This window comes from Pelobates fuscus, chromosome 5 (genome assembly GCF_036172605.1).
Source record: "Pelobates fuscus isolate aPelFus1 chromosome 5, aPelFus1.pri, whole genome shotgun sequence".
In the NCBI taxonomy this organism is placed as follows: Eukaryota; Metazoa; Chordata; class Amphibia; order Anura; family Pelobatidae; genus Pelobates; species Pelobates fuscus.
In genome coordinates, this window is record NC_086321.1 from 194,214,323 (window position 1) to 194,286,411 (window position 72,089).

A 72,089-nucleotide genomic window follows, 5' to 3' on the forward strand; every position below is an offset into this window, starting at 1 on the left:
TATTTATTCCACACAAACTCAGTCTTTTATGCACAGACGCCCAGCATGGGGTCTCCATTCAAAAAGTACACAAGCCATTCCCAGGCCTCCCATTGTCTGATAATGGTTTCAAACTGAGTAACTCAAGTTTCTCTCAGTTACAGGAAATTACGTGAAACATACATAAAACACCCCAACAACAGTCATATTTTACAGGAACCCCCCAAGTCTTATATCCCCAAATAGCCCGGATCTGAGCGCCCAAGTTGTCCAAATAGCGCTCACATCCGTTTGGTAGAACAGAATCGCCATTCAGGTAAAGTTCTGACCGACCGGTCACGAAGCGATGGTCCAAAACAGTTCCAGAGATAGGATGACGGCCGGTCGGCTTCTGGGGATTCCTGTGTGAACACAGACGACGCTCCCCCTGGCTTTTAGGTAGTGAATGCCCTTCCCCAGTCGGTAGTTTATATTTTTCTGAACATCGTTCGTTTAGTTGGTCGGTAAGTGATTAATCTGCTAGTCAGGTTTTTAAATAGTGTATCATAAACTGAAATTTATTTTGGAGATTTTGTTTATTGGAGAGGTGTCATAGCCTTCGAGAGGACTTGAGTCTTAGGTAAATTTAACTTAGAATAAGAATTAAATTACCTAATAGCACTGCAGGGTCGCCATTTCAAGAAAATAAATACAGAGTAAGAGATCATCAGCATAAAGTGCAATTTTAAAGATGTCTCTTGACTTCTTCTGTTGAGTTCTCTAAATTTCATAAATTATATTTAATTAAACAGCTAACAAGTTTTTGAGCATAGGCCTTAATTCTGCTGTCTATTTTACTATCCATCGGTAACCTTTTATCTAGATCAGGGGTCCTCAAACTCCGGCCCCACAGATGTTGCTGAACTACAACTCCCATGATTCTCTGGCTATCCAAGCAATTCAAAGAATCATGGGAGTTGTAGTTCAGCAACATCTGGAGGGCCACAGTTTGAGGACCCCTGATCTAGATATTCGTCCACAATGCAGTTCTTATCGCCACCCATAATTAACACACCCTTAGAGACATTCTCCATCCTCTCAAACAGAGTGCTAAAAAATTTGGCAGGCAGATCATTAGGAGTGTAAAAATTGATGACAGTATAATACATATTCAATTTACAAACGAGTTGAGCGAACCCGGACTGTAAAGTTCAGGTTTGTACTGAACATTACGTTTTTTGGACCCCGGACCCGAACACGGACATATCACATGAGCTCTTATTAGTGTAGGGAGAGGCTCCTGCCACTTTCAGGGACAGATTAGGAAAGAATTCTGCAAACTAGTACATTAGTGGGGTGCACTTCATATCTGAGAGTCAAATAGAAGCGTCAAATACTGCAGTTACATTGCAGTTTTAAATCTTAACATTTTTTGGGTGCTAAAAAGTACATTAGTAGGGTGCCCTTCATATCTGAGAGTCAAATACAAGCGTCAAATACTGCGCTTACAGCACAGTTGTATACATTATTATTTTCTGGGTGCTAATCTGCTAAATAGTACATTTTGGGCGTGCTCTTCATATCTGAGAGTCAAATCGAAGCGTCAAATAGTGCGCTTACAGCGCAGTTGTAAACATTTTAATTTTCTGGGTGCTAATTATTATTATTATTATATAATTTATTGAGTAAATAAGGGTTTATTAAATAATAAAATATTAATATTATGGGACAAAAATAGGCAGATATATATACAGAATATAGCGTAGTATGGTACTGCAATTATGGCCAAAATTTAAAAGCAGCAAAGCACCACAGCATAAATATATTAATATTTTATTATTTAATAAACCCTTATTTACTCTTTAATCCGTGGAGTCTGGGTTCTTCAACCGAAATTTATCGAAAGCCTGGATAGGCACCCGAGAGCGAAGTACATAGAGCCTATGAGGCTCCATCCTTGTGAGTTTAATCCTCATATAATACAATTGTTTGTTTTTACCTATATGGAAAACCCTATGTATGTCCCATTTGTTTTACAGATGTAACCACCATACCTATATCTGCAATAGGTGGTATACTCTTTTTACTTTGTATATTTTTTAAGTGGGTGTGAATTATTCTAATTGTTTCACTTTATCTTTAGGTGTTAAGGGATTTCACCTTTCTTTCACACTTGCTTTTATTGTCTATTTAAAGTTGGAAGCGACTACACAACTGTAACCTAGTGTATATTTTGTCTGCATTAGAAAACAAGAACCAGAATTTTAAATTGAGCTCTATATTTTATAGGAAGCCAATGTAGGGACTGACAGAAGGGTGAGGCATGGGAGGTGCGGGCGGACAGGAAGATGAGCCTCGCCGCCGCATTCATTATGGACTGTAACGGCGCAAGTTGGGAGCACATAAGACCACTGAGAAGCGGATTACAGTAGTCAAGGCGAGAAAGTACAGTGGAATGGACCAACACCTTAGTCGCATCTGGCGTTAAGTAGGGGCGGATGCGCGCAATGTTTTTGAGATGGAAATGACAGGATTTGGCGATGGAGTGAACATGAGGCTTGAAGGAGGGGTCGGAGTCAAAGAGAACACCTAATCTGCTAAATAGTACATTTTGGGCGTGCTCTTCATATCTGAGAGTCAAATCGAAATGTCAAATAGTGCGCTTACAGCGCAGTTGTAAACATTCTAATTGTTTTGCTGCTAAACATTACATTTTGGGGGGTGCTCTTCATATCTGAGAGTCAAATAGAAGCGTCAAATAGTGCACTTACAGCGCTGTTGTAAAAATTCTAATTGTTTGGGGGCGGGGCCTAACAGCCAAGATGGCCGGACGTGCTCTTGGTGAGCTCCTGCATAACTGAGCAAAAAATCGAAAATCCCGACTACATCTACCGATATAGCTACAGAAAACGACCCCAAAAACGGTGCAGAAACATACAAGGCACAGAAGGATGCCCTTTCAGCACCACAGAACGATGCAGACACTCTCACCGAGCACGAGGCCTACAAAGCAGCGGGACCCGAGGCCTGGAGGAGGCGGCCGACCCTCCAGCACGAGACCTGCACGACAACAAGCGTCGAGTGATGCCCTGCTACCCCCCCCCCCTCTGGACCGGCGGGGGACATCCCGGTCCTCGCTGGGGGTGATCACCCCAGCACAGCAGCCTAAACAGACGACCAAACCTGCACCTCATCGAGACGGTAGGGGACCAGGCAAGATGGCGGTACGAGCGCGCCCGGCGCCAAAAAGCCCCCTCTCCAAGCCACCCAGGAATTCATTATCAGGCTAAGTAACAGCCTCAAGGCACAGTCCAGCAACATGGGCCAATCCCTCCACCAAGCACTGAGGGTGATAGCGGCATGGATTCGCCCGACGATCCGGCGCCACATAGGCAGATACCTGCCTCGAGCCCCCAGAGCGACTTCCAGCCAGAAACAGGGAACAAACTGGCGGGAAAAGGCAAGTGGTCCCTCATGTGCCGACAACCGACCCCACACACACCAGGGAGAGCCCACTCACCACTCAGCTACACCGGACACCTCTGACCACCGAGACACAAGTCCACAGCCAGGGACTTACGCTGATCGCCGCGAGGCCGCCCGGGAAGCAGCACAGTCTCCTCCTGGTGAACGGCACAAGCGAAGAACCCCACGGAGGCACTTGGGACAAGGACTTCTGCCGCAACGTCAACTCTGCTACTACCCCTGGCCCACTCATCTGGCCTCCAAGGCCGGCATCGGCTAAACGGAACGGACTACACCGGAGACAAGTCGTGCCCCCACAGGCACAACTGCAGCAATGCAGCGCAAGCCCACTCTCTGGACTATAATTAAGAATAATCAACGCCGCTGAAACAGGCTATGTTTGTTATAGGCTTTGGCATAACAGTTTTGCCACCTTATTCCACAGCACTTTGACTTCTCTCTATAAGTGACACGATGGAAATGTGTTTGTGGTGTCTTTATCTTTTAGTTTGCTATGCCTAGTCTAACTTCTTTTGTTTTAAAAAACGTGCTCAACATGACTGACATATTACTGATAATACTGTTTTTAGCCTTTTATCATTGTTATGGTTATATGTATTACTATTCTGAAGCAATGACAGCATCTGTTTAGGGAGCCAGTTTAAAGCATGATTATTATAATTTTAGTATATGTTGCCCACAAATCAACCAGTTTTTGTAAGCGACCTCTAGCTGTACCATATTGCATGTTTGCTGATGTGGACAAAATATCGTTATGCCTGTACGTAAAGATAAAACTACCCCCTTTTCTAGCCAGCCTATCTACATGTAAACGCTAGACATGCAGGGTCAGTCTACTTAATACCCATATCATAGGCTATATATTACTGAAAATATGAAAATTCTGGCTCACTACACATGAGAAGCCAAGCTCTCTTTATTTTAATTATAGTGTCTATTACGTCAAACTTAATTATACTGTATGATCATTGACTTTTAGCGGTATTTTGGCTTAATTCTTCTGTTGATAAAGTCGTTCTGTTAAGCTTTCACTTAAAAATGTAAAAACTTAAAATGCGCAATTGTCTCTGCCACAGTCTCACTTGCCTATACCCACATGTACGCTGTTGTGGCGTTTATTGATATGTTTGTAGTCACCTGCGCAACAAAAATAAAGAATAAAAAAAAAAAAAAAAATGCTAATTGTTTTGCTGTTAATCTGCTAAATAGTACATTTTGGGCGTGCTCTACATATCTGAGAGTTAAATAGTGTGCTTACAGCGCAGTTGTAAACATTCTTATTTTCTGGGTGCTAATCTGCTAAATAGTACATTTTGGGCGTGCTCTTCATATCTGAGCGTCAAATAGTGCACTTACAGCGCACTTGTAAAAATTCTTATTTTCTGGGTGCTAATCTGCTAAATAGTACATTTTGGGCGTGCTCTTCATATCTGAGAGTCAAATCGAAGCGTCAAATAGTGCGCTTACAGCGCAGTTGTAAACATTCGAATTGTTTTGCTGCTAAACTGCTAAATAGTACATTTTGGGGCGTGCTCTTAGAAGCGTCAAATACCAATATAACAATATTGTAATTTTGGGGCAATACCCTCACAAGTCAAACTGTTGCCTGGATACAATTCTAAAACAATTTCCATATATCCTTTGCAGACTTTACATGCTGGAAAAACACAGGTGCCAACTGCTGTGGCTTTCTGCAGTGTGTAGACCGGCAATGAGGGCAGGGTTGAGGAGTGGGTGGAAGATAATGTGGAGGATGATGAGGTCCTAGACCCCACATGGAATCAAGGTCATGCGAGTGACGTGTCCAGTTTGGAGGAAGAGGTGCTGGTCGCACAGAGGCACCAGCACAGCATAAGAGGGAGCAGGGTGCAAAAGCAGAGCGACCGTCTCCTAACGCTCGTCGGCATGTATTATCTTTAGAATTCCCACAGTTATCCAAGTAACAGATGGAGCGATAAAAGGAACCATAACAGATTTAACGAGCCATTCGCAGTTTTGCAGTCCGGTGACCGGGACCCAGACACTGTCTGGGCGGCGGTCGGCCGACCGGGACCCAGTATGCCTGATGTTGAAGTTAAGTGTCACAGTGTGGAATGGATTAGCAGGGTCTGGTGCAGGGTAACCGCACGCCCCTGGTATTGAGCACCAGCGTTTGTGCAGCCACATACCAGGACCCTGATACAGCTTCAGTTAAAAGAGTACTGGATACCAGAAGCCATCACCAGACTGATCCGCAACTTGGAACAGGATGTGACATTCACTGTAGCAGCTGGGCGCGCTTTCGGTGTTGTCACCCTGCTGCTGCTTGCCTGTCTGCGCTGCAGCGTAACTTTGGCCTTCCCACTCACCGCCTCATATGCGACGTGCCCACAAGGTGGAACTCCACTTTGCACATGCTGGAGAGACTGTGCGAGCGGCAGCAGGCGATAGTGGAGTTTCAGCTGCAGCACGCACGGGTCAGTCGCTCTGCACCAGACTTACCCTCCAATTGATCAGAGTTAAAGGATTTCAAGTGGACTCATTACAATTACAGGGCCTCTAAAGAGTCCTGTATTGTTATTTGTCGTCACTACCTCCCCGCGTCGGGAGTAGGTCATTTGCGCACCTGCTGCTTTCCTTGCATGTGGTAGCCGTTTGTCAGGGTCCCTGTACGGAATCGAACCCTGATTCCCCGTTACCCGTGGTCACCATGGTAGGCGCAGTAAATGGCATCGAAAATAGATATGGATTGGCATACGAATGCGTTGTCGCCTTGTCGTTGGGGAGCACATTAAAAAAGTGCTTTAGCATGACGAGCTGGGTGATCTCCTCCGGGAACTTGGCTTGATGGGAGTTGAGCCAGTTCTGGGTGGCCCTTGTGATGCCACGGTGTATACCCAGATATATCAGAGCTGCTGCAGAAAGTGCGGGCCGTCTGTGCACGCTTTCAGCGTTCTCACCCTGCTGCTGCTCGACTGTCTGCGTTGCATGAGGCTGTGCGAGCAGCAGCAGGCGATAGTGCAGTTTCAGATGCAGCACGCACGGGTCAGTCGCTCTGCGGTAAAAGTTTTCTTATTTTATATGTCCCAATATTTGGGGGGATATCCCAATTAAAAAAAAATTGTTTTTTAAATATATATAAAAAACAGTGTTGGCTACCTCCTCCACCGCTGCTTCCACCTACACCGCCACGGTCACCGCCTCCTCAACCTATGGGTCACTTAGTATAAACTATGTACACAATAGCAGAGGCTTGTGAAGGCCTTTTCTCCATGCATCAGGAGTTGAGCATTTCTCCATACATCAGGACTGCAAGAAATGCACCGCAGGCCGCAAATGTTTCTTTTATTATATGTCCCAATATTCTGGGGGCTACCCCAGTTAAAAAAAAATATATATATATATAAAAAACAGTGTTGGCTACCTCCTCCTCCTCCACCGCCGCTTCCACCTACACCGCCACGGTCACCGCCTCCTCAACCTATGGGTCACTTAGTATAAACTATGTACACAATAGCAGAGGCTTGTGAAGGCCTTTTCTCCATGCATCAGGAGTTGAGCTCCGTTTGAACAATGAAAGACAATACCCTGCACTCCAACCCTCTCTCAAATGGATAATTATGGTGATCCTCCTGACAGCCATGCTTTAGATCATGGGTCGTCAACCTGGTCCCTACCGCCCACTAGTGGGCGTTTTAGGATTTCAGGTGGGCGGTAGGGATTTCCAGGTTTTGGCGGACGGGCGGGCGGGCGGGTGCGAGCCGGCGGTACCCCTGCGACTGGGTACCGCCGTGACAAATTGCGGCTCCGGCCCGCGCGGCAAACCGCCGGGGCCGCATATGGAGGGGTCCATCGGGTGGCCCATGCTGTCAGGGCCACCCGATGGATGTGGATTGTAAGGGGGCCCGGTCAGCGCTGGGCGCTTTAACAGCGCGACCGGGCCCCCTGTGATGACATCGCAGAGCTGGGAGGAAGTGACTGCACATCACTCCTCCCAGCTAACCCTGAGAGCCGCGCGGGAGGAAGACCAGGGAGTCAGAGTGGGAACTCTGACTCCCATCCACCTGAGCCACCACTGGACCCCAGGGAAAGTCACCCTCCTGAATCTAAAAGGTAGGAAACAGGAGGGTGACTTAAATATAATGTGTGTGTGTGTGTCTTTGTATGTATGTCTTGTGTGTCTGTATATATGTGTGTCTTGTGTGTGTGTATGTATGTGTGACTGTCTGTTGGTATGTGTGTCTTGTGTGTGTCTGTATGTATGTGTCTTGTGTGTATGTGTGTCTGTCTGTGTTCCTGTATGTGTCGTGTGTGTCTTGTGTATGTGTGTGTGTGTATGTATGTGTGTGTGTATGTGTCGTGTGTGTTTGTGTCTGTATGTGTCGTGTGTGTGTGTGTGTATGTATGTGTCGTGTGTGTGTGTATGTATGTGTCGTGTGTGTGTGTGTGTGTATGTATGTGTCGTGTGTGTATGTACGTGTGTGTGTGTCGTGTGTGTCTGTATGTGTTGTGTGTGTCTGTATGTGTCGTGTGTGTATGTATGTGTGTGTGTATGTATGTGTGTCGTGTGTGTGTGTCGTGTGTGTCTGTATGTGTCGTGTGTGTCTGTATGTGTCGTGTATGTATGTGTCGTGTGTGTGTATGTATGTGTCGTGTGTGTGTATCTATGTGTCTGTATTTGTGTATCTATGTGTCTGTATTTGTGTATCTATGTGTCTGTATTTGTGTCTGTATGTGTATCTGTATGTGTGTTGTGTGTGTGTGTATGTATGTCGTGTGTATGTGTCGTGTGTGTGTATGTATGTGTCGTGTGTGTGTGTATGTGTCGTGTGTGTGTGTATGTGTGTGTGTATTTGTCGTGTGTGTGTGTATGTGTCGTGTGTGTATGTGTCGTGTGTGTATGTGTCGTGTGTGTGTATGTATGTGTGTCTGTATGTGTGTCTGTATGTGTGTCTTGTACGTGTGTCTGTATGTGTGTCTTGTACGTGTGTCTTGTACGTGTGTCTTGTACGTGTGTCTTGTACGTGTGTCTTGTACGTGTGTCTGTCTGTTATAGTGGACTATATAGTAAGTGGGCTACCTAGCTCAGCCTTCCTACTGGGCATTGCTACAAGGAAGGTTAAAAAATAGAAAAAAGGGGGGAAAAAAAGGTGGGGAGGGGAATTGAGGAGGGAGAGGAGATGAGCTGACGCACAAGAAAAATCATAGAGAGATAATATGAGAAATCATATTATGCGCAAACAGAGAAGTCGTCTGAATATCACTGAAAGAGACCTTCGTTTGTTCCTTACGAAAATCGAACCAGAAATCAAATATTTAGTCTCGCAGCATCAACCTCAAGGATCTCATTAATCACTAGTAAAGGTAATTTCAATTTACTTTATTGTTTTCTCATTAAACTTTATAAAGTTAAAAACCTTATAAACCTGCATTAAGTAGAAATAAAAAGATAAATGTACGTACATTTATTTTTTGTAAAACACCCTCCTTTCTAAAAAATATTCTGCATTTGCGCGAAAACTGGTGGGCGGTAAGGAAATTTTTTCAACCAAAAAGTTGCATTAGTGGGCGGTAGGTAAAAAAAGGTTGACTACCACTGCTTTAGATTTTGATTTATGTTCTTCCAAAGCTAAAATCAAAGATTCCATCTAGTGCTATTTTATGGCACAGCTGTATTTTAAAGGGACACTATAGTCACCTGAACAACTTTAGCTTAATGAAGCAGTTTTGGTGTATAGAACATGCCCCTGCAGCCTCACTGCTCAATCCTCTGCCATTTAGGAGTTAAATCCCTTTGTTTATGAACCCTAGTCACACCTCCCTGCATGTGACTTGCACAGCCTTCCATAAACACTTCCTGTAAAGAGAGCCCTATTTAGGCTTTCTTTATTACAAGTTCTGTTTAATTAAGATTTTCTTATCCCCTGCTTTGTTAATAGCGTGCTAGACCCTGCAAGAGCCTCCTGTATGTGATTAACCCCTTAAGGACCGGACTGTTTTTGCGATGTTGTACATTTGCGACCAGGCATCTTTTTACACTTTTGTGGTGTTTGTGTTTAGCTGTAATTTTCCGCTCTCTCATTTACTGTTCCCATACAAATTATATATTGTTTTTTTCAGGACAAAAGGGGCTTTCTTTACATACCATTATTTATATAATCTCATGTAATTTAATTTTTAAAAAATGAAAAAATATAATGAAAAATTGAAAACAATACATGTTTTTTGACTTTTATGTGAGAAATCTTTTACTCATCTACAAAAGCGAATGAAAAAAACTGCTAAATAGATTCAAAATGTTGTCCTGAGTTTAAAAATACCCAGTGTTTACATGCTTTTTGCAATTTTTTTTTGCATGTTATAGGGCTATAAGTACAAGTAGGATATTGCGGTTTCAAAACATACATTTTTAAAATGTATCAATAGTGACATTGTAACACTATTATCTGTCATAAATCACTGAATAACACCCCACATGTACATATTTTTTTTAAAGTAGACAACCCAGGGTATTCAATATGGGGTATGTCCAGACTTTTTTAGTAGCCACTTAGTCACAAACACTGGCCAAAGTTAGCGTTCATATTTGTTTGTGTGTGAAAAAAGTAAAAAACTAAATTGAACGCTAATTTTGGCCAGTGTTTGTGACTAAGTGGTTACTAAAAAAGACTGGACATACCCCATTTGCAATACCTTGGGTTGTCTTCTTTTGCAAATGGTATGCCATCATGGGGGTAATTCTCATTCCTGGGCTACCATACACTCTCAAAGGCAACGTAACCAACCTGGCCGTTTCCAATGTAAAAATATTTGATCCTGTAACTTTCAAAAACGCTATAAAACCTATACATGGGGGGTACTGTTATACTCAGGAGACTTTGCTGAACACAAATATTAGTGTTTCAAAACTGGAAAATGTATCACAACAATTATATCATCAGTAAAAGTGCTGTTTGTGTGTGAAAAATGCAAATAAAGTCACTTTCACTGACAATATCATCGCTGTGATATGTTTTACTGTTTTGAATCACTAATATTTGTGTTCAGCGAAGTCTCCCGAGTAAAACAGTACCCCCCATGTACAGGTTTTAGGGTGTCGTAGAACGTTACAGGGTAAAATACAGTGATAGCAAATTAAATTCTCTGGACTTCGGCCTGGGTTAAGGACGTCATGTGTCCTTAAGGGGTTAAACCTTGGGATAGTTACGGATTTAATTTTTATTTCATTATAATCAGTCATATAAAAAGGTACAATATAGGCACCCAGACCACTTCAGCTAATTAAACTGGTGTGGGTGTCCCTGTCCCACTTAGTCCTGCAATATAATACATTAGCTTTGGAGAAACTGCAATGTTTACATTGCAGTACTGACAACTTCTAGTAGCTATAAAAAAATTTTTTTAAAAAAAAAAATGATTAAGATGACGCAAAATGTTAAAGTGCAAGTGTAACTATACAATTACCTGCTGTATCACTAATTAATATACATAGCAACCAAATAAAACCCTAGTAAACAGAATCCTACTATATTCAACCAGACCACTTCTACTCATTTAAGTAGTCTGGGTGAAGTGCCCCTGTCCCCTGCAATGTAAAACACTGCAGTTTCAAATAAACCATTTACATTGCAGGGACAAGACAACCTCTGGTAGCTATCTTCCAGATTACTGGATTCAAACCTTATCTCCATAAAACGAAGGAGGTTGTGAAGCATTACGTGAAGACATCAAACCAGCTAAACAACCAGGAAGTAACCGGACATTTCGTTTTATTTAAAGCAGTGTTAATTTTGGCAGCAAATTTCAATTTAGTTTTAGTCAGTCTTTTGACTAAAAAGCCATTTTAAATGTAGTCGTATTTTAGTCATCTGAATGGTTTTGGTTTTAGTCGACTAAGTCTCCAGTAGATTTTAGTCAATATGACTAAAATCTAATATGTTTAATTAATCCTCTGTCTCTTTTGCTACTTCCCCAGCCACTCAGTGTGTGTCTTCCTCCCCCCAGCCACTCTATGTCGCTTTGTGTTCCCTGCAGCTCCTTAATCCATCTCATCTCCCCCACGCCGCCCTTCTCTCAATACCTCCCACAGCCCCTCCCCGTGTCTCATTCCCCCCCCCCCAAGTACTAATTTCTCCCCCAGTCCCTCCCCGTGTCTCATTCAGCAAGCTTTAGGGGTCTGGAGTCTCCCTTTAGGGCAGGGGTGCTTAAAAGGAATACCCCCAGATGTTTTAAAACTGCAACTTCCATGATGCTTAGTAATTCTAAAAGGCATGCAAATCATCATGGGAGTTGTAGTTCTACAACATCTGGGGATCTACCTTATGGGCACAGCTGCTTTAAGGTGTTTGGGTGCACAAAGGGTTCCTAATATTAAGTAATAATCATCAGTGATATAGAGAGCTGAAATCAGACTTCAAAATCAGACACACCAAATACTCTTACAGATATAAAAACAAACACACACGTGTGTATATATTTTGCCCCATGTATATTGTGTATGTTGCCTCATTATTGACATTTCCCATACCATATCACCCTCTTTGGACACGTGCGCATTGTCAGAACAATTCTTATTACAGCCAGGATATAAGATGGCGTGACTGATTCTCCATTTTAATACCAGTACTCAAAAGGACAGGAGACAAATTGCAGTCAATTACTTTGAACCAAATACCCACAAACCATCAGTTCATTGTGTTTTCGTATTGATGAGTGTTGCTGCAATACCTGGATTGTTTGAATGAACAAACAGATGCATTGTCCAGAACAAAACTTTTGCCAACTCAAACATCTTCAATAAACAGCATTTGCTGAATACAACGGATTACTGAGAGAAACAAGAAACTATTCACAAGGCCAATAAAAGCAAAGGTGAAGCACAGATTATTAAGGAATTCAACCTGTTTGAGATTTGAGTGATTACCGCAGAAAGAGATTATACACCATACTACAAAACTAAATGGGATTAATTGAACTAAAACCATTAATAAATAATGTAATAGTATATTCAGACTCTACCCATACCAATGATTTATTATTAGAATTATGTGGAAAGTATATATCTTATTTCTTAGAAATATATGACACAAGCCTTGCATTTATGTATATATTTAGAGGTACATTTGCGAAGACGCACCTATATGTGTGTATATGAATATATAGATTTGGAGTAATTGTATATGGTGTCTGGTTATACATTTTATCAATACATGTATCAGTGATTACAGTTATGGTCTGTCAGGGTATTTATATCGGCAGACATGTTGTGCTATGATAGAAATTAAAAGTGTATATTGCCTGAATCACTCTGAACAGAGCAGACTCCATTTTGTTATCTTCAAGCTAACAAAAAGACACAAGATTTCTATCCCTTCTGTAAAACTAACCACTTTGCCAGAGCTAAAGGAATGCTTAGTAAATACAAACCTGTTGATAAGAAATGAGAACGGGGGATGGACACCGTCATAAATCTTCTCTTGACAGCTAATGTTGTAGATTCTATACTGTGTTAGACATTCAAATGTATTGCATACTCATGTTATACTGAATATTCATTGATTATTATCACGCATGTTACATATTATTTAATTTGTCATAATAAATTGTATCTATTTTTATAACAAATTGTGATTTTTATTTATATGGAATACATTTCACTTACACGATAACGATCTTTGGGATCTGAGAATTGAAATAGTGGGCAATTCTCAACTGTTTACTATTATTATCCCATAAATATCCCCACAGGTCAGGTGTGAATTCTGGCTGACCAAAAATCTAAATATTGTTTGGAATATTATGTATTTATTTCAAAATAGAACAAGTATTATAATAGGATTCTTTTTACTGACCGGGTTGATCACATCTAACTGATTACCTTAAATTCCCACTAGCAATGGGTAATCTGATTAGTTAAAGGCCAATTGCATTCAATGTACACTTACCCAAGTACACAATGGTAAAATGCCTGACTAGCAAAGACAATATAATTACCAATATGGATACCGCACTCTCCTGGATCCCAGGGTGCAACCGTGCCTGAGGTAGTACAGAGTTCATTAGCTAAACATAACTTTAAATGCTGTAGGTGAAGTGAGCCAGAGGTTGTATACAATAGTAGAACAGATACATTTAAAAAACGTTTTCACTATCGTTGGGCTAGGGATTCAAATTACTTATATACATAACTGGGAAGCATAGAGGAAAGTAGTAAATGAGCATTTCTCATTTAAGCCTTTAGGAGACAAAATGTTGAGTTCCAGTATCCAAAAAGTCTCTCTATCACTATCTAAAGAAATACGTATGTATTCTCTTATATCCTTTACACTCTTTTATCCTTTATTTTTAAACTTATTAGAGAGACCGTATAGGGTTAACTATTACTTGAGTAATATTTTGTATGGATTTATTTCAATATCCCCATAGGTCCGGTCTGAAACTGCTGCCATGACAACGCAAAACAAACCCGCGTCATGGAGAGGGCGGGCCAATCGCTGGATTGGCTGCCTTAGAACTGTGACGTAGCCGTTACAGACGATTGGCGAAGGCTGCTCCCTGACGCGGGATGGGCGTCATGGAAGTCAGACATGAGGACTAGCGCTGAGCACACGCCAGACATCAGGGTTTATAATCCACAGCTGATTAGGTGAGTGACCATTGGTTGGCATGTCATATAGGTTTGTCATTTTTTGTATATCTTTTATTGTGTCAATCTTTGGATCAACTGAGAATTAAAACAGATGAACTAATCCTAGAGTGCCGGTATTTTTTTATATATATATAAAGAATATAATCACCTGACCTAAGATTCCACCACAAAAAAACATCATGGAGGTAAGTGTTCATATAACATTACAATATGTGTAGTGTTGTATGATATACCTACCTAGTTAAATCATTATTAAACTATTGCCAACCGTTATAAATATGGATTAGATCCCAAAGAAATCAAAGACTACCAAAAGATTACTCTTTCCAAACAAAATACACAACTACATGTAGTCAAGGACAAGGATTTTGTTAGGGTATAAATTTACCTACTTAGTAAGGATAAATTCACAGGCATGCCCAAAGTGTTGCAAAAAGTCTTGCAATAAGGTTATAGTGAGTGTCAACCCTGGCATAATTATATAATTCAACTGTGAATAGGAAATAACAAATTAATTAAAAGTCACAGAACTCACTCAGTGAAGTACTTTGAAGACATAATTTATAATTGGTGGTATGATTCTGCCTTTGGTGGACAACTAAAAGCATTACATATTCAATTAGTGTATAATTAATTCTCTGGACCACAGCTAAATCAATCACAACATCGGGCACTCTCCCCAAAGGGAAGCTCTTAGATAAGGGAATTCAACACATAACAGAGGACACACGATATCACACGAGTGGCACTTACATCACTGACACTCACTTACATTCATGGACACCAGGGGGGATACCAGCCATCATCTCCAACGGCCATCTTAGAGTCTTCTTTGGCGTGCAACTATTCCACAGTTTTCATCCTCTATATAAATTAGTGGTATACAATGAGGTTAAAGAGATAACAACTGGAAACAGCTCAATTCCAGGCTTCTTCACAGAGTGCGGATAGACCGGCTCCTCTCGTCACCCCGGAAGCTGATCCTCATAGCACCACCTGACTATGTTGCCATGTAATAATCGTTTAGCAGTTTCCCCTAGGAATGACCCTAAATTGGGTAGAGGTGCCAGGATGGCACACTGAAGAAGATAGCAACTCCTCTCACTTCTAACCACATGACTTGTAGTGGCTCATGACACACATATTTAGAGTATGAAAAGGAATTATATTTAATTTACACGTTTAGTAGTCATAGAAAAAAAAAAGTTACTGTGGGGTGCAACAATTGCAGACAAGGATGCTTTAGATGATTAGATCTAATGTTTTTAGATGCAAAAAAATTTACTTCTCTATAATCGATCAGAAATACAGTCTTCTCAATTCAACCCTCCCCCCGGGAGATAAGCACTAGTGATAATTTTCTAGTCAATCAATTGCTTCTCATAAAGTAATATTGCGACACAGAGAGGATGCATAGCAAATATCTGCAATGCTTCTCTATGAGAAGCCCTCTTTACTACTGTGACTTATCACTCAAATCGAATAAGCAAGAAACCCACTCCATGTCTAGTTGACAGCTGCAAGGTGTTACCTACATGTTAATATAAGTGCTGATATTTTTCAAATCAGCACTTTTGTAAAAATAAGACATTCTCTTAACCCCTAAAAAACTTCAGCTCTTTAGGAGTTTGGAGTGTTCCTTTAACCCCTTAAGGACACATGACATGTCACGATTCCCTTTTATTCCAGAAGTTTGGTCCTTAAGGGGTTAACACTAACAGCAGACTTTCATCTATGCACCATCAATAAAACACATGCTTTAGGTGTACATTATAAATTTCATTACAAAAAATAAAAAACACAGTATTTTCTTAATTATTTATTTTTGTAAAAAGAAAATCAAAAGATATAAATATATCTGTACAGAAAGTCCAGAGAGAGTGCAGGAGATTGTCTGACAGAAATTACGGTACTAGCCAGGAAAAGTCCAGGAAACCATCTGAGACGCACTGCAGGTCAGATAGTAACCAAGACGCAGTTTTGATAAAAAGGATTTTCTAACATCTTTCTTAGGTACAGAAAGTTTGCTGGACATCAATGAATATAACCTGCAGAAACACAGAGAGCCCAAACAATGGACAGGGAGACTCAATGGAAGCAATCCGAGAGTTAAGAGATGTAAATAAAATTGTCCCAAGTAGCAATCTGAGGGGCAGAGAAGTAAGAACAGCTAGATAGCTATCAGAGAACAGGATGAAGCAAACCATGCCACCTGATACAATCTTGCATTGGTTTCAGTAAACATCATAATATACTTTTTTTGTGTGTGTAACACATAGGGGAAAAAGTCTGTTTTGATTGATGTGGTTTTCGATCTTTGCTCCCAATCCACTGGTTTCTGGAACATCTCCCGATCTTCTGGTTATCCTAGTGTTATTCTTTAATTTTCTCTCTCTCAGATACAGTTTTCTTTCCTTTTAAACGGATTGCTTTTTTGCTTGACTCCAGTGCAATAACCCTCTTTGATCAACAAAAGTGATTTTTCTTCCAGCCCCAGTTTTATGTTTCACTTTCCCCTTTCATTTCCCAAGTCCATTTTTTTTTTTAATATATTTATTTAGAATATAAAATATAAAGATGGAGTCCGACTCGCTCTTAGTCCATCTTGAGGTTGACATATATGTAGCGTATAAATCGAAGTGATGCAGTGAAGCTCACTGTTCCAAGCATGAGGAAGAAAACGTACGCAGTGAGGAATGAATACCCAAAGAATTCAACACTCTGAACAACCCCTGACATGTTAGAGCGTCTCCAGTAGTAGAAGACAGAGTAGAGAAAGATAAAAGCTCCTGTGGAGCCGGTGCTCATTATTGATCTCCACCACCAACGATAATCTTCTCCTGAGAGTTGGAAATATGTCAAAGCCACAGAGATACAGGCACCAACACTGAGCAATATTGCAAAGACAATGAACAGGATCCCGTACAGAGTGTATTGTTCACGTCCCCAGATAGTAGCAAATATATAATATAGCTCCACTGAAATTGCACTGTCAAGAGAAAGAATTAAAAGGGAGTTACATAATCTTAAAGTAGTTCAAAGCTGGCGGATGCATAAACAAAACATATCTAAAGAAACAGGAAGTAAGAAGAAAGGATAGACATACGATGAACTCACATAAATAGTGTGCAAAGATATTAACAAACAATAGATCTGCTCTGTACAGCTGACATACTTCTACTAAATAGGCCTGGTGATAGAAGACATACCACTACAAAATATGTCATGACAAATGCAACTTAATCCTAAATAATAGAGAATCAAATTTCAGCTATACTTATATACATTGCGCTAAAATCAGAGACTATAAAGCAGTCAATTCAGTCTGTGCTAAACAGTCTGGACATCTCTCCTGCTTGCCTAAGGAAAAGCCTTGCCTGCAAGGGGAAGGAGTGGCTTTGTGTGAGAGCAGCAGCATGGAGAGAAAAACCCAGAATGATTTATTGGAAGAGGTTTGGGCAGGCGATCCGATAATGGAGAGAGAGAACAGATGGGTTTAATTGACATACAATAAAGACCAAATAAAGTGACTTTTAACTGGTTATGAGAAGCAAGTTTGCACTTCCCAAACAGGTGGATGCAGGAGAGGTGTGTCTTCCAGCAAGTGTAACACCCACTGAAAACATGAAGTAACCTCTGAGCTTTTAATAGTATAAGTGAAGGAACACTTAATTGTATAAGATGAATCAAGAAAGAAGGTTAGAAAACTGCAAACATATCTTTCTTGAAAGGTTTACTTTAAGCAAATGATATTTAAACAGACACCACAGTTTAAATAAAAATAAAATAACTTTAGCATATATACCCAACATGAATTAAAATACCATTTTTTTTCATTGGAGGGATATCTAAAACAGCTTGCAAAAGCTGCAGAGCTATTGTCTGCAGTATTTACAAGCTCTCCTCTTCTAACCGCGCACAGACGTCCTGTGACTGTCCAATCACAGACGTACCATTGAAGCTCAATGAGAAGTATTTGCAAGGCAGGCTCTGAGCAATTGCTTCCTCTTGAGTTTAGCTACAGCGAGTTAAACAAACCATACGGAAGTGGAAATTAAATATATTTCTATTTGTCCAAGGGGCTAAAGTGGTATCCCAATCTACTTGTACTAAAAGAAAAAAATCTCAGGCATTCACTGGGAAGAATTCGAGCAGGTTTATTGCAGTGTCGAATAAACCTGCTTTAATTCATCACAGTGAGTGCATGAGATTTTTTTCTTTTATACTTGTTCTTATGGGTTATGCTGGCCCATAATCAGCACCCTGTGATTTTTTTTTTTTTTTTTAATTCTTTATTTTTATCGTGCAAGAGTGTACAGTCAAGCTTCATATGCCACAACAGCACTATCAAGCATTGCAAGACAAACATAGGATATCAGTAACATGGCATTAGTAGGAATTGCACATTTTTTGTAGTGTAATAACAGACAAATCACAATAGTGGAGTAATAGTTGTCAGTAGTTAAGAAAAAAAACTCTATGGCTTAGTACACAGGCTATCTTAACTGACGTATGTGCCCTGGGCACTGAGTGAGTAAACAAGCATAAGTGTTCAAGCTTAAGTGTAATCATAGGTTACGGGAATGCCTCAGGTATAACATTCTATGCAGCTTTACATTAGGGTTAAATATGATAACGCTTTTCATTAGTTGAAGTGGGTGTCTGAACCCTAAGGTTTGCTAGTGTGGCATTCTTGTTTGAGTTCCTCGCTTAATACAGTGTATAAATGCTGTAGGCACTGTAGGTAGTGTGTCTGGCTGAGCATATTAGGATTCATTTCAATGAGACAGCCACTAGAGGCTGGATTAACCCTATTATAAACATAACAGTTTCTCTGAAACTGCTATGTTTATAGAAAAAAGGGTTAATCCTAGCTGGACCTGGCACCCAGACCACTTCATTAAGCTGAAGTGGTCTGGGTGCCTATAGTGGTCCTTTAATGTCTTCACTGAATTGGTTGCTCGGGGAGACTGCCATTGGCACTAGTATAAAGGTAGGTTTAAAGTGATTTTAAATATATATATAAAAAAAATAATAATATTTCTATTAAGAAAGTAACTTTGTTTCTTTTTAATAGCATGTGCTTTTAGAAGGTTAGGTGGAGAGTAAAAATAAATACAAACCTAAAATAGTATTCATTAACACGAGAGAAACAGGGTAAATAAAAAAAGAAAGAATTTGCTTCATCTAAAAGCTGTAAGACATAGTGGTAAAAAAATGAAAAACATAGTAGGAGACGTGTTATGAGATAGATTTAAAAAAATGTAAACAACAAAGGCCGGTATAAGAAGACAAAAACAAAGAGAGTGGTAATAAAGATCAAAAAGAGACTACATAGGGGGTAAAATAACTAACAGATTGCAATACCTGAAAGGAAGGAAGCCACCAATGGCCATGTGTACTGGTGCAGATTTGTACCACGGTTGGGAAGGGATTTCCCGGGCAATGTTCTTGGTTCGACATGGAGCCTCAAAATTCCCTGCTCTGTTTTTTCCAAAGATGCCACCAATCACAGTGAGTGGAAACCCAACTAGTAGCCATACTGTCAGGAGAAGCAGGATGGTGGTTGCTGGAAGAGCTTGAGTTGAACCATTGGCCCAGTGCACGGAGTTTACCACACTCCAAGTCAGGAAAAATGGAGCTAAGTATACAAAGATAGGAGTTACTTTGGAATAAGGTAAAGGATTGAAAATGGAAACAGATAAGGAGAGAATGCAACCTTCTGTATAACCAACGATTGAATGTGGAAGATTTATTTTAGAAAAACGCACATTAAGAAAATGTTATCAGTGCAACAAGAAAAATAAGAGGTCATATCTATGGATTAGGGATGTATTCAATCTTTGCATGCAGGGGAATAAAAAGATGCATAGTATTAAAATATCCCCTTAAGGACACATGACAGAAATATTCTGTCATGATGATTCCTTTTTATTTCAGAAGTTGTGACCTTAACGACACATGACATGTCATGATTCCCTTTTATTCCAGAAGTTTGGTCCTTAAGGGGTTATGGGGATATACATAAGGTAAGTGTTTAGTCTATTTTGAACTATGACGTGGATTACAACTGGTATGCCACTGTTGGTCTTGTTCTTTTCTTCAGAAAACATCCTATATTTTGTGGGATGGGTTTTAACAATAAAGGTTTAACAATGAGATAGTTTTGTAAATATTACAGCTAATAGTTAAAATACTATTTTAATTTGTAACAAAAAAATAACCCCTCCCCACAACACAAAAAATGTGATGAGAGCATCTGCTGCACTTTCAATTTTTAATACTTGTCACACTGAGAAAATGTTGGATCTGAGGCCGGACAAGGGAGCATATGGGCCAGGAGCTGTCAAGAGAACTCTGGGGTTAAACCATTTAAAACATTTTTTAAAAATACGATCATGACCAAGACCTCAAGATACCATAACAACGTCAATGATAGAAGTTGTTAAGCTGCCCAGAGTGTCTATATTTGTATTATTATTGGTATTTATATAGCACCAGCTTATAGCACAGTGCTTTACAAAAAGAATATAACAGATTCTAAAAGATTCCAGTTTCTAGTCTAGCTTCCAATAAAGGGATGGAATAATCAATCCACAATGATTTCCACCAGAAAGGTCAAAACTGGAAAGGGGGCCTTCTAAAAGGAGTATTAACTATTGTTTACAATTTGTGGTGTAAAGAGCACTATTATTTTAGGTTCCATTTACAAAAAGAAGTACAAAGGTTTTGACTGGTTTGCTTAGTTGATTTGGGAATGGTTTCCTACCTGAGAAGAGACTAGTAGTGAGTACGATGTTCCAAACCCAGCGATCTCCACCCATCTGCCTGTAGAAATTACTTGAAATGTAACCAGACACACAGCAGGTAAGTGCATAGAGAAGGATTGCTGCAGAATTGATAGCACCATGTCTGTGTACATTAAAAAGACCCAAAAGAACCATGACTATGATACCTGTGGGATCAAAAACAAGAAACCTGAGTAAATTAATCATATTTAATGGTGAAGCAGAAAGTATGAGAAGGTGGAGAGAAAATGAGAAGAAATATCACCTGTCCCTAGTGCTAGAAACTGGGAGCCAACACCCAATATAGCACACAGGAAGCTTCTGTAAGGGGGAAAACGGAATACATCGGTGTGTATTATTTTCCATCCATTGTCTCCTTGGTCCATATCATCTGCTCCCTCCTCATCCAGGTTATACCTTGCAAGGTCACTCTTCAGAACACGCATCAGGATGATAACCACAAAGCCCAGAAGTAGGAAAACCAGAACCATAGAATTAATTATTGAGAGCCAGTGAATTTCAAGGCTTTTAGGAAAAAAACTTGAGTCCCGCAATTTGTCTCCACGTTTTTCATACGAGATGGAGGTTGGAAACCAGCGCACGCTGTAGGTGTGTGTTAAACTGAGGGGCTCTCTCACATCATCCAAGCTGAATGGCTTCACATCTCGGACACTTACATTTGCAAAAATAATTCTATCTTCATTATACTCAATGTTAAAATCCAAGTGAGACCACAGACCAATTTTATGAGTGTGAGGCAGGAAGCCACTTTCTTCCATGTAGCCCACAAAACCCCGAATTGGGATGTCATCAAGCACAAATTCAAAATAGTAAAGCTCTTCAATTGCCTGGCGCAGCTCCTCCACCTGAGGTTAGAGAAAAAGCAATATTCAACATTGTAATTATCAAACTCTGCAGGAAATATTACTTTATTCAGAACTCTGGGGTTAAACCAGAGGGTAGTGGATGCATGGAATAGCCTTCCATCTAAAGCGGTAGAGGTTAACACAGTAAAGGAGTTTAAGCATGCGTGGGATAGACATAAGGCTATCCTAACTATAAGATAAAGCCAGGGACTAATGAAAGTATTTACAATAATGGGCAGACTAGATGGGCCGAATGGTTCTTATCTGCCGTCACATTCTATGTTTCTAGACCACATCACACATAAGCCTCAAACACTACTAAAATCCAAATGGACATAACAGCCAAATTCACACAACATTTATTTACATAGCAGTATGAATTAACGATAAAAGATCAACGTCAACATAGCACACATCACTTTCTGCTGCTGATTCAAAAGAATTTTTAAAAAAAATGCAAATACTAAACCCACAACAACTTGAATTGATTTCCAGTTGTGCAGCAAAGAGGGGGAAAAAAAATCTTTACTGCAAAGTAGAAATTAGATTTTTACTTGAAAAAACAAGCTGTCAATGCTTATATTAATATTCATAACCTTGAATGTTGTGTTTTGCACAAAAGAAATACACCTACAAATTTGTTAAACGTATTTAGTCAGAGAATTACATATCATTATAGTTATTACAATAAATAATCCCTTCCTCTGCTGTGGGTGAAATTAAATTTCCTCAAGTCTCAAAAGGATGGCCTTTTCATGGTGATAAGACTACAAAGAGCTGATTTTAATATCTCTGTATGTATATTTAAATACATTTTATTTAATGATAGAGTGTTAGTGACACTATTGGGACCATTTTGCCCACAGCCCCTGAGCCTGCATACATTATTTATTTATTTTAAAGGGTGGGGTTAACTTACATCTAATCCAACCTCGAGGGAATCCGCAGCACAGTTTAGCTCCGCCTCCAGGATTTCATCAGTACTGATGATCTCCCAGCCAATGTAACATCTCTTATAGATTGAGTAAATAGGGGTCACAGTGTTAACACCTAGAAAATAAACTGAATGGCTTTAAGGGTTTGGAGGTTTCCTTTAAAAAAAAAAGCAATAAAACTGTCACTTCTAGAGTTCTAGTACTTCATTCCCACTCCCTGGTATACGCTATTGCAGCATTTTCTGAGGTGAATTAAGCAGCAGAGGTAAGAAAAAGCTTACTTACTTCTACTGCACTTCACCACCCCGTGATTATTGGAGAGCAATAATGTGCACTGGGGCATCAACAGAGAAATGTTATCCTTGTTCATGTGCCCTTGGCATTTTTTACAGCACTACTGAGCACAGAAAGTGAATTAATTTGCATTCTTTTCCTGGCATAAATAAAAGCTAAAATATATAACAAAAAAAGAAACGAAAGGGCCTTCAAATAGAGAGCAGTGACCGGTAGCCGGCTAATGACATGCACAATTGGAGAGATTCCCAGATCTCTACAGTTGGCCCTTCACCATTGCAGGCCACTAGGCATCTGCCAGATTTGCTAAAATGGGCAGTCCAGGCCTGCCAGATACCAATTTTAATGGCAAAATATTTTCATTCACCACAAAAAAAGTTTGGTTTGATCACGCAGCTTTTGGAAATCAACTATTAGTTTTCTCTTTAGACCTTTAAAGGTCTCTGTTCTCAATCAACCCAGCCTACATGCTAGACATAGTCAAAAGTGCTCATACCAATTTTCGCAAAAACACCAGCTCACACACCAATATTTTACCTGATTCACGGACAACTTCAGCTCACACAATGTTTCTCTCTCCACATTGCGTCGGAACTCTATTTTATACATAGACTCTGCCATGCGATCTCCATCCAGAACCTCTCCCAGCGACAGACTCTTATGAACAATTTCTTGGGGGGCACACACCGGCAACTGATAGTAGTGATAGGTCTCTTGTGGGTTGTGATATGGTCCCACCTTATTTACATAAAGAATCACTGGATCCCCTGCTTTATACCGATTCTCCTTTGCTGCTGCATATGGAGCCACAAGCCACAAGCACAGGAGGCCGAGTGGCAGCAGAACATACATTTCTGAGAAGAAAGAACACATATCTCAAAGTAGCAAACATCTATAGCAATGATATTATGGGAGTTATGTATATAAAAGTGTTGTGTACTGAAAAATGGTCTGAAAATTTAACCATCTGGAGTTACAAATACAATGTGCCTGTTGGCTCCACTAGTTTCCAATTCGACTGCCTCACAATTAGTGCTTTGGAACACTTCAGAATACAACAATACAACTATGTGTGTAATGTTTTGGAAAAAAAAATTATATGGGTAGTAAGGAATGTAAATGATCACAGGAAATAAAATGAAGACACCAGTGCAGGGATTATGAAATCTCCAAAAGGCTTTGTCTTGCCAGGGTTCTCACTGGAAACCAAATGGTAGTATTTAATGATTTGTTTAACAAGCATTTCACAACATTTAACACAGCAACCCATCTGTTAACCTACCATTGCATAAATCCAAGGGTGGATATTGAGGATTGTTGAAAATGAGAGCTATATGATGGGCAAAGTGTGACATGTTCTAATCAGGGTTATTTACTAAAATGTGAATTCAAAGTGAATTTCAAATTCAAGTAACATTACAGCACGTAGTCTTAGGAATGCAAATATGTATTCCTTACACAAGAGTGTTATACTAGCTATTTACATTTTTTGCTCTCCATCCAGAAGTATACATATGTTACACACCTTAAAAACCCTGGCTAGCCTCCACTCCCACTCTGGCTAAGATCATCAATATGGAGGAGCTTCTTATAGAGATACATTAGCTGAGCGTATTTTGACCTTGAATTTGATATTCACTTCCAGGATTATTCATTATAGTGAAAATCCAAAAGGATTTTCAAATTTAAGGTCAAAATAGCTGAACTTGAAATAAAATCTCAATATAAGCTACGCTTCTAGTATAGCAACATTGCTCTTAAAATTAAAATGCACATTGAATTCTCAGTGATTAAAGGGACAATATAGTCAAAAACTGATTTAGCTTAATGAAGCAGTTTTTGCATATAGATCATGCCTCTGCAGTCTTACTGCTCCAGACCTCCCCTGGCTGTGACCCATACAGCCTGCATAAAAAAAATATAAGCTTTCATTTTTCAATGAGATGTTAACATATTTAGAAGATTTTATCTCCTGCTCTGTAACTTGAACTTTAAAGGAACACTAAAGGGTCAGGAATCCAAACTTTTATTCCCCACCCTATAGTGTTAAAAACACCACTTAGGAGGCTTTCTCCCCGTAAAAGGTAAGCAAACATACCTTATTTCTAGAACCATGTGGGCCTGTCCATAGGGAAAGCATTGGATTGTCTAATATTGTCAAGGAGGCAAGGCAGAGGCAAGGCAGAGCCAAACGCCAGCTTGGCCCAGCAGCATCTCCTAAGAGATGCAGTGAATCAATTCATCTCCATGGGGAAAGTTCAGTGTCTCCATGCAGAGCGTGGAGAAACTGATAGTCAGTGCTGCACAGTGTGCAGAAATTACCCAGGAAGCACCTCTACTGGCCATCTGAAGAGTGGCCACTAGAGGTGTTCCCAGAGAGCAATAGGCTGCAGGGACTGACTATACTCACCAGAACAACTACATTAAGCTGTAATTGTTCTGGTGACTATAGTGTCCCTTTAATCACAAACAGGAGGTTCCTACATTAAAGGAAGTTAAAACATTAGTTTACAGGAAGTGTTTAGGAAGGCTGCTCATGTTAAACGCAGGGAGGTGTGACAAGGGCTGCATAAACAAAGTGATTTAACGCCTAAATGGCAGAGAATTGAGCAGTAAGACTGCAGGGGAAAAATCTATACTAAAATCAAAACTGCTTCATTAAGCTAAAGTGGTTTTGGTGCCTATAGTGTCCCTTTAAGGTCTCACACCAAGTCGCATGTGTTAAACTCTAGGAGACACTAGCATTCACTTACAAGCATGTAATGTTGTCCATCTAATCCCACAACCTTTCTGATAAATATTTTAATACATTCTGTTAGTGTCTGTACCATGACATCAAACTTTACCTAATTTGGTTGTTTACAGTCTACAAGTCCTATCATATCTATGCTTTGGATGTAAATTAGAGACCCCACGCATCTACGATAAACACAATTTAAAATAGTATTCCTAGATGTGTGGTTTTGTGTGTGCAGAAATACTTTTTTTTACACACATTATTTAAGAAACCTAGACTCCTCTTCCTTTTTACACTCCTCTGATGTTTGCCCAAAAAATGTTTTACATTTTTATCTTGAGTCACTCTGCTTGTTAATTTATATTTTACATTTGTAACCGAACAAATGACTGAATGTGTATTAGACAGGGGATCATTAGCTATTGGGAGGACTGGGTTTGAATTCACTGATATTCTGGCTATGACTGCTGGGAATGTGATTATTCATCACTGATATATTAAAAGCTTCACAGAAAATTATTTCCCAGCAATGTCATAGAACAAATAGATTTGTAGAACACCCTTTGCAAGAAAGGTTTAAAGCTTGAAAACACAATGTTTGTGCAAATTCATTTAAAAAAATACTACTTGTGAAGACAAGAATTGTCCAATATTGCCATTTTAACTCCTGCCTTAACATACAGGTAACATGACCAGGATTCTTCTGCCATACATCACACACCTGCCCATTATTATTACTATTTGAATATTACCCTCTGAGCTTTCCTAGAAATATTTCCTAGTCTGAACTTTCTTGTACAGTTTAACTGAGTGGGATGATGATCATTAGAAGCTTTGCTAGAAGAGTATGATGGGAGTTGTAATTCTAGAATAACTGTAGATCAAGCCTTTGGCCACTCCTGGTTTAACATTACTATAGCTGTACTGCACAGCCCCTCTTCTTCCAGCTATGATGGGGTTCTCAGGGGAGCCTGTGAAGAAGAAGAAGAAGGTACTGCTGGCTGCTTGTGATGGGCATTACACAGTACACGAATTGTGGCTGTTACTTCCTGTGTGGTGGTGCTCTCCGGCAGAGCAGTGTGTTGCTGTGATACAGTTCTACCCATGACTTTGTTCACGTTGCATTCCAATTGGTGTAGCTCCATAAGCGAGTGTCTTACTTATCACCGGGTTCCATGGTTAGAATACAAGACGTTCTAATAAATCTCGCTTCCCTTTGCCATTTCCTACCTGCTCGCGGTCTCCAGGTTTCTTCTGACAGTTACTAAGATCCGCCCGACTTTCGTGACGTCACGGGTCTGCCCTGCGTTTGCCCAATCTGAACCTCAAGCCCAGGGTCTGCAGGAGAGCTCCCATGCCCCTCAGTGACTATAGTGTTGGTTCATGGTCTGTGTGACTACTCTTGTCTTGGCAACCTCAGCCTTGTCTTGGCAACCTCACTCTAGAGCCCGCCGCACCGCAGCCTGCAGGCATATTGTTAGGCAGCACAGACACGTCAGCAAGCCACGGCGTACAGAGTTCTAAACACACAGGCAGAGAGAGAGAGAGAGTCGGCTAAGAGGTCACATACACTGTCTCCATTACCGCATAACCAGCTGTAGAGTAGTTTTGAACTCTTTGAAGTGGCTTCAACAAAATGGCGTGGATACACTATGCACTAAAGAAGCTGTAAAGTTTTTTTTTCCCTTCTGGAGACTACAGGCATCAGTGCATGTTTGGTGCAACGTGTAGGTAGGGTGTAATTATGCTTGGTGTTTTTTTCTCTTTCAATAGCCTGCAAGGTTTATTCATTTACAGCTTATTGTATTTGTACTAGTGAGAAAAGGCAGTGTTTACATTGCTCCCCTAGAGACACCTCCAGTGGTCACTCTTCAGATGGCTACTGGAGGTTCTTCCTGTGGCAGTTCTGCACAGTAGGCAGCACTACCGTTCATAGGGTTGCCACCTTTTTGGGGGGAAAATGCAGGCTATGCTAATTGGTACAATTAATTATATATGCGTGACATTACAGGACACAATGTACATAAGAGAATGAGAATATTTGGAAGAAGAAAATTCCCTAAATCACTAATAAACTACTTACAATGTGTGTACTTTGTCTGACTGTGTGTATAGTATTGTGTATGTGAGGCAGTGCATGTATTTACTGTCTAAATGTGTGTGTGTGTAGAGTAGAGTGTTTATAGCAGCGTGTCGTCTAAATGTGCATACTGTTGTGTTAGCGTGTGTCAATGTATGTATACTGTGAGTGTGTGTATGTTACTGTGTTCATATAGTGTGTAACAATGCGTGCAGAAGTCATTTATTAACAGAGATGGATATTCTGGTTCTTTTTCTCCCACCATTCACCTATTAGACTTCTGCATACATACACACATTGCTAAATGCATGCACGCACGCACGCACACACGCAGACTGCTAAATACAGACAGGCTGTTGAATACATACAGAGAATTCTAAACACACACAGTGATTGCTAAATACACACACACACTCAGACTGTTGAATACATAACAGCCTGCTGAATACACCCACACAGGCTGCTACAGACACACATAGACTGCCGAATACATACACACTGACTGTTGAATACACACACAGCCTGCTGAATACATACATACAGACTGCTGAATACACACACACACTGCTGAAAACACACACAGGTACATGCTGTGAAAACTCCTGGTGCCATTCTTCCATGATGCTTACATCGCCTTGTCATGTAGCTCCTACTCCTCCCATGTGGATTCCATTCTATTTGTGGAGAGGGCAAGGACATGCTTTGCCTTCTCCACACAACTCTAGCACCAACAAGTCTTCCTTGCATGTCCTGCAAACACCATGTACCCTGGTGGCCTGTGCCGATATTGCAGAACTTTATCCTCAGAATTTTTTTTTGCAATCAAATAGTGGCTGTGCCGTTAAAATACTGGCCAGGTGGCAACCCTAGCCGTTCAGAGTTTCCACGCTCTGCATAGAGAGGCATTGATTCAATGCATCTCTCTAAGGAGGTGCTGATTGGCCAAAATAGCATTTGGCTCCACCCCCTTGCCGGTTTCAGCCAATCCAACAATGCTTTCCCAATGGGAAAGCATTGGACTGGCAAAAAATTGTAAATTCTGGCCAGCACCTGCAGACCCATGCGGCTCTGGAACTAAAGTGAGTTTTAGTAGAAGGGGGGGGGGGGGTGACTAAGCGGCTACTAAAAAAACTGAACATACCCTATTTGCAATACCCGGGGTTATCTACTATTGCAAATGGTATGCCATCATGGGGATAATTTTCATTCCTGGGCTACCATACGGTTTCAAAGGCAACCTGGCGAATTTTAATGTGAAAAAACTGAAACGCAAACCTTATATTTGACTCTGTAACTTTTGAAAACACCATAAAACCTGTACATGAGGGGTACTGTTATACTCAGGAGAATTTGCTGAACACAAATATTAGTGTTTCAAAACAGTAAAACGTATCACGACAATTATATCGTCAGTGTACGTGCCATTTGTGTGTGAAAAATGCTAAAAATTTCACTGTCACTGACGAAATCATCGTAATATATTTTACTGTTTTGAAACACTAATATTTGTGTTCAGCGAAGTCTTCCGAGTAAAACAGTACCCCCCATATACAGGTTTTAGGGTGTCTTGGAAAGTTACAGGGTTAAATATAGTGCTAGAAAATTTAGTTCCCTGAACTTTCGGCCTGGGTTGTCAGGCAGGTCCTGCAAATTGTAATTAATAAAATGACCTACCCGTATATACTCGAGTATAAGCCGACCCGAATATAAGCCAAGGCCCCTGATTTTACCCCAAAAAACTGGGAAAACTTATTGACTCGAGTATAAGACTAGGGTGGGAAATGCAGCAGCTACTGGTAAATTTCTAAATAAAATTAGATCCTAAAAAAATTATATTAATTGAATATTTATTTACAGTGTGTGTATATAATGAATGCAGTGTGTGCGTATGAGTGCAGTGTGTGTATGAGTGCAGTGCGTGTATGTGTGCAGTGCGTGTATGAGTGCAGTGCGTGTGTATGAGTGCAGTGTGTGTGCGTATATATTAATTGAATATTTATTTCCAGTGTGTGTATATAATGAATGCAGTGTGTGTGTGTATGAGTGCAGTGTGTATGAGTGCAGTGTGTATGAGTGCAGTGTGTGTATGAATGCAGTGTGTGTGAGTGCAGTGTGTGTATATGAATGAAGTGTGAGTGTGTGTGATGCAGTGTGTGTGAGTGCAGTGTGTGTATATGAATGAAGTGTGAGTGTGTGTGATGCAGTGTGTGTGAGTGCAGTGTGTGTATATGAATGAAGTGTGAGTGTGTGTAATGCAGTGTGTGTTTGTGTATGTGTTGGTGGGGGTGGGCATTTCATATATTATTAATTATTATTATTATTTTTTTTATATTATTATTTTTTTTATATTATTATTTATTATTTAATTATAATTTTTTTAATTTTTTTTATATTATTATTTTTTTTGTATTATTTATTATTTAATTATTATTATTATTATTATTTTTTATTATATTTAAAAAAAAAATTCGTCCCCCCTCCCTGCTTGATACATGGCAGGGAGGGGGGCTCCTTCCCTGGTGGTCCAGTGTCATTGGTAGTTCAGTGGGGGGGAGAGGGGGGTTGGCAGAGCTGTACTTACCTTTCCTGCAGCTCCTGTCAGCTCCCTCCTCCTCCGCGCGGTCTGTGCAGCTCCCTCTGTCAGCTCCCAGTGTAAGTCTCGCGAGAGCCGCGGCTCTCGCGAGACTTACACTGGGAGCTGACCGAGGTGCTGAACGGACGGCGCGGAGGAGGAGAGAGCTGACAGGAGCTGCAGGAAAGGTAAGTACAGCTCTGCCAGCCCCCCTCTCCCCCCTGTCTGTATTATGGCAATGCAAATTGCCATAATACAGACTATGACTCGAGTATAAGCCGAGTTGGGGTTTTTCAGCACAAAAAATGTGCTGAAAAACTCGGCTTATACTCGAGTATATACGGTAATTATGTAAAATTATTACATAAATATATACGTAGAATTATTATATATATATATATATATGTGTATATATATATGTATATCATATTTTTAAAATGTTTTTTATTTATATATAGTGATATATATAGTGATATATACGTATATACTTATGTATATAGATATATATATATATATTATTTCGTTCTACATGTATTTTGATATCAATATATATATACTAATTTTAAAATAGTTAGAACGAAATTACGCAAGTTTTGGTCTTTCAGCCAAATTTACTAATACTAAGTAAAGATTACTTAGTATTAGTAAATTATGCCCCTACTCGCTATATCGAGAGTAGGGGCATGTCTATTAAACAGCGAGCAGCCTATGGCTGCTCACTGTTAAAAAAAAAAAGGTCCCCCCTCCTGAGCCCCCACCTGCGACGTGCCCCCCGGCCCCCACCCCTGAGCGGCGGGTGGGGGCCCTAAAGTTAAAAAAGGGGGAAGGACCTATTATCCTCCCCACCGGCCCCCACCCCTAAGCGGTGGGGGCCCTAAATAAGAATTGGGGGAGGGGGATATAATGTCCCCCCCCCTGACCCCCACCCCTGAGCGGTGGGTGGGGGCCCTAAACAAGAATAAGGGGGGGGGGGGACCTAATGTGCCGAAATCCCGAATTTCGGAATGCCGAACCGGGCCGAATATTTCCCCCATGCACATGCCTACAATTCACAATTCCTCTGGAGCTGCACAATTTTGATAATCAGCTTGCAAAGCCCATGACTAGGCCACTGACAAAACTGCAAATCCTCAATGTCTATAATGATGTGTTTACTGGTCCAGTAGTATCTGTTCCAGGAGTGGTTCATTTTGAACTGGATCCTACCATTCCACCAGTACAATGTGCCCCACGCAATGTGCCTATAGCCATTAAGCCACAAGTAAAAGTGCAACTGGATAATTATGAAGCTGATGGACATCTTACATCAGAGCCAACTGACTGGATAAGCAACATGGTAGTTATTAGAAAGCCTGAAAAGATTAGAATTTGCATTGATCCGAAGTTTCTTAAAGGACCACTATAGGCACCCAGACCACTTCAGCTTAATGAAGTTGTCTGGGTGCCTGGTCCAGCTAGGTTTAACCCTTTTTTTCTATAAACATAGCAGTTTCAGAGAAACTGCTATGTTCATATTAGGGTTAATCCAGCCTCTAGTGGCTGTCTTATTGACAGCCGCTAGAGGCGCTTGCGTGCTTCTCACTGTGAAAATCACAGTGAGAAGATGCCAGCGTCCATAGGAAAGCATTGTAAATGCTTTCCTATGAGACTGGCTGAATGCGCACGCGGCTCGTGCCACGCATGCGCATTCAGCCCGGCGCTGGAGAAAGAGGTAGGTTTAACCCCTTCCTCCCCCTAGAGCCCAGTGGGTGGGGGCACTATAGTGCCAGGAAAACGAGTATGTTTTCCTGGCACTATAGTGGTCCTTTAACATGGCCCTGAGAAGGGGTCACACTACATAATGCCAACACTTGAGGATGTTTTGCACAAACTGCCCAAAGCACAGGTTTTTACACTTGTTCATGCAAGAGATGCCTTTGTACAGTGCAATCTAGATGAAAAGAGTAGCTACATGACCACTTTCTGGACATTCTTATAATTGGCTGTGTTAATACAGATGAGGAAGCTGAGCATGACCATGATGAGAAGCTAGTAGCATTATTAGATTGCTGCAGGCAGGTAATGCTGAGACTCAGCATAAAGAAATTACAATTCAGAAGTCCGCTTCCATGGACATATCCTGTCTCAACAAGGCTTGAAAGCTGACCCAGATAAGATCAGAGCCATTGTGGACATGCCACGGCCTGGTGACAACAAAGCAGTGCAGCGTTTTATTGGCTTTGTCACATACCTAGCAAAATTCATGCCACATTTGTCTGAGGTGTGTGAGACATTGAGAAGGCTTCTAGATAAAGATGCAGTTTGGCATTGGCTTCCCAAGCATGACCAGGCAGTGGAGGAAATAAAACGCTTGATCACAGCTGCCCCAGTGCTAAAATATTATGATGTAAAAAAGCCTGTTACAATACAAAGCGACTCAAGCAAAAATGGCCTAGGATGTTGTCTATTGCAAGAAGGTCAGCCAGTTGCATTTGCATCCAGAGCACTCCCTTCAGCTGAGCAAAATTATGCTCAAATTGAAAAGGAATGTTTAAGCATTGTTTTTGCCTGTCAGCGTTTCCATCATTATCTCTATGGCCGGGATGCAATCATAGCTGAAACTGATCACAAACCGCTAATAGCCATATTCAAGAACCTGCTTTTATGTGCTCCAAAGCGTTTTCAGAGCATAATGCTTACATTGCAGAATTACAATCTCAATGTTGTGTACAAGCCAGGATTTGAAATGTACATCAGTGACACCCTAAGCAGAGCTTAGGCACCTGGAGGTGAGCATGAGCATCTTGCAGTTTGTTTGTTGCAGCAGGAACAGAATTTCTTTGACGAAGTCATTCAAGCAGACTATCTTAATGTCACAGATTAGCGACTACATCAGCTCATACAGCACACAGAAAGTGATGCAACTTTGCAAGCACTGTAGTCTATAGTTCTGATGGGTTGGCCAGATGAAAAGGATGTAGCACCTGCAATTGTGAAGGAATATTGGTCCTTCAGAGATGAGATCAGCATACAAAATGGTATCTTGTACAAAGGTCCAAGGGTCATAGTGCCGAAGTCACTAAGAGCAGAGATGTTATCGCGCATACACTCAAGCCACATCGGAGGTGAGGCTTGCTACAGACAAGCTCATGATACTCTTTACTGGCCCAACATGCAAGGTGAAATCAAAGACTTTGTCAGCAATTGTCCCACTTGCAATGAATATGCACACTCGCAACAAAAAGAAACAATGATGTCACATGAGATATCTACACGTGCTTGGCAGATTGTCAGCATGGACTTATTCAACTATGCTGGAAAAGAGTACTTGCTCTTAGTCAATCATTACTCAGACTTCTGGGAAATTGAACTGCTTCCTGACCTGTCCACTGAAACTACAATTAAGCGATGCAAGGTGCAATTTGCACGTCATGGCCAACCAATTAAAGTGATTTCTGATAATGGTCCTCAGTTTTCAAGCTTACAGTTCAGGGAGTTTGAGCATGTGACTTCTTCACCACGTCATTCACAAGCTAATGGCAAAGCTGAATCTGCTGTGAAAATAGTGCAGAATTTATGCAAAAAAATATAAAAGTGATGGTAAAGACCCATGGAAAGCTATCTTACATTGAAGAAACACTCCAACAGAGGGTATGGATAGTAGTCCGGCACAAAGGCTGATGTCAAGGAGATTAAAGACCTCCTTACCAGTAGCCAACAAGCTACTTGAACCCTCTGTGATACAAGTGTGGTGACATTTTGTCATCAAACTAATATGGTGACGAGGGGTCATGTGACTAAACTCATGTATGCCTTTCTTGCAGGGGATACACTTTACCCTTTGATATGGTAATTGGGTAATTCAATACCTTTACAAGTCAGGAAAGAGATAACCACTTCCCCCTATCTCCATTCCTCTTTGTTCCTTCTTGGCTGTGCTACTGAGCAGACGTCAACAGACATGTGCTATCATGGTGAACCATGTTACACTCTGTTGCTTCCTTTTCTTCCTTGGTGGATGTGATATTGAACTTCCAGCAATGAGCCATTGCTAGATGTGAAGGCCTAACCGTAGGTGAGATCAAACGTGTGGGGATGGGGATTACTATATAGATAGATTTAAAAAGGGTTGTTGCTCCGTGGGTCTGGGCTGTGTGTTGGTGATAAATTTATAGTATTAAGTTGTTGCCTTCTAATAAATACCTTTTAATGTAGACGAACCTTGTGTAATATATATATATATATATATTAATTTGGTAATCTACCATTTACCAAAACAAGGTGTACCAGAAAAGTTACGACTTGGAGTCAAGTGTTCAAGGCTAGATATGACTCATCTGCTAGGGATTTACCTGAACTGAATATTGGGGAACAAATCCGTATGAAACCGCTTTCTGGAGATCGAACAGGTCGCTGGAGAATGGGAACCTGTCTGCAAAAGGTTGCACCATGCTCTTATCTTGTGGATATCGAAGGAAGTCTCTACCGACGCAATCGTGTGGATCTGCGAGTGGCTGAGAAGCCTGATTCTCAATATCCAGTTGACAAGCCAGACACACCTGGTATTCCAAGGACACACTCACATGTCGGCAGTGAAGAGTGTACAGAATGATACCACAGACTAGTACTAATGACAGCCCTGAGCAAGCAGGACCTGACAGCAGTCAAGTTCAAAGCATGCCAGTAAGTGGTGGGAAGAGTCCAGAAAAAAGACTATTTGCACAACCTGGACCAGTCTTCACTCGTAGTGACAGACATTCACAACCACCTGAGAGACTTAACCTCTAGAATGTTATTACAAGGACCGTGTTTCACAATGTTGATTTATTAATACTAAAAGAGGGAGATGTTATGGATGTTATGTTTGGTTTACATGCAACTCTATGGTTTATTCTCTATTGCACGTGTTTCCTGTTGGGGTGTGTACTTCCCTCCTGAAACATGGCTGCTATACACTAATATCTGGCAGTGTCTTTATTTATATATCTCTTGAAACACCTTACATATTTTGTGTGTTCAACTACATTTCATTTTTGTTATGGTGCCTAAGGACCAAAACCACTACATCTTAAGAGGTCAGTACACCAGTGATTCAGACACCTAACCGTGTTTATGTCACTAAACAGCCACTAGAGGTGCTTTCTATTACAGTCCTCCAATCTTTGCAGGTTGACCAAACGGGAACGCTTCGCATAGAGATTCATTGGAATGATGGATCTCCAATAGGAAATACTGATTGGTGTGGTGTTTGCTGCACATACATAGAAAGCCCCCCTGTGCATTATTAAATGTACAAGTGCTCTGCAAACTAAACTCTGCATTCAGCTTATTGAAGAATGCTTCAGCAGCATTCTACTAATATGTAGCCCTTATTGGGACAGGTTGAGTGTCTGTCTATCAGCCTTGTACGTGTGTAAGTCAGGCAGACTTACCCCCTTCACCAATCCTTTTTTTTGTTTTTGCGGAGATCCATTTTTTTCTGCGTGGGCCAACCACATTTCAAGACAGGCCTGGCCCTCATCACATCACAGCTCACCCATTAGGGCTATGCAAGGATTGATCCCCCTAAAAATGCAAACTCCTATAGGGGCCAAAATGGTACTGGTGGAAAATTACCCGAAGACATGATTTTTTTTGCTAGTTCGTCTATTTTGCCTTAAAGCTTGCCAATCACTTTTCATTTTTCGGTCTAGTAAATAATATTCACCATACCTGGGAACATTGGAAGTTGACACTATAATTTATGACCAGTTTCCTTCAATATGTGTGTGCAGTGTTCAGACTGCACACCGAAAACAGAAAGATCTTTCTCCTCCCTGGAGAGAGCTGAGCCACAACTGTCTGCATGCTCACTGCACACATCCAGTTTTTCAAAACTGTAAACCAATCTGTCAATCTGCTGTCCAGCGTAAGTATACTACTGGTCAGTATGGATTTTCACAGAGTGCTGTGTTTAAGGTTTTTGTTTCCTTTAAACTAACTTTTTAGACAATCAAGATGCAATTATTTAGGACAGGGGTAGGCAACCTTTTATCAGCACTGTGCCAATATAGGATTGTGATGTCCCGTAGCGTGCCGGTCCTATTTTTTTTTTTTTAAATCGAGGTGTGTATGCTGCCGTATTCTGCTTGTGTTATTTTTGCTTTGTGTCGTTGTATTTGTGCATATATGCAGGGCCGTCTTTAATAGTGACTGGACCCTGGGCAAAGCATTTGCTTGGGGCCCCCTGGACCCCCTCCCCAGGCATGCAATCACGTCCTCCACCTCAACGCAGTGGCGGACCTAAAGTAGAGAGGTGCAAGAGTTTTTGGGGGTCTCCCTGTTGCACGGGTGATTAAAAGGTAGATCCCCATATGTCGTGCAACTCCAGAATACATTGACAGCTGGGGCTCTACCATTTACCCATGTTTGCAGGTCTGTATTTAGCACTAAGCAGTTTTTGTGTGTTTGAATGTAAACAGGTTTTTGTATGGAATATGTTTGTTTGTGGTGTTGGCGTGATTGCAAGCATGTATTTGTGTAGTGTTGGTTTTTTTAATGCAGGGGTGTATTTACATATAATTTTGGTGTGTAACACAGACATGTGTTTGTACGTAGTGTTGAAATTTAAATGCAGGGGTGTATTTGTGTGTAGTGTTAGTGTGTGAATGCTGAGATGTATGCACATATACACACACACACACAGATATATACACACTGAAATGCGCGCGCACACACACACACACAGACATACTGATACACATACTGACACACACAAAGACATACTGACACACAGACATGCTGACACACACACACACAGATATACTGACACACAAACATGACACGCACACACACTGACAGATATACTGACACAGACATACACTTTAACCCCTTAAGGACCAAACTTCTGGAATAAAAGGGAATGATGACATGTCACACATGTCGTGTGTCCTTAAGGGGTTAAAACCAACCCTCCAGTTTCCTACCTTTCCTGCTGGTGGCTGAAAGGTGTTGGGAGTTGGGGTCTAGCGCTCTCGGCCAGCCCCCCTCCAATCTGCCTACTCTTCTTTCCCGCGCGCTCCTCTCTTTGTGGGAGAAAGTGGTGCGCGGCCGTCACTTCCTCCCAGCCGCTGCCGAAAAGCAAGGGGCCCGCTCCCGCTGTTAAAGCGCCTCAGCGTGCGACCGGGCACCTGCTGACAGAAGCCCACCAGGTGGTCCTTTGTGCATGGGCCACCCGGTGGGCCTCCTTAGTGTACGGATTACCGGCCAGAGGGTTAGAAATTGTTGAGGCCAGCAGGGCTCACGGTGCAGCTGGCCAGTTTGCCCTGCATTAAAGACGGCCCTGCGTATATGAGCCATTATATTGTATATGTTCATGAGTAGTTTATGGTAATTGTGTATGATACATCTGAATGTGGGCTGTGTATGGGGGCTGCTTGTGGAATTGTGTGTGTGTGTGTGTGTTTGGTAGTGTGTGGGGGCTGTTTGAGGTATTGCATGTGGGGTTGTGTGTATGCTTGTGGATTGTTAGTGGTGTTTCATTTGTGCGGATTGTGTGTATGTTTGTGTGTGGGCTGTCCATATTATTTGTATCAGGGGAGGGCTATTCTGCATTTCTGTGTATATCTAGCAGTGTGGGTGGCTTCCCTGGGTTCCAGTGGGGACTAGTCCGGCCAGGTAACGTCAAGGACAGGAGCTGCAACAGCAACTGCGAGCTGCTCTATTACAGTGTGGATTCCTATTCACAGGTGCTGGGAGGAAGTGATCTGAGATCACTACCTCTACGTGCTGCATTGCATAAATTGAAGATTGTCCTTCACCACCTTTTCGGATTAACAGATATCTGAAGTTTTACTGGGACTCCTGATAGGCCAGAGCCTGTTTGGCTCTAGCAGCCTTGAGTGCCGTGCAAAAACACCTCGAGTGCCGTGCATGGCACTAGTACCATAGGTTGCCTATCCCTGATTTAGGATATCACCGCTCACTTGTAAACAAGCTTACATTTCTATGGCATTAGTTTTTCAGGAGCATAAACTATTTATTCAAATATTTTATGGACAAAAGCATGTTTATATCTTTCAAACCATAATTTAAAGGAACACTATAGTGTTAGGAATACAAACGTGCTTTTATTTACCTTTTTTTTTGCGCCGGTCTCGCTGCAGCTGGCCCCGCCTCCATGTCACAGATCATCAAAATGGATGATCTCAGCCAATCCATGAGAAAGCATTGTGAGGATCTCATTCAAGCTGCGCCAATCATTATTTCCTCATAGAGTTGCATTGAATCAATGCATCTTTATAAGGAACGTTCAACTCCTACATACAGAGCGTCAGGATGCAGAACATAGGTGCTGTACACTGTGCAATACTGTACTAGGAAGCACCTTTAGTGGCAGTGACAAGGCACCACTGTAAAATCCTGCAGGAACAGGCTACAGCCACCAGAAATACTACATTAAACTGTAGTCATTATGGATTTTAGGTAGTACACAAAAGGCTAGTTCTTCTTTGACGGTTAGCGTGATCCAACAAAAATTTAGGCTGGGCAGAGGGGAGTGATGAAATGAAAATAAATTAGGCTTTATGAATGAACGACATTTTCAGTCTGTACAAAGAGTTCCTTCATGTTCTGTGGATACATTTCAAATGGCTGTTAAACCCATGCATTCCATTCTCCTTTCAACTGGATAGGAACATTGACTAAAGGTATAATCTATGATAGCATTTCCTTTCTGCTCCTTTTACCTTAGCAAATAGTTTGACTACTCATAGGAGGGGTTTGGTGCCATCCCCTCTACCGTGTGCTATAGTGATTATGATGCTTGGTGTATTCCTTTTAGCATATTACAGTTCAGAGAATGTAAAGCCAGGGCAAGTCACTGCAGATGAGGAGTACAAAATCTGGGGTATGCTTCTTCTGCTTTTCACAAAAATGGCAGAAAAATTCCTTCACTTTGTGGTCAGAAAAATTGGTGGAAATATTCACAAATCTGTTATGCTGGTAGAATTATTAGAGGGACAGTACAGGCATGAAAACAACTTTAGCTTAACAAAGCAGCTTTGGATGCCTCTGAAGTCTCACTGATCAGTTCTCTGCCATTGAAGAGTTAAATCACTTTTGCTTTACCTCACCTGGCTGTGGCCCACCCTGCCTGCATGAAAACAAGAGTGATTTTATTTCCAATCATATAACTCGCTTTAGTGTTTTTATCTCCTGCTCTGTAATAAAATAACATTGTAAATTAATGTAAATTGAACATTAATCACACACAGGAGGTTCCTGCAGTATCTAGAAAGCTATTAACAGATCAAGAGAGGAGAAATTCTAAATTAAACAAACTGTGCAATAAAGAAAGTTTAAAAAAATAGATCTCACTTTACATGATGTGTTTAGAAAAGCTGTGCATTTCATATGTAGGGAGGCGTGACTAGGGCTGCATGAACAAATAAAGTTATTTAACTTCTAAATGGCAGAGATTTGACCAGCGAGACTGCAGGGTCATGATTTATACACCACTACTGCTTCATTAAGCTTAAGTTGTTTTAGTGTCTCTAGTATCAATTTAAAATTGTCAGGGGGCAAAAAAAAGCAAAAGATGAAAAGCAATCTGATTTAATAAATGGCACTAAAAATGTTCTAAAAAGTAGACTGAAAAGTGTTTCACATTTCCTCTTCTGGCTTTCTCTACGCTAACTGCCTGGGGCAAACCAAACAAGAGAGCAGGATGAATCTGTTTGGGTGTCTACATTTGTTGTTATTTTTAACAAATAGATACAAGGATAATTAAACAGAATATTAAAATCCTGGAAGTGATAGTTTCATTACCAGATTGTTATAAAGTCTCCTGGTGATTTAAATCTACAGTGCAGGCTTCTTTTGTTACTAGTTGTAGCTTAGTATTTGAAGATGGAAATTCTTTCATTTGATCCTATATGTGCAGAATATAAATTCTTGTGTGCTTTTGGTATTTTTACAGAAAGCATGTTCTCTTTACTGCGGATGCTCCACTTAGCTAGAAAATATGTAGGACTATAAGCTGAGGGAAAGCATTTATTTAGGGAAGGAATTTTTCAATGAACAAAAACATCAAAACTAATATTTTACATGAAAACTGGAAGTGATGAGGGGACATGAACCTAGGCCCCAAACCGCAAACCCGAACATGGCATGCAGCTTCACAACCACAGTAGTCCATAATGGACAAAGTGAAAAGCTGTAACGTAGCATCAGGACCCTCCTCTTAGTGCAAGGACTAAATGTAGCACTGAACCACCTTGTATCTTGTAGTCATTAGCAGTCTTTTCGTCATTCCTAGGAAAAGAGAACATAACCATAAGAGGGGCATGGTAAACAACATAATTATACATTACAAACTGAATCAAACAAGTGGTTACATGCTGATGTAGTGGTTATGGTAAGGCTGTTGAGCAGTTTGACCAGAACTGGGAGGTCCCTGAAGCACCCATGTTCCTACCCAAACTTGCTGAAATTGCAGATGCTGAAATTCACTTCCCAATTATCAAGATCAATTAGTCCATTTGTGGATGACATCAATTTCCTAAATGAGCCAGTTGACATGCTCAGTCAATCAATTCTATCCAAATATGGTTAAAATTAATATTACTAATGTCGAAGTGGATCTTCCTTTTTTTTTTTTTTAAATTCTTTATTTTTGTAGTGCAGGTGATTACACAACGGTTTCGGAACGCCACAACAGCGTACATATTTGTAAACAATTATAACATTGGCATGAAAAAGTGTGCACATTTTAAAGTTATGTACAAGCCTAGGATTCCTAGTGTGTGTCTTAGTTAAAGTGGTTGGGTGTCGTGTGTGCAGCTTCTTTCTTATCATTACATCATAAATAGTTACGTGTGCCGTCTATGTTTCTGCGTAGTGTGTGGTATGATTGTGCGTAGCTTGTATACTTCGGTATCTATGGTGTGTCGCCTAGCAACGGGTGTTTAAGACTCTGGCATCCCGTAGCAACAGCTCTGTGTGTAAGGTGTAAGTAGTGGGTTACCCGTTTCGGTTAACCTGGGTGCCTCTCGTTTGTAGTGTGATATGGAGCTCTTGGTGTACCATGGTAAGGTTTGGCTGACATCGGAGGGTATGCAGGTAGAGAATTAAACGATGAACCATGAACTATGTACATTAGATAACTTGTTGGACCTTCGTTGGTCCTGGGATGGGGTTGCTGGGCAGAAGGATTTTATATAAAGGCTGGGATATTGCCTTTGCGATACGTTTTGTTAGACTGGTAAAGTCAGGTAGGTCAGTTTGTATGTGTCTATGTCAGCCTACAGGCTTGCGCTAATGTTTAGTGTACTATGAGGCCGTGCAGAGTGGTATCCCTGGTTTGGGGTTCTGCGATACCGGTGCCCCGCATCTATAAGGGCATGATGTGTCCCCCTATGGATTAAGAGGTGTGCCGTGGGCGTTATGACAGTTCCTGGTGAGGGTGACCTAGTGGAGGTGTGACCTACAATAGATAGTGGAGTCTGAAGTAACTTAAAATAAAAAGAAAATTAAAGTTCAGCTGTATGCGATGTGGGTCTATAGTATTGCAGCAGGGGATAGGCATGGGGTTCCCCCCAAAGTTCGGCAGCTGTTGATCAGGTAGTGGCTGCTCTGCCGGGATTATCCGAAGGACCTCGTGGTACAAATGATACCGTGCCTGCCGGGTCCCATACATGTGCCGCGGTCGCCGTCCTTTTCTCCTTGCCGGTTAAGGAGTCTCGCGGGAGACCCAAAGTCTCTAATATGGCCGCTGCCTCATCAAAGGATTGGACAAGGTGGGAGGTGGTACCCTGGAGGACAGCTAAGGTACGTGAACCTTTCCACCTATAGGTTATGCCTCTTTCCCTAAGGAGCAGTGTAAATGGTTGCAGTGTCTTGCGCCAAGCCAATGTGCTACCTGATAGATCCATGAAAAAGGATAGCGATAGGTTTTCAAAGTTGTAAGGAGTTTTTCCTTTGAGGGTTCCCAGAACCGCAGCTTTGTCCTGGCCCGATTGAAATCGGACTATCAGATCCCGCGGGGCTGAGGCAGGTGCCTTTGTTGGTTTTGGAATCCGGTACATATCCAGTGGCATCACCATTTTCGCCTGTTTGGGGGGCAGAATCGCAGCAAACAGCCGTCGTATGAAGTGCGGTAGCTCCACGTCTGGGACCGATTCCGCTACTCCCCTGATTTTTAGATTATTGATGCGCCTGTAGTCCTCCATTGCTGCAAACCGGTGCTCTGTTGTGGCTTGTTGTCTTTGCAGCTCGTGAACCGCTTGTTGCAGTTGGGTAATGTGTGCCTTTGCATTGTGTGAGTCGCTCTCCACTGTGTTTATTCGGCCAGTGAGCCCCTGCAATTCTTTTCGGAATGTCGCCATATCTGATTGGATATCCCTCCGCAGGCCCGCCAGCAGTTCCTGCATGTCGGCCTTGGTGACCGGTGCGGAGTCCGGTTTCGGTGTCGCGGGTGTCAGATTCCGGTTCGGCTCGCGAGGAGCAGGTAGGGGGATGTCCACCGGATCCAGACTTTGATCGTCCGAGAAGTCGGAACTTTCTCCCATGTAAGCGGCCATCTTAGGCATCGTGGCGCCCTGCGCCTGCCGCCAAAGGTCGCCGATGCTGGAGCCTGGTTTCGGCTTGTCTGGCCTCTGTTTTTTGAGTTTTCGGCCCATGCTCGTGTGTGGTGCCGGGGGGTCCGGTTTGGGTCGATTTGATGGGGGTTCGGGTCTGTAAAAACTCGTTTATTAGGCCCTTGGCCACGGAGCACCTCGAGCTTGCGACCGTTCAGTTCCGTAGCGTAGCTCCGCCCCCCGTGGATCTTCCTTTTTAACCCAGCATTCAGCCAATACTACCCCCTGATCTTTACCATTCAACCAATAGTACCCCCTAATCCTTCCCAGCATGCAGCCAATATTATCCCCTAATCCTTCCCAACATGCAGCCAATGCAGAAATTCACTTCCTAATTATCAAAATCAGTTAGTCCATATCTGGATGACATCAATTTCCTAAGTGAGCCCGCTGACATGCTCAGTCAATCAATTCTATCCAAATATGGTTAAAGGAACACTATAGAGTCAGGAATACAAACATGTATTCCTGACGCTATAGTGCTAAACCCACCATTTAGGTGGCTTGTCCCCCCTCCGCTCCTAAAAAGGAATTTCCCATGGGGAAAGCATTGGACTGGCTACAATCGGCAAGGGGGCAGGGCGCGTGGAGACGCTGAATGGCAGTGCTGCCTACTGTGCAGCACTGCCCCAGGAAGCATCTCCAATGGCCATCTCAGGAGTTGCCCCTTGGAAGTGTCCCTAGGGGCAATGTAAACATGTTTTTTTATGAAAATGCCTGCAATTAATGATTACACTCACCAGAACAACTACATAATAATGGTGTGTTGTGGTTAGACTATAGGCACCCAGACTATTTCAGCTGATTGAAGTGGTCTGGGTACACTGTCCTTATTGCACTTAGTGCTGCAATATGTACACTGCAGCACTAAGTCTGCCTACTGTGGCAGTCTACCAGACAGCATTGTATTCCTGACACTATAGTATCATTCTAATGAGATATCAGTAGGATAAACAGACAGACATGTAGTGCAATAAAACATATAACCCTCATCCTGAGTTGTAGATATGTGTGCCCTTTTAGGAGAGTACATTCTGAATGTTGTGTCCAGACATCCACATAGAAAAATGTAACTTCATTCCACAGACTTGTGGACTCTCTCAGGATGTAGAGGGCACTCTATGGTGGAATAATATTATATGGTGCTACACATGATCAGCTTACATTTGTTTCCCACTATAGATCAGCCTTTGTTGTTGTGGTGGGATACCCTCTTTTTCCTCCACCCGTTCCTTTATTCTCTCAACCTATAATAAACCAAAGGCAGTGGAGTTACAGATCAACTGTACACAATACACACTCAACATATTACAAATATATAATGCATTTTGTTTTTACCATGCACAGAATTTACCATCTTCCTCAAACATGTAGTTTAATGATGTGTATACATACAAAGGTTTTCTGTATTCATTGAAAATGATGTCTATAAATCCTTAGTTATAAAACATCTAAAGATATACATTGTCAGCATCCCGGAGTTAAAGTAACACTTGCTGAAGTGCTTTTAATTGGGAATGTCTATTTTTCTTATTTGACAAAAGAATTCAGGTTTCAATAGAAATTGGCCCTTTATAAAATTACCTTGTTACACTCCCTGACTGTCAACAAGATAACAGTCCTGTTACTTCCTAGTTTAGCTTATTGGAGCTAAACTCCAGAGGCAGGCAATTGCACAGGTAATAGGCCTTGAACTGCATTGGGAAGTATCATTTGTCTGCCACAGAAAATCTGGGTTGTGAAAGAAGGTGGGGGGGATGGGGCTTGTAAAGGCGTCAGAGAATATACCTGCAGCCTTTGCAAGCGGTTATTAGATATACCCCCACCAATGAAAAACACATAATTAAAGGAATGTATGATCTCATTTGGGATATATCTACTAAATATAAAATAAACTTTGGAGTGTCCCTTTAAAGTTTTCCTTGTGCCTCCATTGACTCAATGTACTTAACCTTTGCATGTTCTTCATACTGTAGACTTTAGAATGAACATGTCACAGTGGTATACTTGTTTCAGTTTCACCCACTGCGAACAGGTTAACAAAAAGAAGCACACATAAGAAATCTTCACAGATAAATATTGGCAGTACAAGAGCTCAATGATGTTAAATGTGGCAGTCATTGGGTGTCAGCTTTGCCATAAGTCAGTTTATAATATTTCTGTCCCAGTCAACTGTAAGTGATATTGTGAAGTGAAATTGTGTGAAATGGTAGACCATGGTTAGGCAATCTTCAGCACTCCTGATGTTGTGGACTACATCTCTCATAATGCTCTTACAGCTATAATGTTGGCAAAGGATCAAGGGATATGTAGCCCACAATATCTAGAGTGCTAAAAGCGGTTTACCACTACGGTAGATCCTGCATACTCACAGAGCAGGGGCATGAGTGCTGAAGAGGATAAAAATCACCTATCATCTGTTGCATCACTCATTCCAGAGTTCCAAACTACCTTTGGAAGCAGCACAAAAACTGGGCATCAAGAGCTGTTCCATGCGTTCCATGGCTGAGCACTTGTACACAAGCCTCCACATGACTGGAGCAATGGAAATGTATTCTTAATTGAGGTGAATCACTCTTCACTGAATGGCAGTCCAAGGAGAACAGACATTGCAGCAATTCAGCCCACAACAGGGCCCTTTGTCAAGCAGTTTTCTTCAGACTACATGGCACACCAGATAAGCATGATGCCTTACAAATGGGTTCTCTGGCAAATGATCTTTGCATTTTCTCTATAGCTCTGACTAAACAGGAATTGTACATTTGTGTGTTTGCTACAGATAAAGGACACAATACATGTCAAATACATGGTGTGTAAAAGAAACTGCAGTCGTATCTTTGTTAGAAAAACGGACTACCATTTTGTGCATAAAATTTCATAATTCATTACTGTACACTACATCCGCGATGCCAGTCTTGCTACAGAAACGAAATCAGTTGAAATAGTTATACCAGGCAACCACAAAACATTGATGTGCACTAAAATCGATCTATATTTTTTTCTCAATGCGGTCATACACTTCCCATTTGCATTCTATGAACCTGCAGCTACCATGCTGCAGAATCCCATCCGTTATCCACCTACAGAATCCCAATTTCTATCCCACATAACCTGGATAGACTTCATCCTTAAAGGAACACTATAGGCACCCAGACCACTTCAACCCATTGTAGTGGTCTGGGTGCCAACTCCCACCATCCTTAATCCTGAGCATGTAATTATTGCAGTTTTTATAAACTGCAATAATTACCTTGCAGGGTTAAGTCCTCCTCTGGTTGCTGTCTACCAGACACTCACTAGAGGGACTTCCGGGTTCTTAAACGACTTTTGGTCGTCTAAATCAGTGCTCCCCAACCTTTTTATCGCCGCGGACCGGTAAACGTTTGATAATTTTTGCGTGGCCCGCTTGTTTTGATTTAATAAGACAAAAAAAAACCAAACAGTCACATATATTAAAAAAAACACGCAGACACATACATAGTCAGAAAATCACAAACACAGTCACATAAAGACATAGACTCAAAATTGTGTGTATGTGTGTGTGAGCGGTGCAGTGTGTATGTGAGGGTGGCAGTGTGTGTGAGAGTTGCAGTGTGTGTGTGGGGGGCAGTGTTTGTGGGGCAGTGTGTGTAGTGTGTGTATGGGGGAAATGTTTGTGGGGCAGTGTGTGTATGGGGGCAATGTTTGTGGGGCAGTGTGTGTATGGGGGCAGTGTTTGTGGGGCAGTGTGTGCATGGGGGCAGTGTGTGTGTAGTGTGTGTATGGGGTAGTGTGTGTATGGGGTAGTGTGTGTATGGGGCAGTGTGTGTATGGGGCAGTGTGTGTATGGGGCAGTGTGTGTATGGGGCAGTGTGTGTATGGGGCAGTGTGTGTATGGGGCAGTGTGTGTATGGGGCAATGTGTGTAGTGTGTTTATGGGGCAGTGTTTGTGGGGCAGTGTGTGCAGTCTGTGTATGGGGCAGTGTTTGTGGGGCAGTGTGTGCAGTCTGTGTATGGGGCAGTGTTTGTAGTGTGTGTATGGGGCAATGTGTGTAGTGTGTGTGTGGGGCAGTGTGTGTATGGGGACAGTGTTTGTGGGGCAGTGTGTGTAGTGTGTGTATGGGGCAGTGTTTGTGGGGCAGTGTGTGTAGTGTGTGCATGGGGGCAGTGTTTGTGGGGCAGTGTGTGTATGGGGCAGTGTTTGTGGGGCAGTGTTTGTAGTGTGTGTATGGGGCAATGTGTGTAGTGTGTGTATGGGGCAGTGTTTGTGGGGCAGTGTGTGTATGGGGGCAGTGTTTGTGGGGCAGTGTGTGTAGTGTGTGTATGGGGCAATGTGTGTAGTGTGTATGGGGCAGTGTTTGTGGGGCAATGTGTGTAGTGTGTGTATGGGGCAGTGTGTGTAGGGCAGTGTGTGTAGTGTGTGCATGGGGGCAGTGTTTGTGGGGCAGTGTGTGTAGTGTGTGCATGGGGGCAGTGTTTGTGGGGCAGTGTGTGTAGTGTGTGCATGGGGGCAGTGTTTGTGGGGCAGTGTGTGCATGGGGGCAGTGTTTGTGGGGCAATGTGTGTAGTGTGTGTATGGGGCAGTGTGTAGTGTGTGTATGGGGCAGTGTTTGTGGGGCAGTGTGTGTAGTGTGTTTATGGGGCAATGTGTGTAGTGTGTGTGTGGGGGCAGTGTGTGTAGTGTGTTTATGGGGCAGTGTGTGTATGGGGGGTAAGGAGGCTTTTTTAAAATTTATTTAATTAAAATTAAGATATTCATGTCCCCCCTCCCTTCTTACCTTTACTGGGAGGAGGGGGGACATTTCTTAGTCCCTGGTGGTCCGGTGGGGATTCCCTGGTGGTCCGGTGGTGGTGAGGTGAACTCTAGCCCAGTTACAGGGCTAGAGTTCACTCTCGCGAGATTTGGAGCGTTGCCGTGGTTACCGCGGCAACGCTCCAAATCTCGCGAGAGGAGGACCCGGAGGAGCTGCAGGTAAGAGCTCCCGGGTCCTCTCTCACTCCCTCCCCTGCCGGCTGCCAGCACAGTGCCTGCAGACCGGGGAGGGAGATCTCTGATCTCCCCTCCGGTCCGCAGGCACATTGCAGGGCTGGCACTTGGGCAATGCCAGCCCTGCATTAGCCGGCAGGCTCGCACACCCCACACCCCTGGGCGGCCCGGTACCGTTTGATCCACGGACCGGTACCGGTCCGCGGCCCGGGGGTTGGGGAACACTGGTCTAAATGACACTGGTCGTCATCACGCTTTGCATGAGAATTTCCAGTGTTGCCGGAATCTCCATAGAAAAGCATTGAATAATGCTTTCCTATAGGGAGATCCTAATGCGAGCACGGCCATTGCTGCTCATGCGCATTAGGTCTCCCATGCCAGTGGACGTCGGCAGGGAAGGAGCGTGGGCGGAGCTAAACCAGCGCCGAGGGTTACCCAGGTAACTAACAGAAGGGGTTAATAACCCCTTCTGCACAAGGGGGAGTGGGCCTTGACAGAAGGGGAAGCTTCAGTGCCAGGAAACTATAGTTTCCCTTTAAAGAAATAACTTCAGACTTCTTACCTAGCATCCTCCAAGTGCCGCTCCCCACCTCTACTATTTTTTTTAAAATATTTTCATGTCTCCTCAGCCCTACCTTTGCTGGTACAAATTAAATATAAACACTGTACTTTAACAAGCTGAGAGAAATCAGGTAAAAAAATACAAAGGTGGGTTACAGGGGTACAAACAGGGCTTAACCCTAAATTATACAGAGGATACAAATTAAAGGAAATGAGGGAGAAACTTTCCTAAACAGAAAGTAAATCCCAACAAGACCAGTACCCCAGTGGAGCACTATATATAAATCTCATTAAAAATGTATCTCGGACACGGTGCAAACCACATAGAAAAATAATAAACAAGTTTATTGATAAAAAATTAATTAAAGGTAGCACCACTTACCTCAAATACATTGGACTGATCAAACAGTCATTGTGGACAAAACACAGAAAGAGATATAAACTCCAGCTTGATATGGCGTAACTAGATTATATTGATACAGTTGACATTAGAAATAATAACCAAGTGGCAATAACCAAGAGTGTAGCAACAAAAAATAGCCAAAAGTATCAACTAATCATATATAGAAGAGAAGCCGGTATATATCTCAAACATTCCAAATGAATGGAGTAAATAACGTATAAGAACCTAAAGTTCCCCTAGTAAAGCCTGATCCTCAGGTAAAAATCAGGATCATGTGCCTAAATATAAAGTATACAAAATAAACTAGCCCTATAGGTATCTCAAACTGTAAGAAATCGAAAGGACAGAAAGGAATAAGTATACTGGAAACAAAAGGATTGAAAAAAATATAGTAAATAAAGGTTCTTACTAATCCATGCAAACTGTAAAGTAAGTAGCAGGGATTCCGACAATTAGGCGGAATCCCTGCTACTTACTTTACAGTTTGCATGGATTAGTAAGAACCTTTATTTATATACAGAGATTTATATATAGTACTCCACTGGGGTACTGGTCTTGTTGGGATTTACTTTCTGTTTAGGAAAGTGTCTCCCTCATTTCCTTTACTTTGCTGGTACAAATTGGCATGGTTACCTCCAGTGAAGCATGAGCCTGGGTCCCTCATTCGGTGCTAAACTGCCAAAATATGGTTTAACATTGCTTGGAGGTAGAGTGCCAGGGGACTCCAGTCACTATAATCAATTCTATAAAATGGTTACAGCACCTTTAGTGTCCCTTGAAGGATTCACATCCTACTAGCAGCCACACAGTTCTCAGATGTAGCCCCTATTACACCTATGCAGCACCCTACCTAACACTACCCCCCTCATCCTTCCTACCATTCAGCCAACACTACCCCCTCATCCTTCCTACCATTCAGCCAACACTACCCCCCTCATCCTTCCTACCATTCAGCCAATACCCCCCCATCCTTCCTACCATTCAGCCAATACCCCCCCATCCTTCCTACTATTCAGCCAATACCCCCCCATCCTTCCTACTATTCAGCCAATACCCCCCCATCCTTCCTACCATTCAGCCAATACCCCCCATCCTTCCTACCATTCAGCCAACACTACCCCCTCATCCTTCCTCCCATTCAGCCAACACTACCCCCCTCATTCTTCCTCCCATTCAGCTAACACTACCCCCTCATCCTTCCTCCCATTCAGCCAACACTACCCCCCTCATTCTTCCTCCCATTCAGCTAACACTACCCCCTCATCCTTCCTCCCATTCAGCCAACACTACCCCCCTCATTCTTCCTCCCATTCAGCCAACACTACCCCCTCATCCTTCCTCCCATTCAGCCAACACTACCCCCTCATCCTTCCTCCCATTCAGCCAGCACTACCCCCCTCATCCTTCCTCCCATTCAGCCAGCACTACCCCCCTCATCCTTCCTCCCATTCAGCCAACACTACCCCCTCATCCTTCCTCCCATTCAGCCAGCACTACCCCCCTCATCCTTCCTCCCATTCAGCCAACACTACCCCCTCATCCTTCCTCCCATTCAGCCAACACTACCCCCTCATCCTTCCTCCCATTCAGCCAACACTACCCCCCTCATCCTTCCTCCCATTCAGCCAACACTACCCCCTCATCCTTCCTCCCATTCAGCCAACACTACCCCCCTCATCCTTCCTCCCATTCAGCCAACACTACCCCCCTCATCCTTCCTCCCATTCAGCCAACACTACCCCCTCATCCTTCCTCCCATTCAGCCAGCACTACCCCCCTCATCCTTCCTCCCATTCAGCCAGCACTACCCCCCTCATCCTTCCTCCCATTCAGCCAACACTACCCCCTCATCCTTCCTCCCATTCAGCCAACACTACCCCCCTCATCCTTCCTCCCATTCAGCCAACACTACCCCCTCATCCTTCCTCCCATTCAGCCAACACTACCCCCCTCATCCTTCCTCCCATTCAGCCAACACTACCCCCCTCATCCTTCCTCCCATTCAGCCAACACTACCCCCTCATCCTTCCTCCCATTCAGCTAACACTACCCCCTCATCCTTCCTCCCATTCAGCCAACACTACCCCCCTCATTCTTCCTCCCATTCAGCCAACACTACCCCCTCATCCTTCCTCCCATTCAGCCAGCACTACCCCCCTCATCCTTCCTCCCATTCAGCCAGCACTACCCCCCTCATCCTTCCTCCCATTCAGCCAACACTACCCCCTCATCCTTCCTCCCATTCAGCCAACACTACCCCCCTCATCCTTCCTCCCATTCAGCCAACACTACCCCCCTCATCCTTCCTCCCATTCAGCCAACACTACCCCCCTCATCCTTCCTCCCATTCAGCCAACACTACCCCCCTCATCCTTCCTCCCATTCAGCCAACACTACCCCCCTCATCCTTCCTCCCATTCAGCCAACACTACCCCCCTCCCATTCAGCCAACACTACCCCCTCATCCTTCCTCCCATTCAGCCAACACTACCCCCCTCATCCTTCCTCCCATTCAGCCAACACTACCCCCCTCATCCTTCCTCCCATTCAGCCAACACTACCCCCCTCATCCTTCCTCCCATTCAGCCAACACTACCCCCTCATCCTTCCTCCCATTCAGCCAACACTACCCCCTCATCCTTCCTCCCATTCAGCCAACACTACCCCCCTCATCCTTCCTCCCATTCAGCCAACACTACCCCCCTCATCCTTCCTCCCATTCAGCCAACACTACCCCCCTCATCCTTCCTCCCATTCAGCCAACACTACCCCCCTCATCCTTCCTCCCATTCAGTCAACACTACCCCCCTCATCCTTCCTCCCATTCAGTCAACACTACCCCCCTCATCCTTCCTCCCATTCAGTCAACACTACCCCCCTCATCCTTCCTCCCATTCAGTCAATAGCCCCCCCCCCCTCATCCTTCCTCCCATTCAGCCAATACTACCACCCCTCCTCCTCCTCCCCCCTATGTCTCCAGCATTGCAGTCACACGGTCACAAACCCGCCTTCGAGCTGCTCCCCTCCCCGCCCGGTACGGGCAGTGCAGCCATGACACAGAGCATTATGTCTCCCCAGCCGGACCCGCCGTGCGGCACATTGTGTCCCCGCTTACCGCACCTTATCTGTCGGCTCAATGTCGATCTCTATCTCCTTCCCGGTCAGCGTCTGTAATAATAACAACAATGGGGGATGCGATTAGTTGGTCATTGTCCCTCTCCCCGCCTGTTATTGGATATAATTCGCGCTATTTACCTTCACTTTAATCAGCATGGTGCCCGGATCTCTCAGCCGCGAACTCTACACCCGCTTCCCAGCGCTCGCTCGCTCGCAGACTGCTTCCGGGTCAGGGGTCACGGCACCGGACGTTAGCGGTGACAACTCCAGTGACGTCATTCGGCCGGGGATTCTGCTGACAGCAAGGTGTGCGGCACACGGGCACTGCCACCAGCTATCACCATTCCCAGGAAGCTCAGCCAGCCTGAGCCGGATATAGGGTTACAGCCGTACTGAGAGGGTGGAAGGGCAGCCGGTAGGCGGGATGGGACAGTAAGGTCATTTAGTGATTAGATACCATGCTGCGTACAATGCCGCAGGGCTGGCTGAGCGTTGTGGGAAGCATAGTCCCCAATAGCTGGAGTGCTAGATATCAACAGTATTAATGTCTGATATGAATTTTATACTTTGCTAATATATATATCACCCTATGTCCATTCATTTCCTCTGTGTGTAACCCCATGCACCTTGCTCCCCCTCTACTGATATTCCTTCTCAGTCACACTGTGCTCTCCTCTATCTAGCCATTCATTCATTCCTTTCTGAACCATACAGGGATCAAGATGCCTCGAATAGACAACGACATCAAGTTGGATTTTAAGGACGTTTTGTTAAGGCCAAAGAGAAGTACTTTGAAGTCACGTAGTGAGGTATGTTACCTTGCTATTAAAATAAAGCAAATTCATATCCCAACCATATGGGTGCAATAGCTCGTTGTCACATTAATATATGTATTATTATAATTAGCACAATTGTTATATAGTTAATTTAGGTTTTTAGCTGGTGCAATATGTAAAGTTTAGCTTTATTCTCAATTGCTATCTAAAAATTCAGCAGTGCTGAAACACTCCAATCTTGAAGGTTAGCAGCATTCTGCCTAAAGTCTGGGATACCAGTACTTGTGTGAAACGTTGAAGCTTTGGGTCAAAGTATACTTTTGAAGAGCAAACATGACACTAATATGTTTAATTATTTATCATTGTGATACTTTTAGTGTTCACTTCATCATAGAGCTGTAAACATATGCTGGGCTAGCAATTAGTGAACTCAAGACAATGTTAAATGAAAATCATTTTTAATCCAAATACAATTACTGACAGTTATGAAAAACATGCCTAACACCCAGTCATCGGGAATGAGGGCTATTGTTATTTTTACTGTAAAATAGTAACGTTATTTAGGTGACTTTGTTTACAAATGTATTTTTGTGAAGGTCACACAGTCATGGTTTTACAATTAGATATCACTAAATCATCAGATGTATATAAAAATTACACAGAATACATTGATATATTTAAAAAACAAAACAATTTCTGCATAAATAATACTTTAAAATGTGTAGCGGCTATTCTCATCCTTTTGAGTTATACAGTAGCAATTGTGCCATATTTATGAACAATGTTAGAATGCTGTTCTCTCGTGTTAAATATAAATGGCTATTACACGGTTTAAATTGTAGTATTTATTATAATTAGGGGATTAGAAATAAATGTTCACCCATTATTTTGACATATCAAATTAATCCAATATTTAATTTCTATCTAAAATACAAGCTAGAACCTCTGTATTATATTCTTGACAGTTTGTGATTTACGATCTTCTAATTATGCGGCTATTAGTGAATAAGAAGACATAAGACACAATGGCACTTTAACAGTATTTTACTTGGAAGGATTACTAGCAGATATATTGTTGACAACAATTGTTGCCAGAAAAAAATAACTGGTTTTAACAATGGGTAAGGTCCCTATATTTTGTGTAGTCAATTATATTGAAAGAGTTGGTGTGGAAACAAGTTATTCCGGTATGGTGAAAAGTGGGTTGTGGTACCTCAGCTCTAACTGCAGTATCACATAGACAGGCAAGGGCAACCAAATTGGGTAATAATAGCACTGAGACCTTAGGCTTAGGACATACTTAGCATCTTAACGACTTATGTTATCACAATTAAACACAATCCATTTTAGGTAACTGTATTGCATTAGAAAGAAACAAAAGAGGGTGTGATATTACAATACTGAAGTTGCCAAGCAACTTTTAAATCTAGTGTCTGATTGTATGTTCTGGAATCTGAAGGAACAATTTTGTTTGATGGTTTTAATGTTAAACTGCGTAGTTAGTTGTCTCTAGGGCAGGGGTTCCCAATTAATTTATCCTGTGGAACCCTTTGACAAAGTGTGTCAACATGGTGGAACTTTTTTTTTGTATGTGCTGGTGTGTGTCTATGTATCAAGGTGTAAATGTGTTTGTGTGTATCTGTGCTTGTATGTATCTGACACACAGATGCACACATACTGTATTTGTGTGTGTGTGCATGTATGTGTGTGTCAAGGTGTGTGCATCTGCGTTTGTATGTGTCAGTGTGTGTATCTGTGTGTCAGTGTGTCAGTGTGTATGTATCTTACACACAGATATACACACACAAACACACACACTGGCACATAGATACACATACCTTAACACACAGTGTGTATCTGTGTATGTATTTATCTGTGTGTTATCGTGTGTACCTGTGTTTGTATGTGCCAGTGTGTGTCATGGTGTGACACACAGATACAAACACACTGGCACACAGATACACACACCTTGACACAAATTGTGTGTATGTATCTGTGTGTCAAGGTGTGTATCTGTGTTTGTATGTGCCGGTGTGTATCTATGTGTGTGTATGTATGTGTGACAAATAGAGGCACACAGATACACACATTGACAAATACACACACATGCACATATGTTTAACTTACCTTCTTTCTTCCTTCAGTGTTGCAGGCTGCTGGCTGAGGATGGCGTGCCAAGTCACGCTCTCTGTCTGGGAGAAAGTGCTGACACTTCCTCCCAGCATCCAATACAACAGGGGTCCGGTCGCAGTCTTAGGCCCCTGTTTATCGATACCCATCGGGTGCTCTAAATCGCTGCGGAACCCCAATTTTGTTCTCAGGTGTGTGTCAGTGTGTATGTATCTGACACACAGATGCACACATATACACACACCTTGACTCACTGACACACTGTGTGTCTGTATGTGTATGTATCTGTGTGTCAAGGTGTGTGTATCTGTGTTTGTATGTGCCAGTGTGTGTATCTATGTGTGTGTGTATATGTATCTGACACAGATATATACACACACACACACACTGGCACATAGTGGTATACAGATACACATACTGACAGATACACACATTGACACAGATACACACACACACACTGGCACATATACACACTGAGAGATACATTGGCACATACACACACAGATTCACACACATTGGCAGATACACACACTGACACAGGTAGGTACACACACGCACATACACATGTTTAACTTACATTTTTTCTTCCTTCAGTGGTGCAGGCTGCTGGCTGAGGTTGGTGTGCCAAGTCATCAGTTGCTCACTCCCTGCTGCGTTCCCTCCCAGCTGCCACTTCCTCCCAGCATCCCAACAGGGGTCTGTTGTGGTCTACGACACCTGCGGCGATTGACCGGACCCCTGTTTAGCGATACCCATCGGGTGCCCTAAATGCTTGGGCCACCCAATGGCAAATCGCCGCGGAACCCCAATTTTGTTCTCAGGTGTCTGTATCTATGTGTCAGTGTGTATCTGACACACAGATACACACACACACTGGCACATAGTGGCATGCAGATACACACACCTTGACACATTGGCACCTTGGAACACTAATTGGGAAACGCTGCTCTAGGGTAACATGCTTGTATTTAGTTGTGGAAGGTACACTTTTGTTTTCTGTCAAGGATTCTTTCAGTTAAACAAGAATTCATTGTGTACAAAGCCAACTGATGAAACCTGATCAGTTTCCTATTGAAATGATATATGTATGTGCAGCCTGACATCCAGCAATGCCTATTATTTAAAGGGACACTATAGTCACCAGAACAACTACAGCTTATTGTATTTGTTCTAGTGAGTAGAATCATTCCCTTCAGGCTTTTTGCAGTAAACACTGTCTTTTCAGAAAAAAAATGCAGTGTTTACATTACAGCCTACTGATAACTCCACTGGCCACTCCTCAGAGAGCTACCAGATACTTCTTGGGGCAGTGCTGCACAGTGTGCAGTCCTGCCATTCAGTGTCTCCATCCTCCGCATGGAGACACTGAACATTCCTCATGGAGATGCATTGATTCAATGCATCTCCAGGAGGAGATGCTGATTGGCCAGGGCTGTGTTTGACTTGTGCTGGCTCTGTCCCTGATCTGCCTTCTTGACAGTCTAAGCCAATCCTATGGGGAAACATTGTGATTGGCTCAAACCTCCACTTCTGATTATGTCAGGCAGATAAGGGGTAGAGATCTCAGCTGCAGACTTGAGTATGAGTAATATTTTACTAGCTAGGGCGCTAGCTTAAAGCTAAAGAAATTTTTAATGATGCCCACCGAACACCGTATAAGTCTTTTCCTTTATTTATTTGTTTTTTCAATGTTCTACCTTCAACCCATCTATATTGATACTTGCACTGAGCTGTTTTACATATATTGCATCTAAGACAGCTTTGGAACAGAACTATCTTCAAGTCCAGCCAGCACAGTCACACAGTATGAATGCCAGGAATCCTTCACACTTCTGACATTCCAACTGGCCAGTGTATGGCTAAGCTTGAGTTGCATCACAATCGCAGCAAGCAATCACATAGCAGCAAGAGATGTCTTTACATTTGCCAGTTGTAAACTATGCTCAAATAAATAAAATAAAATTTTCTTGAGGCTTTATTCTCCCATCCCTATAGGGAGATACCCATAAGTACTCTTGTATATAGATAAAACAGTGCAACTTGGTACTGATCACTCATGTGACACTGTATCCCAAGTCCATAGGCATACTGTTTAATATATATGTAACATTTGTTATGATGTTGGATTGCCATTGTATTTATTAAAGGGACACTATAGGCACCCAGACCAGTTCAGTTCATTGAAGTGTTCTGGGTGGAGTGTCCCATGCTTCTTAACCCTGCAACGGTCATTATTGCAGTTTTTAATAAACTGCCGTAATTACCTTGCAGTGGCTGTCTAACTGACGCTGGACGTCCTCACGCTCTGCATGTGGACATCCAGCATCACCCAAAATCCCATTATACAATGCTTTCTTGCGCAATTGACGCACATGCACAGTAGGTCCCCCCTGAGCCTAACCCAGAGCCAAAGGAAATTGGAAACTGCACATGCATGGTGTGCGTGTCACCCGGGCCACTGAGGATGCAGCGGCACGTTACCTAGCAACAAAGTCCTACACAGCACACCGGATTCATTAATATGTGGCCCAGCTTATTCCGGGAATGAACGTGCCCAGAACAGACCCAACAAACGCGGGACTGTCCCAGGTGATCCGGGACACGTGGGTACCCTAGATTAGGGTGTGCCCAGGCATTACTTCCACTGTACCTTATGTGTCCATACATGTGTACATCACCACAAGATTAAAATATTTTGCACGGTATGCTAAACAGGGCCAGGACCACTTCACCACTTGCAATGTAAAAATTGGTTCTTGAAATTATATATACATATATAGTTGCTTTCTTCTAGTTTTCTGTGACAGCTGCATTTTGTTGCAGTCCTATCTAAATGGTTACAAGCAATATAAAGTGTTGCTGTATCCTGCTATTTATGATTAAGCTGTGGGGAGACATCTAGTGGACATAGGTGATAACTAGTGTATCTCAGTGAGCTTTATCATCAGGCTAACAATTCTAACAGTTCTACTGGGATGTTTAAAGGACACTATAGGCACCCAGACTACTTCAGCTCATTGAAGTGGTCTGGGTGCACTGCCCAGGTTCCTTAACCCGGCAAAGCTAATTATTGCAGTTTTTAAGAAACTGCAATAATTAGCTTTCAGGATTAACTCCGCCTCTAGTGGAGACGTCCAGCGTCACCCAAACCCTAAATAGGAAAAGCATTGTGTAATGCTTTCCTATGGGAAAAAATTATGTGAGCGTGGCCATGCATGCGCATTAGATCTCCCCCGCTGGCTGACGTTGGCAGGGGAGAAGAGAAAGCGGACCCGAGCCAGTGCCAAGGGACATTGGCACTGGACCCTGGTAAGTGACAGAAGGGGTTTTAACAAGTTTGTGTTCCTGAAACGATAGTTTCCCTTTAATGCACAAGTTAACATAAGACACCGTAACATGTGATTTAAGGGCACACTACACTGCCCAAATACAAATTAAAAATCACTATTTAGTATACTCCCATGAAAACAGGCATACATTTAATTAATAATTTTTATTAGGGGTATTTCAGCTTGCAAACACTGCATATATTTTGTCTAAAGTCTTTGCATGCCCTTCTTCCCCAGCCAAAACTTTCCAATGTAGCTCAATAAGAAGTCTTTGCAAGGCTCTAAACAATAGACTGTCTCTTGAGTTTAGCTCCAGTCAGCTAAGCAACCAGGAAGTAACATGACCTGTTGTCTGACTGACATGCAGGGTGGTGTAAACATGTTAATTTATGTAAGTGCCAGTTTCTAAAATGAAAGAAAAAGGACACACTTTGCACACATAAAATAGATGTTTGAAGTTGTTCTTTGAGACACCACAGTGGGGATTTATAAAGCGACAACAGGTGCTATTTTGGGTGCAAAGTGCTAAATACTGAGAGACATTCTACACTTTGCCCTAGAATAGCATCTGTTTTTTTTGCCTTGGTAAATCTCCCACACACGTATTTTGTTGATTGCATGATGAATATCATTTTATGTTTTTATTTTATATTTAATTATTTTTTGGGAAATAGTACATTATCTGATTATGCTTGTGCTACCATAATATGCCCATGATGGATCTCTCAGAGTAGAAACCACATTGGTAGTGACGGTTTGCATCAGAGAATCCCTATTCAGCAGGTGCAGTTCTTTCTGATCTTTTATTTTCTTTCTTAGGTGGACCTATCACGTTCATTTACGTTCAGAAACTCTGGTCAGACTTATAATGGCATCCCAATCATTGCAGCCAACATGGATACTGTTGGTACTTTTGAAATGGCACGAGCCCTATGCAAGGTGAGGCAGATTATGATTATCCTACACATTTTGTTGCTCCATTATTTTCCTCTAAACATCATTTGCTATGATCCTCTGCTATAAATAGAATAAAGTTAATAGATTGTTGTACATGCCAATTGAAAAGAATCATTCTTTGTGCTTTACCCTATTACACTGAACAATTTCACCAGTGTATTCTTTTTTTTCCCTTCAGTTTTCTCTTTTCACAGCAATACATAAACACTACTCTGTTGAAGATTGGAAAGAGTTTGCTGCCAGCTCTCCAGATTGCCTCGATGTGAGTGACTTTCTTACAAGATTTAAAGCTTTAGAAAATCAGTCATCTCCCTCCTACTGCATTAAAACTGCCAGTTAATACATAAATGGTGCACTGAGACATGGTGTATATTATACTTATGAATATAGCTTTATTTCTGAATAGCATCTTTGCAGACTACAACTCGGATTACATTTTAAGGGACCAGAATATGCAGAGGTTTCCATCAGCAAGTGATTCCTCTATGTCTGCTATAACATCTATACTTCCTAGAATATAACAAAAATAATAATATAACAAAAATAGTTACGTACTAAAACTTTTACATATATATTCAAAATGTTTACATTTTACTTTTAAAGTAGAACTTAAAAGACAGCTGCCACCTCAAAATAGTATTTTACCGGTCACTGACCCAAGGTGCATGTATATGGCTGAAGGATCCTGTCATACACTAAAGGCAGAGATGTTTTTCCTTTTTTTTCCCCCCAAATACTTTATTTAAAATATATAAATTTTAAATATTTACAACATTCCTTGTGGACAGTAGTAGTTTGTAAAAAGATAAATTGACGTGTTTTGAAGTACACGACTGTGAGTATATTAAAACATATCTTCCGCAGAACGTGGCTGTGAGCTCTGGAACAGGGCAGTCAGATTTCCAGCATGTTGAAGAAGTCCTGTCTGCTGTACCTCAAGTTCGTTATATCTGCCTGGATGTTGCTAATGGATACTCTGAGCAGTTTGTGCAACATGTGAAGGATGTCAGAGCTAGATTTCCAAAACACACAATCATGGTGAGAAGCAAGGAGGAGCGGTTTTTCTTCTCTGGTTTTGCTTGTCTGCCCATCTGTCCTTTAATTTCTCACATTTATGAATTCTCAAGCAGTTTGCTTTCTTAAACGACCACTAAAAGCATCAAGACCAAGTGCAGTAGTCCTTTAGTTGTAATCCTGCATTGAATAGATATAGCAATGCATATTTTGCAGGGCTAAATATGCCTCTTCTTGACAGCCACTTTGCTGTGAGAACGGACTCACCCCCTCCCTCTTTCATTGGAGGAGCACAGTGCTGTTCCTTCCCAATGCTCCTCTATTAGGAGCATTGGCTTGGATGAAAAAAAAATGAAAGGGCGTGGCGTTGCGGGAGGCAGATCGAAAGGCTACAGGGACTGAATCTCAGCCCTTAAGAAGATGAGTAAAATCTTTTTTTTGATTGAGGAGGGAACCTTAAACTAAAGACAGAGGAAAACACTATAGCATTTCGAAAAAAGATTTGTATTCCTAATGCTACAAAGTTCCCTTAATCTTTCATATTACACACACTAATTTATTTTTCTTTTTTCCAGGCAGGAAATGTTGTTACAGGCGAGATGGTTGAGGAACTTATCTTGTCAGGAGCAGATATCATCAAAGTTGGAATTGGACCAGGTAACATCACTTACTGCTTCCAACTCCATCACTTGGACTTATCATCAGTGAACAAGAAATGTTAACACACCAGATACTGTACACGTCCAATCAACTTACAGGGAAGACAGACCTACAATTTTACAGTTAACATGCCAATATATATACACTGATCCACCAGAATATTAAAACCACAGACAGGTGCAGTTAATAACATTGATTGTATAATTACAGTGATATCTGTGAAGGTATGGGATATATTAGGTTTAAAATGAGCAGTCAGTTCATGTGTAGGAAGCAGAACAAATGGGCAAGTGAAAATATCTGAGTGACTTTGACAAGGGCAAATAGTGATGGCTAAATGATTAGGTCAGATCATCTCCAGAAATGCAAGTCTTGTGAAGTTTTTCTGGTATGCAGTGTTTCCTACCTACAAAAGTGGTGCAAGAAAAGACAGCCTGAACCGGCACCCGAGTCACGGGCACCCAAGGTTTATTGATGCACGTGGGAAGCAAAGGCTAGCCTGTCTGGTCCGATCACATAGAAGAGCTACTGTAGCCCAAATAGCTTAAAAACCTTATGCTGGCCATGACAGAACAGTGTCAGAATACACAGCGTATTGCTGTTTGCTGCATAGCCACAAAGTGGTCAGAGTGCCCATGATGATCCCTGTCCACCGTCGATAGCATCTTCAAAGGCGATGTAAGATGTGCTGGAACAACAAATCCGATCCATGGAGACCCCACCCCGCAACTTAATTTAAATGATTCAATATATCTCTATGATGAGATGCTGATTGGCCAGGGCTGTGTTTGGCTTGTGCTGGCTCCGCCCATGATCTGCCTCCTTGGCAATCTCAGCCAATCCAATGGTAAAGCATTGTGATTGGCGGAGATCACTTCTGATGATGTCAGCCAAGCAGGCAGATCAAGGGCAGCAGCAGAAGACTGGTATAAAAGGTAAGATTGTACTATATTGGAGGGGAGGGGAGGGACAGAAAGTGTTAACACAAGAATACATGTTTGTGTTCTTGACCCTATAGTGCTCCTTTAAAGTTTTGAAGAATCTGCTGCTAATGTCTTGATGACAGTCCATGCATCGACTCATCAGAGCTGTTTTGGCAGCATGAAGGGAACCTATATAATAGTAGGCAGGTGGTGTTAAATGTTGTGGCTGATCAGTGTATATCTAGTCTGTTTAGTATTGACATTCAGCAATACTAGTGTCCAGGTATCAACATATGAGCATAAGTCTCTAGAATAATTATGAAAAATAACAGAATACAACTAAAACAGTATTTTGCAATTTTTCTTGTCATAATTGTTTGGAGTTTTTTGAAAAAATATTTTCTTCTTCCTCAGGATCTGTCTGCACTACCCGGAAAAAGACCGGAGTTGGATACCCACAACTGAGCGCTGTCATTGAATGTGCAGATGCAGCTCATGGACTAAATGGCCATATCATATCAGTCAGTACCAACAAATATACAGAATAGATATGGATGTAGTGTCTAATGGTTGATACAATGATAAGTAACAAACTTAAAAATCAATTATATAAAATGTTCTGTATTAATACATTGGTGCAGAGTGTTAATTGCTTAGAAATTAAAAGTGAATTTCATATTTGAGGCTAAAGAGCTGAACAGAAAACATAGCAGAATTTTTTTAACTTTTTAGCTAAACATGTAATTTACACTTCCGTGAATAACTATTATACTTTTGCTGAACTACAATTCTTTTGGATTATTTGTCTGCTATAACTATGACATGTATGATTGTTAGAATTGTCATTAACATTTAGACAGCCACAGGTTGAATATGCAGGTATGTGCATTTTAAGATGGAACTTAAGAGTAATGGTATGTGTATTTGTTTTTTTTCCACAGGATGGTGGCTGCTGTTGCCCAGGGGATGTGGCAAAGGCTTTCGGTGAGTCATTCTAAGATACAGTAATTTTGTTCCCTCATTTTTTCAATGCATAATGAATTTTAAAAACTTCAAAACTTTCATACGAACTCCACTACTCTTATACAATCATAATATTAATGGCACTAACAGAAAAGGCTTTAAACACGGCACACACAAAAACAGCCCAAAATACTTCTCCAATTCTATTTTCTGCAGTGGGCTATAGACATGAGTTCCAGATAAATATCTGTTTAAGTTCAGCCTGATTAAACAACACATATTCCTAATGCTATAGAGTTCTATTCCCTACTTAGATTCATGGCACCTGTAAATCTAGTTAAACAAAAAAGCACTTAACCTTTTTTCCAATGCCACGACTCATTCTTTGCAGTCACCCATTCTGCTTCCTATGAACATCTTCCTGGAGGCTGTCTCCTCTTGTCTAATTTAATGCTTATCATAGAGAAGCACACGCACATGTACGCAAAATAAACACAATGCTTCCCTATGATAAGGATTCAAGGAAGTTCAAAATCCTTATGCTGTGCGTGAGGACGTCAAGTGTCACAATGTAATCTGACTGTTATAACAGCGGGAACACTGTAGTGGCTGTCAGGAAGAAAATGTCTACTACCGGTAGCCATATGTTCTACATTGCAGTACAAAACTGACAAGGTCACTACATGCACACCACATCAATGAGATGATGTTCTGGTTGCCTATAGTGGTCCTTTAAACATTTTTGTTTCTTAAAAATAAAGGAAATATTATATACATACAGACCGTATTTTTCACACTATTTTGATGTAATAAAGCTATGCTTCTAAGTTGGCTTTAGAACAGAGTAACATCAGTCAGTCCTTATATATTACCCCAGGAAGAGCAAGACACTTTTACTGTGATATATATGTGACTGAGTGCGTGGGGGTGGGTGGGAGGGAGGGAATAGGAGGAATCTCCTGCTCTCACGGTCACTAATAATTGGCAGAGACCTGGCATATCTGGTGGATAAAGCACAATATGGAAATATGCTTTGAAGGAACACAAACGTGTATTTCTGACACTATAGTTAGGGAGTGGCTGCTTAGGTGACAGACACCTCCTCCAATCGCAGTAAAAGTGATTTTACTCACATTTTCTCCCACGCTGCGCCAGTCTCGCATGAGCAGGCCCCTTCACAATATCCATCTACTCAGAGATACGTTGAAACAATGCATCTCTATGGGGAATGTGGAGACACTGAATGAGTGTGCAGCACTGAACTTAGAAGGACCTCTAGTGGGCGTCTAAATGATTGCCACTTTACAATTGTTAGTAGGCAGCAATGTAAACCTTTTCTCTAAGATCCTGCAGGGACAGGCTATACAGACCAGAACCACTACATTAAGCTGTGGTGGTTCCAGTGACTAAAGCCTGTCCCTTTAATTATCCCTAATTTTCATCTCCAACACATTTTATGTAGTCTTACAAATCAAAAGTGATACACAGAAGACACAGTGAGCAAAGTAAGGCATTAGTTATTAATGTTATGGATTCTGCCAATCAATGCTGTTTATTACAAATTGGAGCTAAATGTTTTAAAATACTTTCAAGTTTATATTATGTGGATGAATTAGGAACTTTTTGCTTGACGTGTTACTTGACATAGACAGATTCATTTTAGGAGCTGGAGCAGATTTTGTGATGCTAGGAGGCATGATGGCTGGGCACACAGAGTCCGGAGGTGAAACCATAGAGAAGAATGGGAAAACATATAAACTGTTCTATGGTATGAGTTCAGAGACAGCCATGAAGAGGCATGCAGGAGGAGTGGCTGAGTACAGGTAATGATATTGGTTCAAATAACTGGTTTATTTTCAGAGCTCTAAAGTGAGAATTCAAAGTGAATTTAAGTAGAGAATAGTTGAGAATGTTTCTTGTTTGGCTAATTTGACCTTCAATTTTAACTTCACTTTGAATGATAACTTTAGTAAATAACCCTGATTGTTTTATATCCCAAGACGCACTGACATTTAACTGCATATCTTCAACATTTATCTAAAAAGTAATTATCTTTCTTGTAGAGCTTCTGAGGGGAAAACAGTAGAAGTTCCTTACCGAGGAGATGTGGAAGAAACAGTTCGAGACATACTCGGTGGGATTCGTTCTACTTGCACATATGTTGGAGCTGCAAAACTGAAAGAGCTGAGTCGTAGAACAACATTCATTAGAGTGACTCAGCAACTGAACCCAGTATTCAACAACCCCTAAAAATGACAGCCTTAAGACATATATAATCAAATTCATAAAATATTGCCATTCCATTTAAAGAAATACTATAGCGTTAGGTATACAAGCTTGCATTCCTTACGCTATATGTAGTGTTTTCCTCACTAGTTAGATGCCGTCACCCCTCATTAAAACAGTGAAAACTTTTTTTTTTTTAAACTTTCTTCCCAGCGCGACTTCCTGACTTCACCTAATTCAGTGCCCTTGTTTGGGGTGAGATGCATGTACCTCCCTCATCCAATCAAAATCTTTTCATGGGGAAGCATTGAACCAAAGTGTCCTTTTGTTGCGCCTTCACCAACAATGATATCCCAGGTTCTTAGAATCATGTATACAAAATGAATTGTAATAATAATATATACACCTCAATGAATACCCCAGAGAGGGAGGGGGAGTGGCTCCAGAAACACTACAACAAAGTGTAGTGGTTTTGGTGTCTGGAGTGTTTTAAAGCTAACTTGTAGAGTGCCATTTGTGCTTCTCCACGTACTACTAAGAATGCAAACTACCTAAACCTAGGACTGCATTAAAATACTCAGAAGCTAGTGAAAAAAATATGCATATTCATTTAACATACACATGCACTGATTTTACCCAAGAGTTTGTAACGCAGCTATTTTTCGCTCCAGATGACAGGGCAGACGTAGCGGAGTTAAGTATGAACTCGATGGTGAGCTGCTACAATTAAACATGGAACTTGCTGTTAAGTGTTTAAACTCAGCATGTGGTTACATGACCACACTGGGACACTGAACTATTTCTAACTCCAGTTCACTCCCACTTGCGTGTTTTAAGATATTCACAGTTTTAGTTGCTGCCTCTCACTTCTTATAATACATATCAAAATCCACCACACTTTGTGCATTCCAGTGTTAGGACCAAAAGCTGTTTTGTTTTTGTTGCATTTCAGTGTATGGGATTATTTTGAATAAAACAGTCATTTTAACTATATATATTATGTTTAGTTGTATCATTACGTAGGAATCTTCTTTGTCACTTATCCCTCCTAGAGCTAGTAATGTGATTCAAAACCTTTATCTTCAACATTTTCTTCATACAGGATGTGAATTAATTACAGGAATAACCAGTATGTCACGTGGCCAAATGAGATTCTACAAACAGAAAAGATGTATGTGTTAGTATGTCACCTGGAAACTTGCACCATAGTGGAATTCAAAAACATTCATTTCGGTACAGCCCTGCCCACTTTCTTAACCAGGACAGTCACTATCTGCCTAGGACTACCCTACTACTTTCCATAGAAGGAGTAACTAAGAGACCTCTTGGTAAAAACATGCAAGTCACCAGATTAGTGAAACAAAAGCAGTGATGGATATTTTTGTGCAACAAAAGCAGTGATAGATATTTTTTTTCAGATTAAAAAACAACATCTTCCTTAAAACAGTATTCTGTATATTTGTGTAGAATACTCTTCGTATGGCAGGCAGCAGAACATATTTAATAACTCCCTGGGTTACTGAATCTTGTCAAACTTTAAGATGACTTTGTCTCAATAAATCAGGAAAGTAATTTCATAAATTGGACTTCCTAGGGCACGTTCCCATTACACAGCACTCCAACTAACTTGTACTATTGTTTAAGGTTTGTTTTAGAGTTTCCAAAAGAAAGTTAATAGTATTATAGAAAGTATTTCTTTAATTAAAAAAAAATTGCATAATAAAATGACATTCAAAAAATTATTATTTTTTTTTTTTTAAATCAGATGTATTACAAGGATATTCCACCTTGCCACGAGTTACTCAGAAGGAATAGTTGACATGCCAGCTGACAACCTATACGGGAAATGTTCTAATGTAGCAAGAAAACATAAATAAAACATTAAGATAACACTGGTGGGTAAGTTGCAGAGACAGTCAATGCAGGGTGGCACATGTTCTACTTCTCTAACCTATACCCTTACCTATAGATTTTTCTTATGGTGAAACCGAATCTGGGCATATACAATCACTCTCTAAAGCTGATAGGAGCTTGAAGACAGGCAAGAAAACAAGAGGAAACAGTAAATCAATGTATAACTAAAACAAATAATAAAGTTAACCAACACAATCAAATACAAAAACAAACAAAATTAAATTGTTTAAAGAAATGCTCTATTCACCAAAACAACTTTAGCCGAATGAAGCCACTTTGGTCTATAAATCATATCCCTGCAATTTAAGAGTTAAATCACTTCTATTAACGCAGCCTTAGCCACACCCTCCACACCCCCCCCCCGGCCTTGACTCACACAGCCTACATAAAAGAAATGTTTAATTTTCAATCAGATCTCACAGCACATATAATCTTTACTTTATAACCAGGGTGCCCAAAAGGTAGAACTACAACTCCCATGATGCTTTTCAAGCCTTTAGAATGACAAAGCATCATGGAAGCTGTAGTTTTAAAACATCTGGGATCTACCTGTTGACCCTCTCTGCTTTAGAAGTTCTTATCTCTTGTTCTGTTAATTGAACGTCAATCACACACAGTAGGCTCTGGCAGGCTATAAGAAATTAAATGCACTGTGCAATAAGGAATGCTAAAAAATGTAGGTTCTTTTTCAGGAAGTGTGTAGGAAGGCTGTATTAGTCACAGGCAAGACTGATGTGGCTATGCAAACGTTTGTTTGGTGCATAGAGTAACCCTTTAAGGCAAGAAAGCAGGTGAGAATTTAAGCACTAATAATAATAGAATTATAGAACCTAAAAACATTTGAAATTATTGCAAATAAATATAATTAAAACAGCTAGTTTTTAGAATGTCACAATCGTTCTGTAGATACACAAGATAATATAAAGTGGGTTGTTTTTAGAAGGGATTGGGAATTGGGGGTAGAGGAGGAAGTATAAAAGGCAAACCTAACTGAGAGGTGAACTTCACCAACATTATAGTTTATTTGCACTACATAGCCCACATCGTGACCGGAATTATAACAAACACCAGATAGAGTTTACAATTTAGCAAGGACAGACATCTTCAGTCAGGGACAATTCATGCAAATTAAGCATGGTTTTGCTCACTTGCTACTGCTATAGAATCATGAAGAATTTGGTGGGAAAATTCAAGTATCAACAATACATGTATTGGCACTCTCCTATCCTACGTGATGCCGGTAGCAAGGTTGCCCTCCAAAAATCAACCTTATCTACGTTCTATAATAATATGATACCACGCTCAAAATTTAAATGCAAAAAAAAACCAAAACTCCATGTTTATTCCGTGATTATAACAGGTTATATAGAAGTAACCCTTTAACTTCAACACACTATCACATAAATAATATACATGGCAAGTTTGCATGTCAACAGTTAGCCAAGTCACAACAAACTTGGTATCTGAACTTATGCTTCCTTAATCACTCGATGTACACCACTTAATTTTGATTAGACTTGTCTGGGTTATCTAATAACCAATATCCAAAGACCTATGAAAATGGCCAAAAAAATATGAAGTAGTAAAAACGAAAAAAAAAAATGAAAAATTGTAAAAGAAAAAAAAGGGGGGGGGGAGGGGAGGAGGAATATATCATGTGAAGTCAAGGAATGTCTAAAAGTTCATAATAGTCATAATATACATCAGCGTAAGTTCAACAAGTTATATGAACAAAATACCAAAATGTGAGCGCTCCAAAAATAAAATAATAATTGTCACCTTTGTTGAACTGAGCTCCAGCAGCAAATAACTAAATAATGTGTCTATATATATATATATATATATATATATATATATATATATATATATATATATATATATATATATATATATATATATATATATATATATATATATATATATATATAAAGATACAATGTTTCACCACTCTTAGGATAGAAGCAGTGTATTATTATACGTATCACCAACTATTTAAGGGGAATGTAATGAAGGCTTGATACCCTTATATCTAAATAAACCCTCAATCTTAAAGGACCACTATAGGCATCCAGACCACTTCAGCTTAATGAAGTTGTCTGGGTGCCAGGTCCATCTAGGATCAACCCGTTCTTCTGTAAACATAGCAGTTTCAGAGAAACTGCTATGTTTATAAATGGGTTAATCCAGCCTCTAGTGGCTGTCTCATTGACAGCCACTAGAGGCGCTTCCACGATTTTCACAGTGAGAAGACGCCAGCGTCCATAGGAAAGCATTGAGAATGCTTTCCTATGGACTGGTTGAATGCACGCGCGGCTCTTGCTGCGCATGCGTATTCAGCCAATGACAGCAAAAAGGAGGAGAGAGTTCCCCGCGCCGAGGGAGCCCAGCGGGGGAAAACAGGTAAGGTTTAACCCCTTCGACCCCCTACAATCTGGTGGGATGGGGGGACCTAGAGACCCTATAGTGCCAGGAAAACGAGTATGTTTTCCTGGCACTATAGTGGTCCTTTAAGGAAAAGGATAATAAAATTATTATAACAAAGAAGCTTTTTATTATCTCCGTGAAAATAACCAGAATAGGCAATATCTCTATTCAAGTAAATCAACATACACTGTCATATAGTTACCTAATGACATTAAGGTCAATCTCATCGATAAAAATCTGACACATAAAACATTAAATCAATAATAGCATAACTAATAGAAAAATCTGTGAGCACTCTGAACGGACAGTTATCTACTGTTAAGTGTGATGTCCCAAATTCAGAGATAAACAGAATAATTCTACTTTCAATAAGATGGTAAAAGTAGGAGAACGATAAAAAAAAAATATATATATATATATATATATATATATATATATATACATATACATACACACAGCGGGCAGGGATCTCTAAAACCCACCGGACCGATAAATGCCAGCTAAGGGAGCTGCACTGGGACCCCAAGTCTGAAGAACTCTTGGGATAAGCCAGAGCAACTTACCCTGTCCGCTGTATCTCACGCCAGGCTGGGGGAGCATGCTAGTCTGCCCACCAAAGGTAAGTTGTGTGTGACAACTTCAGCTGATCGTAAACTGCTGACTGATTCTGTAGCAGGGATTTGCTGCTGGGTGAAGGAGTTCACGCTGGGGCTACAGTTCAAAGTATGAAGTATATAAACCGTGAGTTTACGCGTTTCGTCTATAATCAAGACTATCAAGACTGAATTTTATCATATATCTACTGTATAGTACAAATGCCCCTTTGAAAATATGATGTCATTATTTCTCTAATTGATAATTTCTTAATAGGGTATATTATGCCCACCACACAGTGTACAGCTCTGACCACGATTGGTCCAATTGGCTCTCGAATTCTCCCTATACCCTCAACTTTGTTGACCTTCTACGGTCTGCTACACCAACAAGAAGCGGGGTTCCCACTAGATGACACCACATAAATTTTCACACTTGACACCGCTGGCGTGTATGCTTCTTTATAATGATTTGATCTTAAACTGAGTATGCGGGTGTGTGTACCCTTAATTGCCTGTAAAGAGAGGTCTATGCTTGAGTACAATATTACATTGATGTACCTCATTACAGTACTAACAAGTGGATGTGTATATCCTAGGTATTTGGGGTCTAAGTTACTGTAACAGATCTCCCTGTAACCCGGCTGGGTACCTCCGCCAAAGGACCGCTTCCTAGCTGGAACAGGGGACAAACCACAGCACTTCTGCCCACAGTCACCGTGGCTTGACTGGGGCCCTGGAACTACTGCTTCCTGGAGCCGAATGGGGAATTAGCTTAAGTCCTTACAAGGACTTTCCCCGTTGAATCCCCTGCAAGCTGGAACAACAGTTTTGTCCTGTGTAAGCTGGAATGGATTTTAATGGAGGCACACTGGCCTTTTATGCAAGTTTCCCAACAAGGGCGACACCCTGGTGAACCTTGTTGGGCACAGGGACACAAAGTGAACAACCAATAAAGTACAGTGAGACACTCACATACACAAACAATAGAATCCCTCCTCTGTGCTTGGGATATCATTGAATCAGGAACTGTACTAATCTAACCTAATTATCTCCAAGATCAGAAAAAACATACAATTTTATGAAACCCCAAAAAGTACCTTAAAAACATCCCTGATAGCCCCAATCTGGGTGAACAACATATCTAAAAATCACCCAGATCGGTTCAGGAATTTCCTGGAAGTCATAATTTTGACCGACCGTGCACATGGTCCTATGCCCAAAACTGTTCCATGAAATCAGTGCCAACGGTCAGTCAAGTTTGACAACCTCTCCTTGTGAATGTTGTCTAAATATGGAGGAAATTGACATATCTAATGCGGCAGTGGAACATTAGGTATATTTGAGGAGGGGACTGGACCAGAAGTGGTAAGCATCAGGCTGTTTGAAAATGGTTTAACTACTTACTATGGAAAGGCACCAGGGGACTGCTGGCAGTAAAGCAGGCTCCTCCAGGAGCTCATGGCAAACTCACTTGGAGAGGGGAGTTTGTCACAGTTAATGACATCATAATTGATCATAAAGGTCATATGAACTTACTCTGATGTACTGTATACATCTCTTTCAAAAAAATCTTTATATTTCCTTTATTATATAAATTTTCCTTCAATACAAAAGTAGCATTTCAGTAGAGTGTATCTTTAATTAAGATCTCCTACATAGAGATTATTTACTTACATTTGCATATCTTTATTTCTATTTTTCTTCCTTTCATTTGCAACAGGGTTGATGTTCCAGGAGGGATAAGCCAAGTGGAAAATGATTTAGGTAAACTAGAAAAATGGTCAGAGTTGTGGCAACTGACATTTAATGTGGATAAGTGCAAGATAATGCATCTTGGACGTAAAAACCCAAGGGCAGAATAGAGGATATATGATACCCTACTAACCTCAACATCTGAGGAAAGGGATTTAGGGGTGATTATTTCTGATGACTTAAAGGTAGGCAGACAATGTAATAGAGCAGCTGGAAATGCTAGCAGAAGGCTTGATTGTATAGGGAGAGGTATTAGCAGTAGAAAGAGGGAAGTGCTTATGCCATTTTACAGAACACTGGTGAGACCTCACTTGGAGTATTGTACGAGTATTGTACGCAGTACTGGAGACCGTATATCCAGAAGGAATTGATACAGAGAGAGTTCAGAGAAGGGCTACTAAACTGGTTCATGGATTGCAGGATAAAACTTACAAGGAAA

The 72,089-nt window shown here is 41.5% G+C and overlaps 4 protein-coding genes and 1 long non-coding RNA gene across 8 annotated transcripts in view; 1 reads left to right on the forward strand and 4 right to left on the reverse strand.

Moving 5' to 3' along the window:
* Positions 1–15,877: 15,877 nt before the first annotated feature.
* On the reverse strand, positions 15,878–27,190 carry TM9SF1 (transmembrane 9 superfamily member 1). 2 transcript variants are annotated; one of them, XM_063454925.1, is made up of 6 exons: positions 26,922–27,190; positions 23,492–23,808; positions 21,125–21,725; positions 20,841–21,026; positions 19,439–19,712; positions 15,878–17,060 (listed from the first exon to the last, which is right to left on the reverse strand). In XM_063454925.1, the coding sequence occupies exons 2-6, from the start codon at positions 23,804–23,806 to the stop codon at positions 16,667–16,669; spliced, it is 1,770 nt and encodes a 589-aa protein (XP_063310995.1). In that variant the 5' UTR covers positions 23,807–23,808; positions 26,922–27,190; the 3' UTR covers positions 15,878–16,666. The 2 variants fall into 2 exon arrangements, with proteins under 2 accessions (XP_063310995.1, XP_063310996.1); XM_063454926.1 differs by lacking the exon at positions 26,922–27,190 and adding an exon at positions 26,852–26,916.
* Positions 27,191–40,315: 13,125 nt separating this feature from the next.
* On the reverse strand, positions 40,316–52,237 carry NEDD8 (NEDD8 ubiquitin like modifier). Its single transcript, XM_063454936.1, has 4 exons — positions 52,125–52,237; positions 51,990–52,037; positions 44,104–44,186; positions 40,316–40,615 (listed from the first exon to the last, which is right to left on the reverse strand). Exons 1-4 carry the CDS (start codon positions 52,140–52,142, stop codon positions 40,531–40,533), a joined length of 234 nt encoding a protein of 77 aa, XP_063311006.1. The 5' UTR covers positions 52,143–52,237; the 3' UTR covers positions 40,316–40,530.
* On the forward strand, positions 52,221–65,957 carry GMPR2 (guanosine monophosphate reductase 2). 2 transcript variants are annotated; one of them, XM_063454935.1, is made up of 10 exons: positions 52,221–52,292; positions 52,701–52,795; positions 59,041–59,160; positions 59,357–59,440; positions 60,043–60,216; positions 60,768–60,849; positions 62,190–62,296; positions 62,717–62,759; positions 64,402–64,561; positions 64,802–65,957. In XM_063454935.1, the coding sequence occupies exons 2-10, from the start codon at positions 52,709–52,711 to the stop codon at positions 64,986–64,988; spliced, it is 1,044 nt and encodes a 347-aa protein (XP_063311005.1). In that variant the 5' UTR covers positions 52,221–52,292; positions 52,701–52,708; the 3' UTR covers positions 64,989–65,957. The 2 variants fall into 2 exon arrangements, with proteins under 2 accessions (XP_063311005.1, XP_063311004.1); XM_063454934.1 differs by lacking the exon at positions 52,221–52,292 and having other exon boundaries at positions 52,667–52,795.
* The window catches only part of LOC134611259 (uncharacterized), a 1,028,750-nt gene continuing 1,016,568 nt past the window's right edge, over positions 59,908–72,089 (reverse strand). Inside the window, exon 2 of the long non-coding RNA XR_010090888.1 lies at positions 59,908–60,596. This is a non-coding gene — a long non-coding RNA (uncharacterized LOC134611259). The remainder of the gene's footprint in view (positions 60,597–72,089) is intronic.
* TINF2 (TERF1 interacting nuclear factor 2) overlaps positions 66,831–72,089 on the reverse strand; it is a 24,243-nt gene continuing 18,984 nt past the window's right edge. For both annotated transcript variants that reach the window (XM_063457157.1, XM_063457155.1), the window contains exon 7: positions 66,831–66,994. In XM_063457157.1, coding sequence (XP_063313227.1) covers positions 66,941–66,994 — 54 coding nt within the window. In that variant the 3' untranslated portion in view covers positions 66,831–66,940. The remainder of the gene's footprint in view (positions 66,995–72,089) is intronic.

Excerpts from the sequence above, each read along its gene's own strand:
- GMPR2 (XM_063454935.1), top strand. The coding sequence starts at position 52,709 with ATGCCTCGAATAGACAACGACATCAAGTTGGATTTTAAGGACGTTTTG. Across the intron at positions 60,850-62,189 it reads CAAAGTTGGAATTGGACCAG|GATCTGTCTGCACTACCCGG; the intron begins GTAACATCACTT and ends CTTCTTCCTCAG. Across the intron at positions 64,562-64,801 it reads GGAGGAGTGGCTGAGTACAG|AGCTTCTGAGGGGAAAACAG; the intron begins GTAATGATATTG and ends TCTTTCTTGTAG.
- NEDD8 (XM_063454936.1), bottom strand. Across the intron at positions 44,187-51,989 it reads ACATTGAGCCGACAGATAAG|GTTGAGAGAATAAAGGAACG; the intron begins GTGCGGTAAGCG and ends GGTTTATTATAG. Across the intron at positions 40,616-44,103 it reads ATCTATAGTGGGAAACAAAT|GAATGACGAAAAGACTGCTA; the intron begins GTAAGCTGATCA and ends CTCTTTTCCTAG.
- TM9SF1 (XM_063454925.1), bottom strand. The coding sequence starts at position 23,806 with ATGTATGTTCTGCTGCCACTCGGCCTCCTGTGCTTGTGGCTTGTGGCT. Across the intron at positions 21,726-23,491 it reads TGAAGTTGTCCGTGAATCAG|GTGGAGGAGCTGCGCCAGGC; the intron begins GTAAAATATTGG and ends CTCTAACCTCAG. Across the intron at positions 21,027-21,124 it reads GTTTCTAGCACTAGGGACAG|GTATCATAGTCATGGTTCTT; the intron begins GTGATATTTCTT and ends TTGATCCCACAG.